The sequence below is a fragment of the Carassius auratus genome, chromosome 36 (assembly GCF_003368295.1).
Source record: "Carassius auratus strain Wakin chromosome 36, ASM336829v1, whole genome shotgun sequence".
NCBI lineage: Eukaryota > Metazoa > Chordata > Actinopteri > Cypriniformes > Cyprinidae > Carassius > Carassius auratus.
Genome location: NC_039278.1, coordinates 12,380,970 through 12,452,362, shown reverse-complemented (window position 1 = coordinate 12,452,362; position 71,393 = coordinate 12,380,970). Strand labels below are relative to the sequence as shown.

Sequence of the window (71,393 nt, the reverse complement as noted above, 5' to 3'; positions counted from 1 at the left end):
CCCGGTGATGCTCTGCCAGGCCTCTACTGCAACTGTCTTCAGTTCCTGCTTGTTCTTGGGGCATTTTCCCTTCAGTTTTGTCTTCAGCAAGTGAAATGCACGCTCAATCGGATTTAGGTCAGGTGATTGACTTGGCCATTGCATAACATTCCACTTCTTTCCCATCCATTGTGGTGGTGTATAGAGCCAAAAAGATTAGAATTGTGTCGATGTCCCAATATTTATGGACCTGACTGTATGTCTCAGCATTCCTCTAAGTGTGTTAGGATACTATGAGGTACATTTAACAATAGTAAGCTGAAGACACTATATAACCACAGCAGTAATAAAATATATAGTATATTATAATATAATAGTGCTGGGCAACGATAATATTTTTTTTATTATTGCGATTAATCGCATTATTGTCTGTGATTAATCACAGTTAATTGCATTGTTATGCACAAAACTAATAATGCATTCAAAAGTAGTGTATTGTGCACTTTTTTTCATTTAAAAGTAGGCCTACTGCTATATGAACAAAAGTGCGATAACATTTGGTTTGCAAACACTTTAAACAAATAAGGTGTTTTTTTTACAGCAGTGTTCCTTTTATATAGTAGCAATTAAAATATTTATTGTAGCCTAAATCTCAACTTGTAATTAAATAAAATATAAAGCTAGCTCTTTGATACTGCCAGGATTTTAACATTTTTATAGAAAAAAATTAATAGTTTGTTATAACTAAAAACAAGTTATGCTCAGAGTCCAGAGCCTCTATCTTAACATTATAACAGACATCTTCCTATTATACTTAAATATTTACTATTCCTAAAGAAGCACAAAGTCACTTTTACGGACATTTAAATTAATTCCATTCCATCTTTATTTGACCCTCTAACTTTAACACTCACTATTCTAATTCTATTCTTTAAAAAATCGAACTACCTTTCTAATCTTTTTGTATTCCATTTTCTTTTCATTTATTATGCAATTGTATATGTATGTGTGTGTGTATGTGTAAAGACCTCTAACTAGCTTGCTCTATTCTTCTATTTTTTTATTCTATCTGTTTTCTTTTTATTTATTATATTAGTTAAAATCCCATGCTACGTGTACTGTGTTAACCTAACTGAGACTTGTTATAGCACTTATATATCATTGCACTTTTTGTTGTTTTTGATTGCTTCCACTGTCTTCATCTGTAAGTCGCTTTGGATAAAAGCGTCTGCTAAATAAATATAAAATGTAAATGTAAAATATTAGAGACCAGCTTGATTGCGGGACCCAACGCAGCAGAGCGTGGCACGGGACAACACTTGACATGCGGGTAGAGACTACGTAGAGTGTGTGCGGGATGTGGGAGAATAATTAGTGTGTGCTGACACTAAGAAATTTTAACCGTGTTGGAGTGCATTTGGCCCCCTTTGACTAGTGTGATCACTCTGTTTAACAGTCCCTGGCTCAGTTGGAAGAGGTGGGCACGAGCGTGATTCAGTTATATATACAGTAGATCAGTGAGTGTGAGCGCGAAACCGTGCCAGAGTGCAGATCTTCTGATACGTGCTGCATGATTTCGTGAATATTTCTGATCTGTAAAGCAATCTATTGTGAGAGGGATGTGTGTTACTGCGTCCCATATGACTCAAAATAGTAAACCACAAAATTAACAAAAAAACTCCCTCCACTGTGTCGAGCAAGCGCTTCTCTGCTGTCTTCACGTGCTATCGGAAACTTCCTGTTTCCAACTTCATGTTTCCAAAGTCATGATTACGAGCTTGTTGCATTTTTTTGTCAGTTAAAAATAACAGTTGACTGTGGTTTGTGACATATATATATATATATAAATAATTTATGCTTGTGTGATTTGTGTGTGTATATATTTATTATGTTTTATGGTCTAATTTATCAGGTATAATATATAATTATATCATTAACAGCTAAAAATGATCAGCTAAAAAGCACTCAAGTATTGATTACTGTGGCTAACAGAATCCATCCTCATGAAAGCTAACAAGAAAAGAAACATAAAGATGATGAGTGGAACTAATATATGGTTCCAACTGATCGATCTGCTGTAAACCAACTTCATCCTGATTCTAAGCACACTGTGAACATTTACACACTTGACTAGAACTGTGAATGTGTTTTCTGGACCTGAAATGATCAGAAGACCTTGCTTAAAAGATTGTCCTAATAGCAGCTTGTTTATATATAAATTCCCCACTATAACTGCCACAGATATGTCAAATAGACCCTCCACTTACTATTATTATAAGGAAGAAGTCGGTCAATAATTAAAATGCACTACAACCATACAGTATACTACAGCCGCACTGATTTACGCACATAATCAGAGTCTTAAAGTTGTATGTTTAGCAGATCTGTGGATGTTGTTTGTGGTACATTATTTAAAAGCACTGTTCAGAGGAGAATTACAGGATATTACAGGATTATCGTTGCATGACTGCTATTCCACACAGTGACACACATTTGAGGGAAAGTAAAATATTTGTGTTATTAGAAAGAAAGATTAGACAACATTGGGATTTGCACAGACGGATTTGCACCGATTCAAACACTGACCTGTATTTCACCTCAATGTGAAAAAAAAATGAAATATGATTAAAATGCCATGACTGTGTTTTAAGCCACCACCATATGGGAGCACAAAATTCAGTATTTTCAGTTCAGTGCTAAATGCTCCGAGTGTCTGGCAGGGATAATAATATAATGATTAAAGTGATTAATGACCATATCTGGCCATCCAGCTTATGATGTTTCCCACTGTAAGCATCTTTAAGACTGAATATTGCATTACCCTTGCAGCTGTACATCAAAAGCCATATCATATGACTTTTTAAGTAGTTTTCTCATAAATGCTGCATTTTTATATGATTGTTTCTATGTGGACCTGCTCATAACTAGCTGGCCAATAGAAAAAAAAACATTCTGTAATCTCTAACTGTTTTTATCATTTAATCGTTTTATTTAAAATGGCAATCCACTGTGACACCAGCAGTTTAATGAAGGGTAAATATGTCTGACATGTTTTAGCACTTTCACTGTAAATACATAATTTTTGTCTGTTTAAACTGTTTAAATGTCAGAGCAAACAAACTTAACAAAGAAAATATTGTTTCTTTACTAAAAATATGGTAATTTCTGCTTGTGCAGATGCTCTTTCCTGCAGAGGTTGGATAAATCTAATAAAAAAGTTTGGTGAACTAACAAAAATATTGTTTAAACAATATAGAATCAAAAGGTCACAGACTGACCTTTTGTCTCAATAAAAAGCCCAAAGCTGCATTGAATAACACTTAAAATGTAATATTGTTTGTTATTTATAGTTTTAATATATTTTTATTTGTATATATTTTAATGACTGTATTAATGATTGAAAACATTTTATTTCAATGTATTTTTTTTATTTGATAATAATTTCTGTATTTAATTTTTACATTTATCGCAAAAAGAAATGACAGAAATCAGGATGTTAAGCTGGGTGCACACATTGCCTGATGCGATGGCATACATTTGTAAATAATAATAATAATAATTAATTAAATAAGTTAATATTAGATGTATATATATTTTAAATAAATAACTTTAAAAATGTAATACAAAAAATAAAATAACACATATAATATTTAGTGGTGGATGAACAAGGTTTAGCCTCTGAAAGTGAGCTGTGATTACAGTCCAATGAGTAATATTTCTAAATATTACAGAGATCAACTCTACTTTACATCATTCTTTTACAATAGCTACTAACACTGGCATTGCTGTTTTTATAGTTTCATTCAGTGCTCATAAAATTGACAGCAGCAACTATAGTATTCACAACTCGGCACTCAACACCCACATTAACCCAGACTCATGTGAGCCTCCACATCCACGGCTGTTATGATTTAGTAGGTTGTGGTGTTCACAGAGAAAGACAAAGCCCTTCTGTCTCCATCGGTGTTGAACGTCATCAGTCATGACACCGAACTGATAGGAGAGACAGACGAAAGATAACAGTGGTGTCCTGTTATGATGCCTGCCAATGGAGTGTGAAGGCTCCTTTTTGCAGAACCAGTTCATGGCAGGAAACTGTTCTGCGATAAGACACTTGATGCTCTTTAAAGCAGTTCTGTCGAATGCATCAAAACACTGGTAACATTAACCATGTTTCACACTGTTTCTACCAGGACCTGTGTGTGTTTTAATCCCTTGCAAGCCTGACTAATAATAATTATTATTATTTTTTGGTTTGTTTTATTCTGTGGTAAAATAAAATCTAATGAAAAAGTACAAATTAAAAATTGAATAAATACGAAGATGAAGCTTGCACTTTGGTTTGGTGTTGATTATTTGGTGTTGATGCCCCAAGAGTGATTTTCAAGAGTGAAATGACATCATTAAAGATAATCATCACTGACAGATGTTTCACTCACATTTAATATAAAGGCCAACGTTATTTGCTTTTAACATCTGCAATGTATGACATTTCCAAATGAAACTTGATTAATAAATTAATAAAAACAAATGCAGCAGGACTTGATTTGATCCTTTGAAGATTGATTGGATCACAGAAAAACAGTTATTAAATCAGTGTTTGAGTAGTTACTCTGACTTTTGATCTAAAATAAAACCGTCTAACATAGTCTAAAATAAAATAAAATAAAATAAAATATGACCCAAGGGTGATTTTCCTTTTCACATAATTAAAGATCATCATACCTATAATCATGAAACAGTCAAATATGTTTCTCTCACAATTAAATATTAAAGTAAATTTTAATTGCAGTTTAAACCCATTTTATTTCTGTGATGTGACACATCTGAGTAAAAATGAATTTATAAAAAAAAAAGGAACTGATCAGAAATTGAAATGATAAATTGGTGAAAAACTTGGCTTTCGATTATTGTTCAATAGTCTAAAATTGTGACAAAAGAATGAAAAATACCTGAATGTAGCCAGAACAAATGTATGTTTGCTAAATAGCTATTTGGTTTTTGATTGAAATTATTCAGCATCTGTGCGTAATGTCAGTGGGAAATCAAGTTAATGAGTTATGATTACAAGATTACAAAAACATTTTTAAATCATTAACCAATGAATCATTCACAATATGCTGACTCATAACCATAAAATTACAATCGCTTCTGAAAATGCCAGTTACTAAATTTCATGTTGGCATTTCATCTGTTTAAACAAACATTATACAGGTGCACAGAATCCGATAACTACAGCCTACATCACAGAGTGTTAAATGATGCACAAACCACTGACTCAGTAATACACGTCTGCATAAGTGCTTTCTCTTTTGCCGGAGGTAATATGAAATATAATTTTCAACCGACCCACCCACCCAGTAGAGATGAGCCCTTGGATTTACTCTCTTTATTACCTCTGTGGAGCATTTAATTTCCTGGGCATTTAGGGCTGTTATTGCTACAAGCATACACACGTCAGAGTCTGCAATCACTCTGGGCAATGCAGCATGACAGTGACACACGGCGACGAACTCTCGCTCTTATGCAGGTGTGCATGTGTGCAGGTGCATTATTTTCCCTAAGTAGGCCTACACCAGCTACCATCCATCACTTCATTGATTGGTGTTGAGAAACACCTATGCTTGGGAAAAAAGATTCAAATGAAGTGTGTGCCATGGATGGGATTGATTTTAATCAAAGGTCCTCACAGCTGTGATATAATAAATATGTTGCAAATCACTTCCCCAAGTAAAGTTTGACTATATATCATTTTTATTTATTTTTTTACAGACAACCACATGTAATAAGAATTTTACCCAAAATTTCACAGATTTTATTTAATTTTTTGTAACTACATTCTCAATGAGACGATACATTTTCATATATATATATTTATATACACACCCACATTTTGTTCAGTCACACAATCCTTTCGAAAATCATTTTAGCATTTTCGTGCTCCTAAACATTTCTAATTATTATCAATGTCTAATATTTTTGTGCAAAATGTTGCTTCGTGTTTTCTGAACTGAAAATTCAACAGTAATTTGTTGTTAATGTAAAAGTCACTTTGGATCAGATTAATGGATCCTTTAAAAAAAAAAAAAAAACTTTTCACTGATTCCAAACTTTTGAAATACTTAGTATCCATTTAGTTTTATAATGTTTCCATATTTTTCTAGAACAAAAAAGTGTTTTGAATTAATACTCTAAAATAGGATATCAGTATCAAATATGATTAATATAAAATATGAATAAATATAAACAATAACAGGCCCCTTCAGTGATCAGTTTGTTCTCTGCTGCCTGCATTGTCATCTTTCATTGTGATTAACCATAATAAATATGCACTGTTTAACATGAAACACTAATACATACAGCTTTATGTTAATGTCATGACAAATACTTGTAATCCTACTAGCACATTGTTATAATCCATTACCTCTCCATTAACTTTAAGCTATAACACATTACAAAATAAACATTAAAATAATGAGATGTAACTATTAGACAGTCGTCCTGACACATTGGGCCCCATTATTTATTAGTTGAGTTTATTAGTTTGTCAGTGGTCAAAATCACCCTCCCCCATTCAATGTGTCCTCAACTGGGAGGAAGGATATACCATACTTCCCTGAGCTCCACACCCTTAGCATGTGCATCGTGCACAGGGAAAGAAGAGGAGAGAATTACATTTTGGCTTAAAGACTCCCGGAGGGATTAACCTGATGTGGGTGGGATCCCTCACAACAGGCAGTGTGCTGGATCTGTGGAAGTACACCGCATTCCTTTGGATCTCTGTCAAAATGAGTCTGATTTATATGCTTATTTATGAAAAATTAATATGCTGCATTTATGAAAAACGTTCTGATTTAGTCACTTAAATATGATGCAGTTAAGTGCCGAATTAAAGGAATAGTTCACCCTAAAATATATCTTCCTGAAAATGTCCATCCAAGATGAGTTGATATTTCTTCATTGGAAGAAATTTAGAACTACATTACTTGCTCACCAGTCAATCCTCTGCAGTGAATAGGTGCCATCAGAATGAGTCCAAACACCTGATAAAAACATAACAATGGTTCACAAATCCATCAATAATCGTCTTGTGAAATGAAAAGCTGCATGTTTGAAATGAACAAATTAATCAAGATGTTTTTATTTATGTTTTTAAATAATTGCTTCCTGCTGAAATACAAGTCATCTAAACATAAAATTGGTTTTTCCAGTGAAAAAGTTGTCTGAATCAGGAGAGAACTAAAACAGGATCAAGCACCGATTAGTGAAACCAGTCAAAAAAAAAAAAAAAAAAAAAAGGTTTTAAATAAGCATTTCAGTCGATGTGAGAAAATAATGAATTATATTTTTGCCAGAAGGGAAAATTTAAAGTTAAAACACCTTAATGATGGATTTGTTTCTTACAAACAAAGCTTTTCACTTAACAAGATGTTAAATGATGGACGAAAGTCATGTGGATTACTTGAGGATTGTTGTGATTATCTGCTGTTTGAATCTCTTTTGAAGAAGAAATAAACTCATTTACATCTTGGATGGCTTGAGGGTGTGTACATTTTTAGCAAATTTTCATTGTGTGGTGAACTACTCCATGAAAAAACTATAGTTATAGAGTCTAATTAAGCACAACTGAAAATAATAAGATTTATGCCGCGTTTCCACCGAAATTACCCGGAACATTTGTACCAGGAACTTTTTTTTCCAGGAACTTTTTTCCCCCCAGACCTGTTGCTTTCTGCGTTTCCACCGCGGTGTAAAGTACCGGGAAGATTAGGCAAATAGACTGGTGACGTAGGTCTGCGCGCGTTTCTCAATACAAAGTACCGCTGATTAAAAAAAAAAAAAAAAAATTACGCTGATTTTGGACGTGCATTATCGGTAGTTAGGGCCATTACATAGTCAACGCGAGAAACGCGAGCAAGCAACGCGAGCGACGCGCTCCCTTTCATAGAGGAGTGTATTCTGTTGCCGATTTTACATCGGCGGCAACAAAGGCAACGCAGAGATAGACTGTGGGAAGTTCACATCATTTTTCCTCTTCGCCCGCCATTGTATTCAAACCTTTTTCTTCTGTAAACACAATATACTTGAATTAATGTACAATACTTGCAATGTCGCCTCCACCGACAACGCATAGTATTGCATGCATCGGCGCGTCGCGTATCAAAAACAAGGACGACACATTTGGCTATGCACCGACGCATAAGGGCCGTTTCATAGTCAACGCAAAGTACCACCTCGCCAGCAGGGAATTTTTCAAAGTTCCGGAACTTTCAGGGGCCCGAAACTTTATTTAGTTCCTGGTTCCTATGGTGGAAACACACCAAGTACCAGGCCAAAGTCCCTAGTTCCTGGGTAAAGTTCCTGCGGTGGAAACGCGGCTTTAGAAGACATGTTACTTCACTTTTTCCTCTCTAATTCCTCATTGGCTCATCCTAAACATCTTCTGGCTTGCATGCAGGTGAGGCGGGAGAGGAAGTAGACTGAGGGAGACAGGAAACAGGAAGCCGAGGCAGGAATAAATGATAGCTGAAATAGTGAAGGGGGTAATTTCCCTCCTTCAGTGAAAGGGCCTACAGCAAGAATGACAACAACTCTATCCTTGAAAACTCTAAACAACTTTAACTGGACTGAGATCCTAGAGAGCTACAGTATTTCATGTAATTTTCTGATACAGTTTAAAATAAGAAACAGTCACACTGAGAGAGAAATGATGAGAATCAAAGTCACAACTTCAAGAAACAACTTCAAGTTACCTTTAAGGGCTACATGACTGATCTAAATAAAACTAAAATTAATGCCATAAAATATAAGCACTGCAATTACAGCTATACTATAAAATCAGTATCATTAGCATATATTTTTTTAATTCAAATGTTTTATTTTGCAGTGAAATAGTGAGCGTAATATTAATTTATAAACATTTTAAATAAATAATAACAATAAACAACAATAGCAGATATTAATAATTGTTTAGTAATAATAAAAAAATCATGTTTATTAATAAGTACTTTATTACATATACATATATAATATAATTATTATTTTATAGTCATATTAGTCATGTAATCACACTTTTTTTTCCACAAATCACACAGCCCTACAACTTCCATACCATAAAACACGTTTTTTTTTTTTTTTTACCAATCATTTAACATATAGGCCTCACCTAATGTCCTCTGTTCATTTACTAATGTGTTTCCTTTCTCCCACCAGCCAGAGTATACTGCAGTGTCCCCATCTTAGAGTAGCTTGGTGGGACAACCCTGCGGGAAAAACATGAGGCAAGGTCACAGTACGCCCTCCACCCCTTCAAGCAGGAAGTGCCGAATGGCCTGGCCCATCAGAGACAGGAAGCACAAAGTGCAAACCAGCATCCACAACCCACCCCTCCAACCAGGAAGTACACAGAAATCTCAACCTTGCTCACATGCCAGCAACAGAACTTTAACATAGACTTACACAAATGGGGCAGACATCATATATCGAATATTTTGAATATAGCCCATTCAAAAAGTAAAAATATCCTTTCATCCTGTATGTATTCATGCATCTCTTACTTTAGCTAAGAACTACTATGAATTATGTGAGTTGTTTTTAAAATGCACTTTAGAATATAAAGTGGGTACGGAAAGTATTCGGACCCCCTTAAATTTGTCATTTTTTGTTATATTGCAGTCATTTGATAAAATCATTTGAGTTATTTTTTTTTCATCATTATTGTACACACAGCACCCCATATTGACAGAGAAATTTAATTGTTGACATTTTTGCAGATTTATTAAAAAAGAAAAACTGAAATATCACATGGTTTTAAGTATTCCGACCCTTTGCTGTGACACTCATATATTTAACTCAGGTGCTGTCCATTTCTTCTGATCATCCTTGAGATGGTTCTACACTTTCATTTGAGTCCAGCTGTGTTTGATTATACTGACTGGACTTGATTTGGAAAGCCACACACCTGTCTATATAAGACCTTACAGCTCACAGTGCATGTCAGAGCAAATGAGAATCATGAGGTCAAAGGAGCTGCCTGAAGAGCTCAGAGACAGAATTGTGGCAAGGCACAGATCTGGCCAAGGTTAAAAAAAAAAAATTCTGCTGCACTTAAGATCGGGAGAGAAGAGCCTAGGTGAGAGAGGTAAAGAAGAACCCACAGATCACTGTGGCTGAGCTCCAGAGATGCATTCGAGAGGTGGGAGAAAGTTATAAAAAAGTCAACCATCACTGCAGCCCTCACCCAGGCGGGGCTTTATGGCAGAGTGGCCCGACGGAAGCCTCTCCTCAGTGCAAGACGCATGAAAGCCTGCATAGAGTTTGCTAAAAAAACACCTGAAGGATTATCTGGTCTGATGAGACCAAGATAGAACTTTTTGGCCTTAATTCTAAGCGGTATGTGTGGAGAAAACCAGGCACTGCTCATCACCTGTCCAATACAGTCCCAACAGTGAAGCATGGGGGTGGCAGCATCATGCTGTGGGGGTGTTTTTCAGCTGCAGGGACAGGACGACTGGTTGCAATCAAGGTTAAGATGAATGCAGCCAAGTACAGGGATATCCTGGACGAAAACCTTCTCCAGAGTGCTCAGGACCTCATACTGGGCCGAAGGTTCACCTTCCAACAAGCACACAGCTAAAATAATGAAGGAGTGGCTTCACAACTCCCTGACTGTTCTTGAACGGCCCAGCCAGAGCCCTGACTTAAACCCATTTGAGCATCTCTGGAGAGACCTGAAAATGTCTGTCCACCAACATTTACCATCCAGCCTGACAGAACTGGAGAGGATCTGCAAGGAGGAATGGCAGAGGATCCCCAAATCCAGGAGTGAAAAACTTTTTGCATCCTTCCCCAAAAAGACTCATGACTGTATTCGATCAAAAGGGTGCTTCAACTAAATACTGAGCAAAGGGTCTGAATACTTGACCATGTGATATTTCAGTTTTTCTTTTTTAATAAATGTGCAAAAATGTCAACAATTCTGTGTTTTTCTGTCATTATGGGGTGCTGTGTGTACATTAATGAGTAAAAAAAAAGAACGTAAATGATTTTAGCAAATGGCTGCAATATAACAAAGAGTGAAAAATTTAAGAGGGTCTGAATACTTTCCGTAATTAAGGGTTTTTTGAGACCAAAGACCCCTAAGTCTGATGACTGCCTTGCAAAAGAATCCCTGAACTAAAATATAGAGGCAGCGATATAGTTTCATCTACAGACCCAGTTATACTTTGAGAGAAAAAAGTTATAATTAATTTGCTTTAATAATGTCATTATACTAAACCAAATGTAAACACACACACATACTGTACGTTAAAAAGAACAGAAACCTTTTGATATAATACAATGAAAGACTTGTTACAACCAGAGAGGAAGCATGTATAAATCTCTAGCTTGTTTATATAAATAAATAGGCTGAATATATTTAATATCTTGATTTAGCACTTTAATTATCAGAACCCTAAATATTAATAATAACAATACAATTATTTTTATTGTCTTTTAAATGGATCTCACTAAATATTTTTTTCTTTTCTTTTAAATGGATCTCATTTTTATCTAATTTTCGGTGGACTCCAGTTTGAAACCCCCTGATCTAGTTAACACTATTATTAAAAACAACACAAACGTATGCACACAGTCCCATGCAGACTATATCTCTCTTCCCAGAAATTATGAAACCGAGCCGAAGGAAAAGCCTAAGCATGTGGACCAGACCAACAACTAATGGTTGCTAATGATTACACTCTATGCAACATCTGTTTAAAGTAAACACATCCATCAAGTATTAAATAACCTAATATGTGCAGTCCGCGTGACAGGGGATGATTCCCATTTTAATATTAAGTGTCAGTAGAAGAGAGAATATTTATCGAGACGACGTTTTTGCAAACACCTTGGCAGGCCTTTGTTTGTGATACTTTTTAGCATGCGATTCAGTATACCTTGAGATTACACACACACTCATACACACAAACAGATACTGTACACGGCGTAATGTTGTTGTGATTGGTGCCGATAAATCATGGACGCTTTAATCAAACCACAAAGGTATAAGAGAATAATCAATCATTCAGAGCTCTGTCCCTCTTCTCCCCTCTCTATCTCTCTCCTTCTCTCTCTCTCTTTCCCATCCTTCTACACTAAACAGCATCTCTGCAGTTTCTATGGGTAATAAAGGTGTCAGATCATTTCAAAGTAGCTATTATTACTATTTGTCGTGTGCATATACTATGGAGGCCTGGGTGGCACAAATCAACAATTTAACTTTAAACTGATAAACAGAAGTGATTGAAAACATTTCTGCATTCAATAAAATAATTTAGGTAAATTCATCTAAATTCAATTCACAAGTTCACAACATTGCATGTGAGAAAATACCTAAATGCAGATTCACAAGACTGCAAATATACTTCAAGTGTGCTATTTTGTGGAGTCTGAGGATTTTGCCTGGGAACATTGCTAATGCCGTTCTTTTGTGTCCCCCAAAGATCTGTATAATAACCATTCACATAGCTTTAAGATGCTGAATAAATGTCATAATTCAAACTAATGGATGTCACTGACTATTTCCATATCACGGCACACTTCAATTGAGTTTGAACTATTTTGTTGGGTTCAAGTACAATTCACATCACAGGCACACAGATAAAGATATCTATGTGAGAAAAAAAAACACAAAAGCTACAGTTCAACAGAATGATGGATAGGTTCAGTAAAATGACAGTTTTATTCTGGATTCTGTGGGCCTTTTGCTTGCTCTTTACACAGTCTGGCTGTGATAAATGATAAGACACCTAAACCGCACTGAATTGACATTGAGGGTATCATTCTGAATGACCTTATAAAGGGCATGATTGAAAGATATCACAAGACATATACTTGTGCTACCAGAACAAAACAAAAAAAATCCTATTACAAAAAAATACAGTTACTTATCAAAATACATATGCTGACATTTGCAACAAAAAAGCATTGACATAAAAAAACAAAACATTACTAAATAATTACTGAATTTTGTTCTTGCATTTCTTTACATTTTAACAGAAATGATATGTTGTCTTATTTAAAGTGTTATCCAGTTGTCTCCATTAATAAAATTGGGTGAGTCAAATTTATGGAAACATACAGCATTAGACCATGACACTTACACCTTAAATTTGTTAGGTTGTTTAATTGTTAGTTTCCTCTCTGAGCATTTGCCACCACCTACTGATGAGCTAGTGCAATGAAAAAGAATGGACTATCAGTAACCATTTGGAGTGTAAAGTATATGAAATTTGATACGATTAATTATTATTATTATTACAAAATTTGAAATTATATTTAAACACATCATATTTTTATTATTATTGTTAATATTAATAAATTTGAATAATTATTCTAATTATAATAATGTTACTGTTAATTATAAAATATCCATTATAAGATTATCAGAGCCTGCCCCTTCCCCTTCGGTACATTATTAAAGCTATGGCAGTTAAGTGCATGAAGTGTCCAACATTCTTTTTCTCTTTTTTTTTCCATCCCTTCTTCAGTAATTTGGTTATAAGTGCATCATCTGGGTATTTGAAGTGCACTTTTTCTTTTTGAAATTTTCAGTGTCAACACACTTCTTGCTACTACTACAAAACGTCATAGAATAGTGCATAAGTACGCAATTTGGGATGCACATACAGTACTATGTAATTTTTTAGACATGAGCTGATTTAAAACTGTAGACTCCATTTTGCTGTCACCGCAATCCGACTTGTCGGTGACCCTGTCAAATTTTACATCTGGACATACTTCACATTGTTCAGTTCATTTCCACAATCCTTCTTTCATTATTTAAAATCACACAGATCACAATTTCAATTAATTTATGCAACTATAGAAATAGAATGGACAAATATGTATAGGCCTACAAACTGCATGACACTCGTGGTGCTGATGAATTATAAAATTAAAAAAGATAACAACAGAACTGACTGTAAGCGACACAAAAAAAGTATATGCCCACAGAAGCATGCAGCTGAGATGACATTAAGAATGCAGCAGCTGGACTGATATTTCGTCTGATAGGTTCACTTCGATGCTGCGATGACGTCATCGCTTTTGGGACGCTATACCATAACGCCGGATGTACCTTTAGCTGGAAGTCCAAGGAAACCATCTGCTCTAGCAGATAAGACCCGGGAGCCAGGAACCAACCTAACATCGAAACTGTAGAACTTTAAGAAGGTGCTAGGAGAAAACCATCCTGCCGCAGCACAAAAATCTTCCAATGAGGACCCTTTGAAGAAAGCCTGAGAAGAAGCCCCTGCTCTTGTAGAATGAGCACGCACCCCTAGAAGTCAAGCCACGTGCCTCATAGGCCAGAGAGATAGCCTCCACAATCCAGTATGACATACACTGTTTGGTGACGGCAGAACCTCTGCTCTGTACAGGGGGCTTGGAATGTAATCCTTCTTGGCGATTGAGGTACGAAACAACTGCCATGTTGTCCATCCTGACAATGTGACAACCCCTCAGCTGAGGTGAAAACTGTTTGAGAGCCAGAAAGAATGCTAGTATCACCAAACGCTTTATGTGCCATCCACGGTGCTCCTCTGTCCAGACCTCACAGACTGGACATCCTTAATGGACCACCCCCCAACCCATAAGGTGATCCGTAATGATTGTCTTGTGACAACACAACATCCCCAGCTGGATTCCTATTTAAAGGAGCTGTGGTCTCATTCATAGGCTTAGAGCATAAAAGCCCTTGTGTGTCACTGTAATTCTGCAAAGTGACACAACACAGCCACAATAGATCTGTATGACACATGGATCGCTTTTATTTAGTTTTTCCTGGTTTATTCAAAATGTTCCCAAAATATGCAAACTATATTATGAAATATCTAATATTCTGATTCTGAAATATGTGTAAGTAAATATATATTTATACTTTTATATCAAACTTTTTATTTGATCTGTACCAGTTGATGGGCGCCGCCATGTTAGTTTGCGTTGAACCCATGCTGTGGGATTTACAACACACAAATTCATCACCGCCTCCCGAAAACACATAAAAGTAAGTCTGCTGTAAACTGGGAGAAGAGCATAGTAAATTTTAGTTACCTACAAAATCTGTATATGATATCAATAAAAACATGTCGTCAGATTATATTTGTAAGGATCATTATTGCCATTTCAGCAGACATCAACTGTAAATGTATGTTTTTGCTAGTACTCATGTGTATTTACATTTCTGAAACTTTAAATAAGAATTAAATGGTTGAAAATACTGTATATATGTGTTAATATGACAAGCGCTCAGCATGTCCGATCTGGCTCTGCACCAGTCAAAGCGCGAAAGTAGATTTAAATTTAGCAGTTGATGACATGACGCACTGAAAGTTCAAATCACACACTGGTGTGATCGTACACTTAAGGGACCAGCCAAGACTTATCACACCTGTGTGATCGTTCGCGTCAAAGGGGTTAAATGTTTTGGCTCTTGGGCAACCACTAAAACAGTTGCATGTGGAGCAGGCCCAATTGAATTACACTGAAAAAATGGCAATGGGCAGATTGTTCAATTTGCACAAATGCATTTCGTATTTCCTACATGATTATTTTGTTTCTCATCTAAACATATTTTAGTCTTGTGCCATTTATTTAATGCTGACGAATGTTCAACCTGTTAGAAATAATCATGTTTAAAAAGGAAAAACAGTTCACCATTTTCTCTCTTGCTTTGGATGGTGTAAGCTGCAAGTTATCATGGAACGCTAAAGCCTGAATGTAATTAACATTTTGAATTGAAATGCTATTGAGAATCAGTTAGTAGTCAGTTTTTAACGTATTTTCACTGAGGTAAACGTTTTTATGTAAGTTTCTGATTTCATGGAAAGGCAAAAGTTAGTGCAAATGTTTAACAGGAACAGTTACCTGTTTAACATTATGACTTTTATTAAAATTTTTCAAATTGTGTACATTCCTTAAGGCATATGTATTCGTATTTTATTCTGTGTATGACAACTAATTATTTTCAGGGAGGGATGGCCCAAATACTTTTGGGTGGTGTAACGTTAAGGGATATAACGTTAGGCCTACTTACAGAACGTTTAGGCCGTCTGGCTGAACTATGTATCTTTTAAACTTTTAAACTTGATCACAAAGAAAATACTTTTTTATTCTCTGTTTATTTCGAATTCTCTTTTAAAGAAAGTCATTTCACTTGGCCCCTTAATTGCAACAAAATGCTTTTCGGGGTGCAAACGGGGTGGGGGAGGGGATTTTACAGAACGTAATCGACTTAAATTGGGAAATACCAAAAAATCATAAAATGCATGCCACACTCAAATTTACTGTCATATTTCAAATCCGCACTAAAAATCTTATATGCTCTTGTGTTTTATGCTGGAAAATAGTTATTTCCGGTTCGCGAACGAATCGTTCAATTTAATCGGTTCTTAGTGAACCGTTTGAACCAGTTCACCAAATCGAATTGAATTGTTTGAAATGGTTCGCGTCTCCAGTAAGCATTAATGCACAAATGATTTAAGCTGTTAAACTTTTTTAAGGTGGCTGACACTCACTCTAAATCAAAATAAAACAATATCCCGGAGTAATTCATTTACTCAAACAGTACACTGACTGAACTGCTGTGAAGAGAGAACTGAAGATGAACACTGAGCCGAGCCAGATAACTAGCGAACACGCCCACTGCTGGAGCGCTTCTCGTTCTCGAGTCAAGAACCGGATGCATCGGTTGTCGGATCCCCAGTACACTGAACCAATTTTTGTATCGATGAGCTGATGATACTGCGCATGCATGTAATTTTACAAGAGGAGAAAATTAAATGTGTAAACTATCAAGACAAAACTTTTGCAAATGGTAATCTTCCAGGTCTATGGCGGTTAAAATAGCAAGTAATCCACAAATCACATGCGTGCTGGAAGCCTAGTCAGTACGAATCTAGGATAGACTAAGATCTATTAAAAACATTAACTACTGTTCACTAATGAAAGCTCATAGTAACCCTTACTGTTACAGTAATAATTTATCACTTTATTTTTTTAAGTTAAGAAGGAAATGTGCTCAATTCTCTAAAATCATTAGCCTACCTCTGAGAAAATGTTATTGCTTTAAAACTAATGCATTTTTTTCTTATATTTTACAGATATGAGATTCATCTAGTCAAGTGCAATTTGACTTGCAAATGCTCTATAGAAGTGGTGAGTATTTTTGTCAAACTACTGCAAGTATATTAGATTGACTTTTTTCTATTTTCAGTATTCCTCTCTATTAGGGCTGGGTAAAAAATATTGATTTCTCGATTTTAATCAATTCTCATTTTTATGAACCAATATCGATTCTTAAATACCAGGAATCTATTAGTCATCCTGTTTTCAGTTGATGAATGAATGGAACATTGTAGTGCACATCCCATCCAATAACTCACAATAATCTTTGTGCTTTGTCATAATTGATATGAAACAAAGTCTCAGATTTCAAATTACGTCCGTTTCCTTACTAAATTCAAAAACATAAATACCGTTTTGGCGCTGTGGCGTGAGTTCGCTCAGGCTCAGCTCAAGAGAAGCACATGATCTTAAACGATGACAGTTGTGTTGTAGTTGTTTTTAACTTTTGCCACATGTATTTACCATTTTGCAACACAGTGCAAAATGGGTTTTAGTGAGTAAGAATGTGTTTAAAGTTTTGCAAAAAGAGTGGATGAGATTTGCAAACAGTGTCTTAACTACCTGAACTTGTTTAAGGTTTTGCCTACAAAGTGACTGATTCGACAAATGGGTTTAGGCCACTGAGCACTGGGTTCAAAAAAAAGAGTTTAGTGTTTTAGCAGTTGTGAAATACTGTAAAAGAAGAGCTTTAGGTTTTGAATAACAGTGTGTATATGACATAATCAAAAATATAACATTAACCTAAAGGTGTTTACAACGTAAGACAAATGTTTGCTTTTGAAATATGTTTGTGATATTTTGACTCTAGTGTTCCATTTTGAAAGAGATGTGGGGCATTTTGCATCTTGTGTGTGCAATTCTTGAATTTGTGTGTTAAGTTTTGAAAAAAAGAGGAAAACTTTGGAAAATGTGTGTAAGCAGTTGAAAAAAAAAACTGTAATCAGTTACATTAATAAAGTAATTTAAAAAGTTACACTACTATTGCATTTTAAATAGAGAAACTTTTAATCTGTAACCTGTAACATTTTAAAAGTAAACTTCCCAACACTGGTCATGTGACAACACTTTAGCACACTACTCTGAAACATTTGTTGCTTATTGTATACTGTTTCACACACAATTCTTTAAAAAAAATTGTAGGCACACTGTGTACTGGGCGATAAGCAAGTATGCCATTTTGAACACAGCCACATATTCTAATCTCACACACTATTTAGGATGGGTAGTATGAACATTGGGATGCAGGGCCTGTCTTTACCCTCAGCATAATGAAGGACAGCTGAAAACAACAAGCTGATTGATTAACAGATTTGATTGGTCATCCAATAATCACAAATGATTCAAAAGTTAGTACAAATAGCACAGTATGTCTTAGTAAGTTAACCAAGCTGTAGAGTTAAGGGTTTTGTAATAACTGTGAATTTCTTGGCAGTTGCTTGAGAATTTACCATGGCGTGGGCAAAGGGTGTTTTACTTTACACAGTGGCTGTGATGTCACTAAGTTGTTGTTTAAGGGCTGATCCTGTGGCCTTTTTGGAAGCTAGTACTGTTTATGGAGCAGTCTCTGAAAACCCTGTCCGTTTTGGCAGACTTTTAATTGGTGGTCAAGGTTCAGTATCTTATAATAATGTGAAAACATCTGCATTGAGGCCAGCGGCACCAGAAGGGCACCAGTCAAATGAAGAAAGTAACTTGAGATACTGAACTTAAAATGAGATCTCTTATTATTCTTTGGAAGTGGGGACTGTTTAACTTAAGTTGTTTTCCCTTTTAAGCGTGGTTTCACCCTACTAGCACTAAATTGCACCGTCTGGGTTCTTCTGTGCAATGTAGCAATGATTCAATGATCTTGCACATTCCAGGACCGCGAATGCCACACTTCCTGGTTGACCGAGGTGAGGGGAATATTTTTTTTTTTTTTTTCTTCACCCATTAACTTAATTTCTCATCCATCAGGAGAGAAGTCACCAGTGCCTTTGTCTGAGATGCCAGCTAGCTGTGGCTTCTCACTGAAGCGTGCACGCAGGGATGTCTCTCTTGTTGCTCCATACAGGGGCTGTCATGTCAGACAACAGGTTAGTGTGATAAAAGTGAAAAGTGCTCAGTCTCTGTTCCATGTGACATAACTTTGTAAGCTTGTTTCTTTTGAAGACTTAATTTCTCAATCTAACAGGGTGCAAGATATATTCTGCCGCTCATTATAATGGGCAATCCAGTGCAAGTGTCTTGCCCTGTGAATCCTCCTCTCCCTACTGTGTCCTGCTTCTCCTCTGGCATGATCGTCAAATTTTGTGTCCGGGCAGAAAATGTTAAAGTTAAAGGCAAGTCCCCTAACTCTTTGCATTTAATCTGAGTTGATGCCTTTTTTTAGCTTGACCCTGGTTTTCTGCTTTCAGTTGATGGATCATGGCAGCCTCTTCTTCTGAAATACACCCAATGCTCATTCATGTTGGACACTACTGCTGGTCTAGTTGTCACTGCACCATTCACAGGAAGCTGTTGGGAAATAACCGTAAGAATGATCGACTTGACGTTCAAAGAATGTGTGGAATTTATTTTTCTTACAGTTTACTGGTTAACTTGTCTTCAGGATAATGAAAGGAGACTTCCTTTGATGTACGGTGACCGGGAAGTGACTCTTGCCTGTCCTCTGACACAGCCCACCATAACTCCAACTGTAGCCCCAACCACACCGCTCCGTGACCCAACTGACATGCAACAGATGTTTGGCCATTTCCCTCTTGGAGGACCCTGGCAGTATCCTCCATACCCTGGTGTACCTGCTACCCTGCCTCCCACTGTGCCACCTACGGCTGCTCCTCCTCAATATCCTTTCCAGCAACCCATGTACCCTCCCAAGTATCCCATGCCAATATTTGATCCCTTTCACCCTAAAGGTGACCCAGTTCCTCCCCCAGCAGCACAACCACCACAATATCCCTGGTACCAAAAGCTGCCTCCTTACATGACTGGCTTCCACAGCCCAGTAGAAGTGACCACCCCTCCAATGACCACAACTGCCCCATACCAGCCTCAACACCAGTATCCAGGTTATCCAATGTACCCACCGTTCTACGGTCAACTACCCATCAAGTCTGGGTCTCCAACTGTGAAAAACCCTCTCATGCCTCAGTATCCTAAAGCTTCAGGCTTTGGTCCCCGCAGCCGTAAGGTACGGTCTTCTCCTGCATTATCCTCAGTCAAGTGGTTACCTATGAGACCCGTAGACTGAGCAGATGAGTGTATTCTGAAGTGGCATTCCTCTTGACACCAGAATGAACTGACCTCATTAGCTTGCTTTGTGTAAGCCTAATAAAGGTTTGAATTAAAATATTGTGGAGTTTCTTGATTGCACAGGAATGTCTCTTTGACCGTGTCGGTCTCCCATTCAGTTCTGCTGCGGAGAAATCCTTAATGATCTAATTTTGTTTGTGAATATAGTTCCAGTTAACTGCTGTAACCGAACTAATGTGTGCCCTGAGCAATGCAAAGAAGAGTTTTGTAGTAGTGTGCTTATTTCATGGCTCATCTGATGACCGACTGATTCAGAGAAATCAAAGGAGAACTTGGTAGTTTATCAGAACATTATTGGTCATTAAGTCACTTAAAATCCTCAACTATGCTCAAAGGATCCGCTCCCATTTTGAGGTTTTACGAAACACTTGTGTAATTGCTTTGGGCTTAACTAAATATTATATGTAGTCTGACCAATCTGAAGGATTTTAGAGATCTTGTTAACTTGTAGACCCTCTTACTGAATTATCAACACAAGGAAGACTCGGGTGTAATAAAGGGTGTTTTATTAATACACAAATTTCACAATTTGATTTTCATTGCTGAATTAACTCTTCCACAGCATTCTAATTTGAGATGCACCTGTATATACTACTGTAAATGAAATTTGTCCACTTTAATGTATGCAATCAGTATACTCTTTTGTTACCTATCTGATATTTATTTTTATACTTCTCTTGTAATATCATCTACTTGATCTACTGTAATTCATAAAGCTTATTTGGTATTTAACTTAATTCATTTATTTTATGTTCTATACTAAGACATTGAGCTGCCAAACAATTCCTGAATCCCAATAAAAGGTTTTTGTTAGTGTTCTGAATTGATTTCACCATTGATGTTCACTGGGCAGGGGAAGTTGTCTGTGTATTTGTACTGTAGGTTTTGTCATATGAAGACAAAGTTTGCTATTGATAGAAGTAAGGGTTGTTGCCATACTGTGCGCTAAGTTACACTGTTCTTAACAGTTGTGGTCTACTGTAAGGGCTAAAATCTAAGAGCTAAGATAAGTTGTTCTAAGGAGAAACAAGGAACAAAAAGTAGATTTGGGGAGTTTGAAATAGCAACGATGACGAGAAGCTTAGTGGCCCCCATCTTCTGCAACAACTTCAGTACCTTCACCTTCCTCTGTTTGCGTGTTTTCAGACCAAGGACCTTCTTGGTGCTCAGGAGTTCACCGTTCACCAGTGCTTCATATTCAAGACTGTGAAATGGATCCAATTCCTTTCTTCCCACTGAAGCATGGCCCAGGGACTTGCACATTACCAAATGACTGCTCCTATTTAGTAGTTTTTCATTACACTTTTCTATACTTTTGTTAAATAAAATAAATGCACACAGACTGAAATAGTTTAAGCCTTTGGTTCTTTTAATTGTGATGATTTTGGCTCACATTTAACAAAATCCCACCAATTCACTATCCCAACAAATTATAATATGGTGACATGCAAATCAGCTAATCAACTCAAAACACCTGCAAAGGTGGATGGCTTGAGGTTGAGTCACTTAACAGCAAATTTCCATTTTTGAATGAACTATCCCTTTAAGCCTGCATGTTTAGTCTGTATGACAAATATTATAAATGTTATAAATGTTATTAAATAAAGGCTATTATGTGTTGTAATGTGTGTGATTTAGTGATTGATAGACACCAGATAATACTTTTCTTAAACACAATATAAAATATAATAATCAGATCCAGAGCAATTTCTTATGATGCCCTAATAATAAATCTTAGTTGAGGTAACATATGAAACACATGGATGGTTAAATTTGAGTAAATTTTGTAAAGGTGGAGCCAACTAAAAAATAACAATTCAGGCAACCATTTGTAGACAGAAATTGACTGAATATAAAATTTCTATGGACATTTTTACAAAATAATAATTTAAAAGCTTTAAAAATATTTACAGTGTGTGACCATTTCTTCTTCTTTTTCTTCTTGTGTGAGTTGTGGCAGCTTAGACACTTCAAAGGTGTATTGCTGCCCTCCTCAGTTCATCTAGAGAACTCCATCTCATAGATTAAATTCTCAAATAATTGTGTATGAACATTGGGACCCAGTGCCTGTTTTAACCCTCAGCATAATGAGCCACAGGTGAAAACAACAAGCTGATTGATGAACAGATTTGATTGGTCCCTCAGTGATTCAAACGTGAGTACAAATAGCACAGCATTCTCAGCAAACTTAATAAGCTGTAGAGTAAAGGGTTTTCCAATAACTGTGAATTTCTTGGGGTTTGCTTGAAAACGTACCATGCCTTGGGCAAAGGGGATTTTACTTTTTACGATGGCTGTGGTATCACTTTGTTCTTCTTTAAGGGCTGATCCTGAGTCTCTTTTTGAAGCTGGTGCTGCATATGGAGCAGTCCCTGAAAACCCGGTCCACTTTGGCAAACTTGTAATTGGCAGTCAAGGTTCAGTATCTTATAATGGTGTAAAAATATCCCCACTGAGGTTAGCAGAGTATGAAGGGCACCAGTCAAACGATGAAGGTGACTTTTGAGATCTCAAACTTTAAATGAGACCCTTTCTTTTTAAAGTAGGGACTCTAACTTAACTTGCGTTCTTCTCTTTAAGCTTGGTTGCACTCAGCTAGCTCTAAGCTGCACCATCTGCATTCTTCTGTGCAATGTAGCAATGACTCAATGATTCTACGTATTCCAGGACCGAGAGTGCCACATTTTCTAATTGACCGAGGTGAGGGTTGGTTGTTTGGGGGGGGTCTTTTTTTTAATTTTTTTTTTTATTAATCTAAACCATAAATTTCTCAACCATCAGGAGAGGAGTCACCAGTGCCTTTGTCTGAGATGCCAGCTAGCTGTGGCTTCTCACTGAAGCGTGCACGCAGGGATGTCTCTCTTGTTGCTCCATACAGGGGCTGTCATGTCAGACAACAGGTTAGTGTGTGTGTGCTGAAGGTGAGAAGTGCTGTCTCGGTTCCATCCATGAGATGCCTTTTGTGAGTTTGTTTGGAAGGTTCTTTTTCCATCTCCTAACAGGGTGCAAGATATATTCTGCCACTCATTATAATGGGAGCTCCAGTGCAAGTGTCTTGCCCTGTGAGCCGTCCCCTCCCTACTGTGTCCTGCTTCTCCTTTGGCATGATCGTCAAATCTTGTGTCAGGGCAGATGATGTTAAAGTTAAAGGCAAGTCCTCTAATTCTTTGCAGTCGTTCTAATCGTTGATCCGACCTATAGCTTGACTCTGGTTCTCTGCTTTTAGTTGATGGATCATGGCAGCCTCTGCTTCTGAAGTACGCCCAATGCTCTCTTACATTGGAGACCTCTGCTGGTTTGCTGTTTATCATTGCACCATTCACCGGAAGTTGTTGGGAAACGACTGTAAGAAGAACTGAGTGACTTGTCGTTCGATGTGTGGCTCTATTATGATACTCTACGGTTTACTTGTCTTCCTCAGGATAATGAAAGGCGACTCCCTTTGATGTACGGTGACCAGGAAGTGATTCATTCCTGTCCTCTGACACAGCCAACCATAACCCCAACTGTAGCCCCAACCACTCCGCTACGTGACCCAACTGTCTTGCAACAAATGTTTGACCATTTCCCTTCTGGAGGACCCTGGCGGTATCCTCCATACCCTGGTGTACCTGCTTCCCTGCCTCCCACTGTGCCAACTACAGCTGCTCCTCCTCAATATCCTTTCCAACAACCCATGTACCCTCCCAAGTATCCCATGCCAATATTTGATCCCTTTCACCCTAAAGGTGACCCAGTTCCTCCCCCAGCAGCACAACCACCACAATATCCCTGGTACCAAAAGCTGCCTCCTTACATGACTGGCTTCCACAGCCCAGTAGAAGTGACCACCCCTCCAATGACCACAACTGCCCCATACCAGCCTCAACACCAGTATCCAGGTTATCCAATGTACCCACCGTTCTACGGTCAACTACCCATCAAGTCTGGGTCTCCAACTGTGAAAAACCCTCTCATGCCTCAGTATCCTAAAGCTTCAGGCTTTGGTCCCCGCGGCCGTAAGGTACGGTCTTCTCCTGCATTATCCTCCGTCTATGGGTCTCCTAGGTAACCACTTGACTGAGCAGATGAGTCGATTTTGAAGTGGCATTCCTCTTGACACCAGAATGAACTGACCTCATTAGCTTGCTTTGTGTAAGCCTAATAAAGCTTTGAATTAAAACATTTTCGTGGAGTTTCTTGATTGCACAGGAATGTCTCTTTGACCGTGTCGGTCTCCCATTCAGTTCTGCTGCGGAGAAATCCTTAATGATCTAATTTTGTTTGTGAATATAGTTCCAGTTAACTGCTGTAACCGAACTAATGTGTGCCCTGAGCAATGCAAAGAAGAGTTTTGTAGTAGTGTGCTTATTTCATGGCTCATCTGATGACCGACTGATTCAGAGAAATCAAAGGAGAACTTGGTAGTTTATCAGAACATTATTGGTCATTAAGTCACTTAAAATCCTCAACTATGCTCAAAGGATCCGCTCCCATTTTGAGGTTTGACGAAACACTTGTGTAATTGCTTTGGGCTTAACTAAATATTATATGTAGTCTGACCAATCTGAAGGATTTTAGAGATCTTGTTAACTTGTAGACCCTCTTACTGAATTATCAACACAAGTGTAACGGATATATTATTTTGAAAGAAGTTTATTTTTGGGATACTTTTATTTTGGCGAGTGGTCCGCTTTTTGCGCATGCTGTAATTGCAGCAGGTGTAGACGAAGAAGAGCGTGATGTGGGTGTGTCGCACACGGAAGTGAGTGCAGCGTTGTGATCGAGAAGCTCGTTCGATAAAGTTGATTCAACGGAAGATTATCGAGGCTTACGTCGAGTAAAATACAACTGCACTAAGTGAAGGTGTGGAAAGTGACCCGCGGCTCATAGAAGTAAATAGATTTTTTATCCCCTCGTGATGTGTGTTGGCTGTTAGAGTGACGCAGTTACGTAACGTGAAGGCCACTGAGATTGTGAGTAAGCTTAGAGTGAAAACCCTGTTTGCTTGTATTTTTTTTTATATCTTTTATGTGTTTTTGCTGCATTTTGCACTCGTGTTTTGATTGAAACGCATCGGCGAGATCTAACATGTCAACGAGACTGTTCACGTGTAATTAAGCTTCCCACACGTGTTAGCGCACGTGAGACCGCTGTGAAATGCAATTAACTTTTCCTCTGATCAGAGTTTGAAGATTGAGTTGTTACCCTGCCATCCAAAGGACATCTCCAGTTGATTCATCGCAGTTTGAACCCTTTTGAGGCAGTTTATCTGTGGGATATTTTTTTTTTTTCATTTATTATTTTTTTTACAAGACTGAGTGATTTTTTTTTATTAAACTGTGATGTTCAGTTTATTTCAACGCACCCTACGTCCAGACAATGCACTCTAATTCATCGTTCTACGAACTGGTATTTTTCTCATTTTTTTCCATTTTATTCAGTGAATGAACTGATAAACAGTGAACTGTGATAATTCAAGTGCACTACAGAACAGAAGATACTGTGAGTAAACCTTTCAAAGGACATTTCTTATAAGTGCTCATTCTAAAGTAAGATTTAATTGTGTATTGTTTTCTTCAAATGTGATTGTTTAAAAGTGATCATTTGAGAAGGGTGAGAATTTGTGGGTCTACCAATTGAAAATTGTATGTGATTTCATTTTGAAGTTTCATTAGGTATTTGTTAAATCACAAGTGAAAGTTGACAAGTGAAAGTTTTTCTTTCAACTGATATGTTGAAGGTGATTATGTCAATTTGTAACAACGGCACAAATACTGTAAATTCTTTATATTTTCGTTTAATTGCTTTCTTAATCAGACAAAAAAAAATAAAAATCATAGGAAGAAGAAATCTAGAATAAATAGTTTAATATCTAAACTTGGAACGTGTACTCTTCTCTCGGGAGCTGTCAGGGAGTGGGGAAGTCTCACTTACTTTATTAGATCTGGGGAGGGAGGAGCATATAACACTGCACTGTCATATATGCAATTTCACTTCAGGAAGCCACCGTGTATCACTACTATAACTGAAGCCTACCCTTGTCAATCAGTAGTGTTCTAACACAATAGAGTAAGAAACCACATACCCACATTAGTGTGTAATGAGACTAAAAGGTTGGGGAACGGGGACCAAGATCCTTTCGTTGTCCAAACTTCCAGGGCAGCCATAATCCATTTCCCCTACACAACGGGCTTAATACCCCCGTTACAAAAGTGGCGTCACGAACAGGATCGAATTAGGCACATTTAGATAGTCACACGTCTCCAGGCCCACAAATTTTTGTCAAGTAAGAAAATGTCTGAGCTGGAGGAACTAAAGAGAGAGATGGCAGAGATGCAGAGGAGGTTTGCTGAGCAGGCGGGGCACTTGACCAAGCCAGGACAGAGCAGAGAGAAGCCCTATCCTTAGCAAAGGTCGTAATTGAGAGCCAGGCCTCTGCCCAAGCGACCCCAGCTGCCATTTATATCCCTAGGGACCGGAAGCTCCCTGATTTCACTGGTTGCGTTTCAAAACCAGGTGACCTGAGTATTGAAGAATGGGTGGCATCAATGAAGTCTGCATTTCAAGTCATGAGGGTGCCCACTGAGGATCGGGTTGAGCTGGTGAAACAGCACCTAAAAGATGAGGCCAGAGCCACAGTGAAGTTCATGATGGATGGAAAAGAGGAGTCTGTTGACAACATCTTCACTGTTCTCCTTGACACCTATGGAGATAAAGTGCCCATTGGTACAAGGCTGAAGGACTTCTATGATCGTGCTCAGAATACAGGAGAAACAATACGTTCCTATGCATATGACCTTCGGGAAAGACTTAATTGTGTTCAGCGCCGAGAGCCAGCTAGAGTAGCAGATGCTGAAAAGGTTTTGAAAGAGCAACTGGTGCTAGGCCTAAAAGATGACTTCTTGCGCCGAGAGATGAAACGCAGAATTAAGGCTGAGCCAGATTTGAGTTTTGTGGAGTTGATGCAAGCGGCAATTACCTGGTCAGAGGAGGAAGAAGCACAGTCTTCTAGTAATCTCAGGCCCAGTATCCGTGCTAGAGGGGTAGTAAATGCTGCTGCAGCACAGGATGCTCCCTCCACTCTGTCTTTAGAGAAGTTGCATGAAGCAATTCAGAAAATAGCTGCTCGTCAAGAGGAATTATATCAAATCGTTCATGCAAAAGAAAGGGATAGACCACAGCAGAACCATCCAAAGAAACAACCGTTAAAAGACAGTGAAGGACGTTATATTTGTTATTCATGTGGTGAACCTGGACACACCAGCCGCTATTGTCCACAAGGAGGCAAGTCTGGGAGGGGACCAGCCCCACCACAGTGTATAGTGGAGTCTGCTGAAGTTACAGAGAAAGACTCAGGAGGTGCAGTACAGAAAAGCCCAGGGCCCTCATTGATTAGATGTCACACAGCAGAATGGCTGGTGGATGAGGCTGCTGATAAACTGAAGGATAGTGCTTTTGGGGATTGTCTTGCAGTTGATGTGAAGATAGCCGGTGTCAGGACCAAGTGCCTCTTAGATACAGGGTCAGAGGTGTCCACCATCTCCGAATCCCACTTCAGACAGCATTTTGGGGAGCAAAAGCTAAAGTTGTCCTCTGCATGTTGGGTTAAACTGACAGCGGCCAATGGACTAGACATTCCTGTCTTAGGTTGCTTACAGGCTGATGTCGAATGTATGGGAAAAGTGTTTCCTAGGAAGTGCATATTCGTTTTGACTGACACAAGTCCTGATGTCAAGGAAATGAAAGGAGTGTCTGGGATCATCGGTATGAATATACTCAATGAAGTGCAGTCTTTGTTCATCTCAGCAGAGGGGATGGAAAAGGTAGACAAGTATAGTCAGCGAGATGAAGCTCAAGTCCAGAGGGTACTTGCAAGAGTTGAGAAGGAAGCAGGACATCTAGGGCCTGGCGGAAGGATTGGGTATGTTAAGATTGCTGGAAGACAAGCTGTCACTATTCCTCCCCGCTGTGAGAAGGTACTTGAGGGCCTCTGTGGAGTGTCACCTAGGGTGAAATGTAATGTGCTGGTAGAACCTGCAGATGGCACTAGTTTGCCAAAAGGACTCTTAGTGGCTCATGTTCTTGCTAAAACAAACTGTGGAAAGGTTCCTGTGCGTATGCTGAACTTGAGTGGAAAGACTGTTAGAATTGCACCCCGATCTAGAGTGGCTTCTATTTTTAAGCCAAAAGAGGTGGTCACAAAGGATGTTCTTGAACTGGAGGAAGATGACTGTGTACTTCATGTCAAAGGATTAAAGGAAGATAATGTTCATGCTGATAATAACTTACTTCTGCAGCCGCCAGTTCCGGTTGAAGTAAATTATGAGGGTCTCACACCAACACAATGTGAAAGGCTCGTTGAGTTGTTATCAAAAAACAGAGATGTCTTCTCCAGAGATGACCGAGATTATGGTTACACCACAGCTGTGGTGCATGATATCCCTACTGGCGAAGCACCACCGATAAAACAGCGTCATCGTAGAGTACCACCACAGATATTTCAAGAAGTCAAGAGGCATGTCCAAAACCTGGTGTCTCAGGGAATCCTCAAAGAAAGCAGTAGCCCCTGGGCATCACCGGCAGTTATCGTAATGAAGAAAGATGGCAGTGTGCGTTTTTGCTGCGATTATCGAAAGCTGAACCAAGTGACGTATAAGGATGCTTATCCGCTTCCACGGGTGGACGAGTCCTTGGATGCATTGGGCAACGCTAAACTGTTCTCTACACTGGATTTGACTGCTGGGTATTTCCAGGTGGCTGTGAGTGAGAAAGATAGGGAGAAGACAGCCGTCACCACCCCATTTGGGCTGTTTGAGTGGACCAGGATGCCGTTCGGGTTGTGCAACGCTCCGGCCACCTTTCAGCGTCTGATGGGTGTGGTGCTAGGTGACTTGGCCTTTGATGTTCTTCTGGTCTATCTGGATGATGTCATTATCTTCTCCAGAGATTTTGAAAGTCACTGTGAGAGGTTAGAACTTGTCTTTAACCGGCTAAGAAAACATGGTCTGAAGTTAAAGCCAAGCAAGTGCTTCTTTCTAAGGCCTGAAGTAAAGTTTTTAGGGCACCAGATTTGCTCAGAAGGCATAAAAGTAGATAACGAGAAAGTTAAAGCTTTGGACACCTGGCCAGTTCCCAGAAATGTGAGAGAAGTCAGGCAAGTGCTCGGTTTTATGAGCTATTACCGAAGATTCGTCCCAAGGTTTGCTCAAATGGCCAAACCACTACATGCGCTGGTAAGTGGAGGAAAGAGAAGCAAGACGCCAGTAACATTCACTTGGACTCAAGACTGCCAGACCGCATTGGATGATTTGAAAGGGTGTTTAATGTCTCCACAAATTCTGGCATACCCTGACTTCAGTGAGCCCTTTACACTTACCACGGATGGAAGTCATCACGGACTGGGAGCAGTCCTTAGCCAGAAGCAGGAGGGGATTGAGCGTGTGGTGGCATATGCAAGCAGAGGACTAAGAGGTTCAGAGAAGAATGATAAAAACTATAGTGCATTCAAGTTGGAGCTGCTTGCATTAAAGTGGGCGATCACAGAAAAATTTAGAGAATACCTCATGTATTCAAAATTCACGGTGATTACTGACCATAACCCACTACGGTACCTTTACTCCGCTAATCTTGGTGCAGTTGAGCAGCGCTGGGTAGCACAGCTGGCAGAGTATGACTTTGAGGTATGTTATAAACCTGGCCGACACAACACAAATGCAGACGCCTTGTCAAGGATCCCCTCAAGGGAGGAACCAGAGGAGGACGATGATGGAAAGGATTTCATCAGACTAGGAGCTGACGAGGTGAGAGCATGCTTGTGGCCAGGCAGGAGAATTGACCGAGAGGAACTTGAAGGTAAAGCTGCGGTTCAAGCATCAATAAGAGGAGAAATAAATGGGTATAGCTGGAGCGAGATAGGAAAGCAGCAGAAGAACGATCCTTTGATCGGCCCCATTTATAAAGCAGTATCCGAGAACAAGAGACCAAGTAGAATGAATCTCAATTGTATGGAGTCTAAAATGAAAAAGCTTGCCAAGGAGTTTGACCGTCTTAAGTTGCGTCAGGGAGTGCTGTTCAGACGCATCCTGGATCCTAGGGATGGGGAAGAGATCTGGCAGATGGTCGTTCCTGAGCCTCTACAGCATGAAGTGTATGAGGGACAACATGAACACGGAGGTCATTTCGGTGAAAGAAGTACATTAACTCGAATGAGACGCAGTTATTACTGGCCTACCATGTCTGCAGATGTTCCATGCTGGATAAGGCAGTGCAAGAGATGTACACTGGCCAAAGATGTTTTCCCCAGGCTTCGAGCTCCTATGACATGCAGTAATGTTTCAGCTCCATTAGAGATCCTAGCCATGGATTATACACAGCTTGAACAATCTTCTGGAGGGTATGAAAATGTGCTCGTTCTCACTGATATGTTTACCAGATTCACAGTCGCTGTTGCTACCAGGAATCAGACTGCAAATACAACTGCAAAGGCCCTGATCAAGCACTGGTTTGTTTATTATGGCTGTCCGGCTCGTTTGCATTCTGACCAGGGCAGATGTTTCGAGGCCAATGTGATCAAAGAGCTTTGCAAGATCTATGGTATAGGTAAAAGTCGTACGAGCCCATACCATCCACAGGGAAACTCTCAGTGTGAGAGATTTAATCGTACCATGCACGACTTGTTAAGAACTTTGCCTCCAGAGAAGAAGAGAGATTGGAAGACTCATCTGCCAGAGCTGGTAATGGCCTACAACAGTAATGTCCATTCATCTACTGGTTATTCTCCGTTCTATTTAATGTTCGGAAGGGATGCACGTTTACCAATGGATGTCCTTGGAGAAAAGGATCTAAAAGAGGATGAGGTGGATAACCTAGATGACTGGGTGAAAGCTCATCATGCAAGACTGAAGACGGCTGTGGAAGTTGCAAACGCAGCATCTCAAGAGGCTTCCAGAAAGAGAAAGAGGATTTATGATCGCAAGACATTTGGAGCTCTTGTGAGGCCTGGAGATCGGGTGCTACTGTGCAATCACAAACACAGGGGTAGAAATAAAATTCAGGACAAATGGGAAGACACACCTTATTTAGTGATAAAGCAAACCACTCAGACATACCTGTGTTTACCATCAAACCAGAAAAGGGGGGTCCTACAAAAGTAGTACACCGAGATCAGCTTCGGCACTGTTCGTTCCCATCACCTACAACACCGCGTACATGCCGACACCGTGTGAGAGATAAAACAGAGACAGTCACAGACATATCGGACTTTGTCTGCTATCCTGAAACTCCGCAACACCCCACTTACCATGCACACACAAGGGTGGGTCAAGGGGAGTCAGAGGAAATACGACAGTGTGACAACTACGAGAATCATAATGTAATAGCAGAATCAGAGTTGAGGGTACAAGGTGACTCAGATGATGCTGATGTTTCCGAAACTGAAAGGGAAAGTATTTCTGAGCCTAGGCGTTCTCAGAGGCAAAACAAGGGTATCTTACCTGTGAAGTACAGAAGTGACTATGTTGTGAAATAAGAGTTCAGAGTCTTCTGAAACTTTGGGTAATAATAAGTTATTAATCTATAATGCCATGTTTCTTAACATGTTGTTTTGTGTTTCAGAGATGAATCTGCCGGAGATGTCAATGGAGTGGCAGGGTCTAGCAGGGGGGAATGTAACGGATATATTATTTTGAAAGAAGTTTATTTTTGGGATACTTTTATTTTGGCGAGTGGTCCGCTTTTTGCGCATGCTGTAATTGCAGCAGGTGTAGACGAAGAAGAGCGTGATGTATGGGTGTGTCGCACACAGAAGTGAGTGCAGCGTTGTGATCGAGAAGCTCGTTCGATAAAGTTGATTCAACGGAAGATTATCGAGGCTTACGTCGAGTAAAATACAACTGCACTAAGTGAAGGTGTGGAAAGTGACCCGCGGCTCATAGAAGTAAATCGATTTTTTTTTCTCGTGATGTGTGTTGGCTGTTAGAGTGACGCAGTTACGTAACGTGAAGGCCACTGAGATTGTGAGTAAGCTTAGAGTGAAAACCCTGTTTGCTTGTATTTTTTTTTTTATATCTTTTATGTGTTTTTGCTGCATTTTGCACTCGTGTTTTGATTGAAACGCATCGGCGAGATCTAACATGTCAACGAGACTGTTCACGTGTAATTAAGCTTCCCACACGTGTTAGCGCACGTGAGACCGAGACCGCTGTGAAATGCAATTAACTTTTCCTCCGATCAGAGTTTGAAGATTGAGTTGTTACCCTGCCATCCAAAGGACATCTCCAGTTGATTCATCGCAGTTTGAACCCTTTTGAGGCAGTTTATCTGTGGGATATTTTTTTTTTTCATTTATTATTTTTTTTACAAGACTGAGTGATTTTTTTTTTATTAAACTGTGATGTTCAGTTTATTTCAACGCACCCTACGTCCAGACAACGCACTCTAATTCATCGTTCTACGAACTGGTATTTTTCTCATTTTTTTCCATTTTATTCAGTGACTGAACTGATAAACAGTGAACTGTGATAATTCAAGTGCACTACAGAACAGAAGATACTGTGAGTAAACCTTTCAAAGGACATTTCTTATAAGTGCTCATTCTAAAGTAAGATTTAATTGTGTATTGTTTTCTTCAAATGTGATTGTTTAAAAGTGATCATTTGAGAAGGGTGAGAATTTGTGGGTCTACCAATTGAAAATTGTATGTGATTTCATTTTGAAGTTTCATTAGGTATTTGTTAAATCACAAGTGAAAGTTGACAAGTGAAAGTTTTTCTTTCAACTGATATGTTGAAGGTGATTATGTCAATTTGTAACAACGGCACAAATACTGTAAATTCTTTATATTTTCGTTTAATTGCTTTCTTAATCAGACAAAAAAAAATAAAAATCATAGGAAGAAGAAATCTAGAATAAATAGTTTAATTTCTAAACTTGGAACGTGTACTCTTCTCTCGGGAGCTGTCAGGGAGTGGGGAAGTCTCACTTACTTTATTAGATCTGGGGAGGGAGGAGCATATAACACTGCACTGTCATATATGCAATTTCACTTCAGGAAGCCACCGTGTATCACTACTATAACTGAAGCCTACCCTTGTCAATCAGTAGTGTTCTAACACAATAGAATAAGAAACCACATACCCACATTAGTGTGTAACGAGACTAAAAGGTTGGGGAACGGGGACCAAGATCCTTTCGTTGTCCAAACTTCCAGGGCAGCCATAATCCATTTCCCCTACACAACGGGCTTAATACCCCCGTTACACAAGGAAGACTCGGGTGTAATAAAGGGTGTTTTATTAATACACAAATTTCACAATTTGAGTTTCATTGCTGAATTAACTCTTCCACAGCATTCTAATTTGAGATGCACCTGTATATACTACTGTAAATGAAATTTGTCCACTTTAATGTATGCAATCAGTATACTCTTTTGTTACCTATCTGATATTTATTTTTATACTTCTCTTGTAATATCATCTACTTGATCTACTGTAATTCATAAAGCTTATTTGGTATTTAACTTAATTCATTTATTTTATGTTCTATACTAAGACATTGAGCTGCCAAACAATTCCTGAATCCCAATAAAAGGTTTTTGTTAGTGTTCTGAATTGATCTCACCATTGATGTTCACTGGGCAGGGGAAGTTGTCTGTGTATTTGTACTGTAGGTTTTGTCATATGAAGACAAAGTTTGCTATTGATAGAAGTAAGGGTTGTTGCCATACTGTGCGCTAAGTTACACTGTTCTTAACAGTTGTGGTCTACTGTAAGGGCTAAAATCTAAAAGCTAAGATAAGTTGTTCTAAGGAGAAACAAGGAACAAAAAGTAGATTTGGGGAGTTTGAAATAGCAACGATGACGACAAGCTTAGTGGCCCCCATCTTCTGCAACAACTTCAGTACCTTCACCTTCCTCTGTTTGTGTGTTTTCAGACCAAGGACCTTCTTGGTGCTCAGGAGTTCACCGTTCACCAGTGCTTCATATTCAAGACTGTGAAATGGATCCAATTCCTTTCTTCCCACTGAAGCATGGCCCAGGGACTTGCACATTACCAAATGACTGCTCCTATTTAGTAGTTTTTCATTACACTTTTCTATACTTTTGTTAAATAAAATAAATGCACACAGACTGAAATAGTTTAAGCCTTTGGTTCTTTTAATTGTGATGATTTTGGCTCACATTTAACAAAATCCCACCAATTCACTATCCCAACAAATTATAATATGGTGACATGCAAATCAGCTAATCAACTCAAAACACCTGCAAAGGTGGATGGCTTGAGGTTGAGTCACTTAACAGCAAATTTCCATTTTTGAATGAACTATCCCTTTAAGCCTGCATGTTTAGTCTGTATGACAAATATTATAAATGTTATAAATGTTATTAAATAAAGGCTATTATGTGTTGTAATGTGTGTGATTTAGTGATTGATAGACACCAGACAATACTTTTCTTAAACACAATATAAAATATAATAATCAGATCCAGAGCAATTTCTTATGATGCCCTAATAATAAATCTTAGTTGAGGTAACATATGAAACACATGGATGGTTAAATTTGAGTAAATTTTGTAAAGGTGGAGCCAACTAAAAAATAACAATTCAGGCAACCATTTGTAGACAGAAATTGACTGAATATAAAATTTCTATGGACATTTTTACAAAATAATAATTTAAAAGCTTTAAAAATATTTACAGTGTGTGACCATTTCTTCTTCTTTTTCTTCTTGTGTGAGTTGTGGCAGCTTAGACACTTCAAAGGTGTATTGCTGCCCTCCTCAGTTCATCTAGAGAACTCCATCTCATAGATTAAATTCTCAAATAATTGTGTATGAACATTGGGACCCAGTGCCTGTTTTAACCCTCAGCATAATGAGCCACAGGTGAAAACAACAAGCTGATTGATGAACAGATTTGATTGGTCCCTCAGTGATTCAAACGTGAGTACAAATAGCACAGCATTCTCAGCAAACTTAATAAGCTGTAGAGTAAAGGGTTTTCCAATAACTGTGAATTTCTTGGGGTTTGCTTGAAAACGTACCATGCCTTGGGCAAAGGGGATTTTACTTTTTACGATGGCTGTGGTATCACTTTGTTCTTCTTTAAGGGCTGATCCTGAGTCTCTTTTTGAAGCTGGTGCTGCATATGGAGCAGTCCCTGAAAACCCGGTCCACTTTGGCAAACTTGTAATTGGCGGTCAAGGTTCAGTATCTTATAATGGTGTAAAAATATCCCCACTGAGGTTAGCAGAGTATGAAGGGCACCAGTCAAACGATGAAGGTGACTTTTGAGATCTCAAACTTTAAATGAGACCCTTTCTTTTTAAAGTAGGGACTCTAACTTAACTTGCGTTCTTCTCTTTAAGCTTGGTTGCACTCAGCTAGCTCTAAGCTGCACCATCTGCATTCTTCTGTGCAATGTAGCAATGACTCAATGATTTTACGTATTCCAGGACCGAGAGTGCCACATTTTCTAATTGACCGAGGTGAGGGTTGGTTGTTTGGGGGGGGTCTTTTTTTTTTTTTTTTTTTTTATTAATCTAAACCATAAATTTCTCAACCATCAGGAGAGGAGTCACCAGTGCCTTTGTCTGAGATGCCAGCTAGCTGTGGCTTCTCACTGAAGCGGGCACGGAGGGATGTCTCTCTTGTTGCTCCATACAGGGGCTGTCATGTCAGACAACAGGTTAGTGTGTGTGTGCTGAAGGTGAGAAGTGCTGTCTCGGTTCCATCCATGAGATGCCTTTTGTGAGTTTGTTTGGAAGGTTCTTTTTCCATCTCCTAACAGGGTGCAAGATATATTCTGCCACTCATTATAATGGGAGCTCCAGTGCAAGTGTCTTGCCCTGTGAGCCGTCCCCTCCCTACTGTGTCCTGCTTCTCCTTTGGCATGATCGTCAAATCTTGTGTCAGGGCAGATGATGTTAAAGTTAAAGGCAAGTCCTCTAATTCTTTGCAGTCGTTCTAATCGTTGATCCGACCTATAGCTTGACTCTGGTTCTCTGCTTTTAGTTGATGGATCATGGCAGCCTCTGCTTCTGAAGTACGCCCAATGCTCTCTTACATTGGAGACCTCTGCTGGTTTGCTGTTTATCATTGCACCATTCACCGGAAGTTGTTGGGAAACGACTGTAAGAAGAACTGAGTGACTTGTCGTTCGATGTGTGGCTCTATTATGATACTCTACGGTTTACTTGTCTTCCTCAGGATAATGAAAGGCGACTCCCTTTGATGTACGGTGACCAGGAAGTGATTCATTCCTGTCCTCTGACACAGCCAACCATAACCCCAACTGTAGCCCCAACCACTCCGCTACGTGACCCAACTGTCTTGCAACAAATGTTTGACCATTTCCCTTCTGGAGGACCCTGGCGGTATCCTCCATACCCTGGTGTACCTGCTTCCCTGCCTCCCACTGTGCCAACTACAGCTGCTCCTCCTCAATATCCTTTCCAACAACCCATGTACCCTCCCAAGTATCCCATGCCAATATTTGATCCCTTTCACCCTAAAGGTGACCCAGTTCCTCCCCCAGCAGCACAACCACCACAATATCCATGGTACCAAAAGCTGCCTCCTTACATGACTGGCTTCCACAGCCCAGTAGAAGTGACTACTCCTGCAACCACCACAACTGCCCCATACCAGCCTCAACACCAGTATCCAGGTTATCCAATGTACCCACCGTTCTACGGTCAACTACCCATCAAGTCTGGGTCTCCAGCTGTGAAAAACCCCCTCATGCCTCCATATCCTAAGGCTTCAGGCTTTGGTCCCCGCGGCCGTAAGGTACGGTCTTCTCCTGCATTATCCTCCGTCTATGGGTCTCCTAGGTAACCACTTGACTGAGCAGATGAGTGGATTTTGAAGTGGCATTCCTCTTGACACCAGAATGAACTGACCTCATTAGCTTGCTTGGTGTAAGCCTAATAAAGCTTTGAATTAAAACATTTTCGTGGATTTTTTTTTTTTTTTTCTTTTTTGATTACACAGGAATGTTTCTTATCTCTCCTTCATTTATATAGTGCTTTAAACAAAATGCATTGCATCAAAGCAACCGAACAACATTCATTAGGAAAACCATGTCGAAATGACAGTTAAAGGCAGTTCATTGAATTCAGTGGTGTAATCTGTTCTGTGTAAATGGTGTCTTTGCATTAATTTGCAATCAAGTCCATGATCTTGCGGTAAATTAAGTGATCCCAACTAAGCAAGCCAGAGGAGACAGCGGCAAGGAGCCAAAACTCCATCGGTGACAGAATGGAGAGAGAAACCAGGCTCAGTTGGGGGGCCAGTTCTCCTGACCTGACGAAACCAGCAGTTCAATTCCAAAGTCAGATTTATGCAGAAGAATCCTCTGATTCCTGTGGTCCTCTGAGATGAGGTCTTTACAGGGATCTGTATCTGGGGCTCTAGTTGTCCTGGTCTTCACTGTCTTTCAGTGCAGTAGAGGTCTTTTCTAGGTCTGGATACATACTGGATCCGGCTGACTGCAGTGACCCTCTGATCTGGAAACGGACTGGATCTGGTGGTTATGGTGACCTAGAAATAAGAGAGAAACAGACTAATATTAGCGTGGATCCCATTCTTCTAATGATGTAGCAAGTACATTGGGTGTTATGGGAAGTTTTTCCGGTTTACCTAATTAATGCAGCCTATTACAGGATATTAGAAACCTATTAGTGTGTGATGTGTAAGCCATAGGGCTGTAGTACTCGAGTCCGGTCTTGGACTCGAGTCCGGACTCGAGACATTTTTCTGTCGTCTCGGACTTGTCTCGGACTCGGCCATTGGACTCGCCAAGTCTTCTAGTTGGTCTCGACCGAGTCCAGCAAAAAAAAAAAAATTCTCCTTCAAAACAAAAACACATTTGCATGATTTCGTGACTGAAAACGTGTGGAAAACGCTAGGCGCGCTGCTCTCCTTATTTCCAAAGCACTCTGTAATCTGCGCTCACGCTCCAGTGGCGTCTGCTGTTGCTGGGCAACCATGACCCGCTCTTCATGATGACGCAGAAGTTTCAGCAAAGAATAAATGGATTTCCAGCACTAAACATCCCTTGTAGTAGCTTTGCTAATAGATTCATTTACAAAATGGCTATCCTTGTACAACTATGATCGTCTGTTTCTCCATCTTGGCTTAGCTTTCAGTATTGTTCCGGGAAAGGATGTTCATGAGCAGCGGTGCACTTGCTGCGACCTGAAAAGTTTAGATGTTTCTAATTGAATTTTATACCTGTTAGATTGTGTTTTATTTACGTCTACACCCAGATAATATGGAGTGAGTTTTGGTTCTTTATTACATGCGAGAAAATAAAAGATCTGAGAGAGAAAAAAAAGTTTGAGAGAAAAAGTTATCACACTGATAGCAAAAAAACATTTCATGAGAGAAAAAAGAATATTTAAGAGAAAAAGTTTTCATGCCAATAGCAAAAAATAATTATATTTGAGACTAAAAAAAGTTTTGAGAGAAAGTATTTTCTCATAGAACATAAAAAAATATACATTTGAAATTTTTTTAATTATTTCTGAGAAAAAAAATCTCTCTCAAAATACTTTGAAAAAAACTCTCAAATATATATATTTTTGCTATCAGTGTGAAAATATTTTCTCTAAAAAAAAAAGTGTTTATCTCGAAACGCTTTTCTTTGCTCTTGATGCAATTTCTTGCTCTCGTGTCAGGATTTTGCTTTCACTGTGAGAATTGTGTCATGGGCGGGGCCACGTTCCTATTGGCCAGTCGGGTGAGCATCGTCTTGTCTTGGGAGTCGAACTGAATCATTACACCATTGTTCGGTTCACATGCATAGATGCCGCCTCTGCCTTATGACTAGTTAAGTAAGTTGAACAGTGAGCACGGACACTCCAATGTTTGGGTAAGATGATGACACACAGCTGGCTGAGCAAGTTCAGTATCACTGAAGATTAAACATTAAAAAATAGCATTCATATTCGTGAATGAATGTGTATTATATTATTTGCTTGCTAATCGCTAGTAAAGCTAACCAGCCATCATGCTAGGTAAACTTGCAAACTCACCTGGTTTATACTATGTTTAAATCAAATGCCAAATTAATGTTTTGATTTAGATAGTTTCACGCCTTATTTAGTGAGTAGTGAGCAGTGATTGATATACCGTTTGAAAGTGTCCCACCTAGTTTTGTTTAAAATAGTCTTTGTATGGTTGTTGCACTACATGTTTAGCTACACTGCATGTATAGCTCACAAACTCAGCTACACAGGGCTTATTCTAAATATTTTTTACCATCTAGCCGAGGTCTAGAGCTGACAAGGTAAATTGCAGGTCTAGGACTAACTCTTACATTAGCAACCCACAAATATGTTTGTGCCTGTACTGTCATGGTAATTATTTTTTCTTTTAAATCTTTCAAACGGTATATCAATCATTGTCTAACGTTAGCTAGTTGTAGGGTTGCCACCTTCCATGCATACTAACGTTAGTTGAAAGTTGTACGGGAGGTTGTATGAACAAGCAGTTACTCTTCAGGTGCTTTGAGGCTAGCAAGTGCAAAGGTAGAAACTAGCTCACTACTCACTAAATAAGGCGTGAAACTATCTAAATCAAAACATTAATTTGGCATTTGATTTAAACATAGTATAAACCAGGTGAGTTTGCAAGTTTACCTAGCATGATGGCTGGTTAGCTTTACTAGCGATTAGCAAGCAAATAATATAATGCACATTCATTCATGAATATGAGTGCTATTTTTTAATGTTTAATCTTCAGTGATACTGAACTTGCTCAGCCAGCTGTGTGTCATCATCTTGCCCAAACATTGGAGTGTCCGTGCTCACTGCTCAACTTAACTAGTCATAAGGCAGAGGCGGAATCTATGCAGGTGAACCGAACAATGGTGTAATGATTCAGTTCGACTCCCAAGACAAGACGATGCTCACCCCACTGGTCAATAGGAACGTGGCCCCGCCCATGACACAATTCTCACAGTGAAAGTAAAATCCTGACACGAGAGCAAGAAATTGCATCAAGAGCAAAGAAAAGCGTTTCGAGAGAAACACTTTTTTTTTAGAGAAAATATTTTCACACTGATAGCAAAAAATATATATATTTGAGAGTTTTTTTCAAAGTATTTTGAGAGAGATTTTTTTTCTCAGAAATAATTAAAAAATTTCAAATGTATATTTTTTTATGTTCTATGAGAAAATACTTTCTCTCAAAACTTTTTTTAGTCTCAAATATTATTATTTTTTGCTATTGGCATGAAAACTTTTTCTCTCAAATATTCTTTTTTCTCTCATGAAATGTTTTTTTGCTATCAGTGTGATAACTTTTTCTCTCAAACTTTTTTTTTCTCTCAGATCTTTTATTTTCTCGCATGTAATAAAGAACCAAAACTCACTCCATACAGATAGCCTTAAACGTACCCTTTACAATAATTAAATACAAATTATTGTTGTACAGTATATGGGGTTGCAAGACTACTGATTTCTGCTAGTAGATATTTTTAAGAAAAAAATGCTTGAGTAACTCGACTACTCGTGGTTCATGCTATTGTAAATGAAAACACATTAAATAGTTTTTTTTTTTTTATCAATCAACACATATTTATGTATAGTCTTATGCAACAATTACATATGTACATTTTAAAAACTTTATAATTATGAAATTACATATTTAAATTTTCATGTAACAGCCAGTATTTGTATCTGTTACAATCACAACACTTTTCGTATCTGCATTCGGATACAACATCATACAGTTACTTGATAAGACCCTTATGACTTTTTATATAGATTTTTTTCGTAGTTATCACTGAACAAGTATATCGTGTTAAACTAAAATAATTATTAATTTTTAAAATAATATTTATCATGCAAGCAGAGAGATGTAATTACAAACGTTAAGTGATTATTTGAACACGACTGGATCCATTCAATGCGCACATTTTCATTACGCAGAACACTTTAAGCGAGTCTTAATGTTAATGAACTTCACTCAACAGATGTGTGTGTTCCGCGCAAACCAGCAAAAGGTAAAGATGCAAACATGTAGGACAAGTATCCGTGTCTAAGCTGATTATTAGCCTACTCTTGAACTTATTTGGTTTTTGAGAGACTGAGATGCGCAATGCTGCTGTTTGATTGGTGAGCGCGCTGTGCTTATTCATTCGTTTCACATCGTAGCCTAAGTTTTAATTCATTGCCCTTTAAATATATACAAATACTATAACGTGTATGATGTATTATTATAGGTAAAATTACTCTTGCAACGCTCTGATTTCTGAGAGATCTGTGTTTGATTTGCGCTCTTTTCACTCATAAAGTTTACATTCATTCACTTCTGGCGCTGATGCCCTGGCTCACCTGTTATCTAGCAAACACCAGACTGTGGTAGCTTCAGTCGAGTATTCAGGCAGAATTATTCCTTGTCCGTTTTTCGTTTTTTAAGCCATTAACCTTGCCATTCCGAATAAGGTATTCGGCTTCAGGCACAACCCTAATTATTACATTACATATTTTATTTTTACATGTAACATAGGTCATATAGTAACAGCTCCACGCAATATTGTAATTCTAAAATTCACATCGTACTTGCCAACACTTTGTATGCATTATGGTTAATACATGCGGGAGTAGTCGATTGTTTCCGACAGTGCTCGACTAGTCTATGCAAGCACTAGCACAGTATGACAAAAATATCGCTGTATTTATGTGCGCATGCCCAGTAGAGCCAAACCTACTGTATGCCTTCTAGCTTTGCTGCGCGCATTTGTCACATCCCGAGCTTTGCTTGTGTCTGTGCACTGTGCCAAGGCATCAGTCATATACATTTTTGACCACAGACATGTCAGCAAAAGCAGCATTATAAAGTAAATAAAATGAAAATAAAGTACATACAAATAATTTGACCTTACAGCTCCAAACTCTGTTCTAGAGGGCCAGTGTCCTTTATAGTTTAGCTCCCAGGGTCGGACTGGGGGTAAAACCAGTTTGATTACCAGGCCCCAAAGGAAGAGAGGGCCCTTGAAAAGTATGAATCTGAAATATATTTTATTTTACCTGGATATTTTCATGAGTGGGGGACATGGGGGCCAATCAGGACTGCCTAAGCATAGGGCCCGGGATCTTGTGAAACGCCCCTGTTAGCTTTAACTCTAATTATACACACTTGAACCAGCTAATCAAGCTCTTACTAGACACACTAATCTTCCAGGTGTGTTAAGGCCAGTTGGAGCTAAACTTTTCAGGACATTGGCCCTCCAGGATGTAGTTTGGAGACCCCTGTCCTACAGAGTTTTTACTTTGCACATGCTTTTGATCATTATAAATAATAAAGTCAAATTATTTTCTTAGAATAAGAGATATGCTGTCTCTCGCATCACATACATTATCAGTAGTTAGGTGTTAATGTGTGGTTTTGAAGAAGACCCTTTTTTCTCTCATTTGGACTCGGTCTTGACTTGGACTCGAAAATTTTGGACTTGGACTTGACTTGGACTCGAACCTCTTTGGACTCGGTCTTGACTCGGTCTCGACTAGTCCTGGACTTGGACTTGACTTGGACTCGACAAAGCTGGACTTGACTACAGCTCTAGTAAGCCAGGTTAAAGAGATGGGTCCAGGTGGATGCTGCACACTGGTGGTGGATGAGGAGATACCCCCTGTCTATGTAAAGCGCTTTGAGTGCCTAGAAAAGCGCTATATAAATGTAAGGAATTATTATTATTAAACTGCAAGAGTGTGTCTGCCTCCCGAACAATGTTAGGTAGGTTATTCCAGAGTTTAGGTGCCAAATAGGAAAAAGATCTACCGCCCGCAGTTGATTTTGATATTCTAGGTATTCTCAAATTGTCTGAGTTTTGAGAACACAGGAGACGTGGAGGATTATAATGTAACAAGAGCTCATTCAAAACTGAGGTGCTAAACCATTCAGGGCTTTATAAGTAATAAGCAATATTTTAAAATCTATACGATGTTTGATAGGGAGCCAGTGCAGTGTTGACAGGACCGGGCTAATATGGTCATACTTCCTGGTTCTAGTAAGAACTCTTGCTGTAGTGTGTTTACTAAGCGTGCAGAACAACCAACCAATAAAGCAACACAATAATCTAACCTTGAGGTCATAAATGCATGGATTAGCATTTCTGCATTTGACATTGAGAGCAGAGGCAGTAATTTAGATATATTTTTGAGATGGAAAAATGCAGTTTTACAAATGAAAAAACTGAATAGAAATGTGGCTTTCTAAGGAAAGATTGCTATCAAATAGGACACCTACTGTAGGTTCCTATCTGATGAAGAAGAACTGACAGAGCAGCCATCAAGTCTTAGACAGTGCTCTATGTTATTACATGCAGAGTTTTTAGATCCTATAATTAACACCTCTGTTTTTTTCTGAATTTAGCAGTAAGAAATTACTCGTCATCCAGTTTTTTATTTCGACTATGCATTCCATTAGTTTTTCAAATTGGTGTGTTTCACTGGGCCGCGAAGAAATATAGAGCTGAGTATTGTCAGCATAACAGTGAACGCTAACACCATGTTTCCTGATGATAACACCCAAGGGTAACAGGTAAAGCATGAAGAGTAGCGGCCCTAGTACTGAGACTTGAGGTACTCCATACTGCACTTGTGATCGATAAGATACCTCGTCACTGCTACGAATTGATGGCGGTCATCAGTGTTTGGAATAACGGCGTTTAAAAGAACGGCGTTAGGTAACGACATTATTTTTCAGTAACGCGGTAATCGAACTAATTACTTTTCCCGTCGTTACAACGCCATTAACATTACTGAACGTTAAATGCGGTGTGTTACTTTGATTTAATAAACTACGTATGCAATCCGAACGCACACCTGGCTCACACAGCGAGCGAGTGAGCAGGTGGGTTAATAACGAGATAAGCGATTATGATTGGCTAAGGCAGAGTCATGTGTTTCATGGTAGCCAATCAGAGCCAGTGTTTTTACACGCATGCCGGTAAACACGGCGGTGGCAAACACACACACACACACACACACACACACACACACGCAACAGCTATTTGCAGCAGCAGGAGAAATGGCGAGTCAGGTGCAATCCGATGAAAAGTTGGCATTTTCAAGGTGGAGATATAAGCACTACTTCAAATTCATTGTGGTCATAGGCAAGAGTGTGCATATGTGTACATCTACAAAGCTAGTGGCCAAAAACACTTTTCTTACAAAGATAATACTTGAAGTGCAGGATAAAACTCTTGCTGTCTGTTGACGTGCAATAAATATCGAAAGTTATGTACGAACACCTGTCTGTGCTACTCATTTCAACTGACTTGTGAAAACTGAAAAAAAAACTGAAAAAAAAAGTACAAATTCTCTGACATATAGCAATTTTTTTTTTTTTACAGTAACGCAAATAGTTACTTTCCCTGGTAACGAGTTACTTTTATTATAGAGTAATTCAGTTACTAACTCAGTTACTTTTTGGAACAAGTAGTGAGTAACTATAAATAATTACTTTTTTAAAGTAACGTTCCCAACAGTGCTTTTTAAGTTTGTATTTTGTAATCTGTAGTTAAATACATTTTAAAAGTAACCTTCCCAGCCCTGTTTGTAAATTATAGTCCTAAACGGACAAACTGTTCTACAGAGTGTGTTTCCTCACTTTGTTGTTCTTGCGAATAAAACACTGACACAATGATGAACAAGTACATTAACGTTCAAAATAACATTAATTTATTGAATAATTAAGTAAATATAATTCCTTGATTTACCTTTGTAGAGAAATCTCATTGCTCTCTGCTGTCTTTACCGATGACATCATTACCTGTGTTGGCCACCAATGGTTCTCTAAATCATATGGTGGATCGGCACCTAGACGCCCTTGACAACCCTGAATGTCAGTGGAGACCAGGACAACTAGATGAGCCCCCAGATCCACTACAAAGACCCCTTCACCTAGACAGCCATCGGGACAAGACCACAGGATCCAGACCAGACCTCTGCTCAATCTGACCTGTGTTGCAGCCTACAGTTAAATTGATGGATTTATCTATCCAGAGAAGGACGATGGAGTTTTGGTTCCTTCGACAAATGATTTTCTGTTTAATACTGTAAAGCTGCTTTGACACAATCTGTAGTGTAAAAAACACTATGTAAATACAGTGTCTGGACATTACTTGACTCAGTTCAGTTGGACTGTAACACCTGGTTAATTTATTTTTTTCTGACTAATTGTAAAGATGTAATTGTAAACAGTAGTAATATTTGTAAATGTTTGTTTGCAACTTTATCATTCTTTTTTTAAAGTTCATTAAACAAATGTTTAAAATAATTATTTAAGTTATATTTCAAATGTAATGTATTAAGCTTAAGCCGAGTTCAGACTGCACGATTTTCAAAGTAGTCGGGTCACTGTTCTTTTCACACTGCATGACTATCTTGGCCAGCATTCAGTCGCTGCTGTGTTCACACTGCCTGATGGATCGGTGACAGAAGGTTTCACACTGCATGACATACAGTAGGAAGAATCGCAGACAACTCTGTCTGGCACGCAAACTACGTTTCACAATCAAACACACGTGAGATGTGACAAGAAAACAACATGATAACACGCGTGCAAGACCGGAATTCTCACGTGAGACTGGGATTATTATTAAAAATGGTAGCCCGCAAGAAGCTTGCAATACTAATTGCCTGTGCGCTGATTTACAGCAAAAACAAGGAAAAGAAAAGAAGAACATGAAGGAGGAAATGTTTGGGGAGATGCAAAGATATTGTGGTTTATAACTCCTCCCCGAACTCCCCGCTTCTCTGTATCTTGCTCTCTCATTGGCTGTCGGTCATCGCCAATGCAGTTTTTTAGTCAGAACACTTTTCACACAGCGTGATTTTGAATCAACGACAAGTCCAGATATTTAGCATTGCAAATATCTCACGGGCATCGGCGACTCGTCTGTGATTCTCTCAGATCACGTCTTTGCTCATTCACACTGCGTGATTGTCACTCGCGTGAACAAGCACTGATTTGCCTGTGATTTCAGGCATTTGTCGGCGATTTCTGAAAACCTGTCGGCGAGCCAAAAACTGGGCTAAAATCATGCAGTCTGAACTCGGCTTTAGACACTTCAATGGTGTATTGCTGCCCTCCTCAGTTAATCTAGAGAACTCCATCTCATAGATTAAATTCTCAAATAATTGTGTATGAACATTGGGACCCAGTGCCTGTTTTAACCCTCAGCATAATGAGCCACAGGTGAAAACAACAAGCTGATTGATGAACAGATTTGATTGGTCCCTCAGTGATTAAAACGTGAGTACAAATAGCACAGCTTTCTCAGCAGACTTATTAAGCAGTAGAGTTAAGGGTTCTCCAATAACTGTGAATTTCTTGGGGTTTGCTTGAGAACTTACTATGCCTTGGGCAAAGGGGATTTTACTTTTTACAATGGCTGTGGTATCACTGTGTTCTTCTTTAAGGGCTGATCCTGAGTCCCTTTTTGAAGCTGGTGCTGCATATGGAGCAGTCCCTGAAAACCCAGTCCACTTTGGCAAACTTGTAATTGGCGGTCAAGGTTCAGTATCTTATAATGGTGTAAAAATATCCCCACTGAGGTTAGCAGAGTATGAAGGGCACCAGTCAAACGATGAAGGTGACTTTCGAGATCTCAAACTTAAAATGAGACCCTTTCTTTTTTTAAGTAGGGACTCTAACTTAACTTGCGTTCTTCTCTTTAAGCTTGGTTGCACTCAGCTAGCTCTAAGCTGCACCATCTGCATTCTTCTGTGCAATGTAGCAATGATTCAATGATTTTACGTATTCCAGGACCGAGAGTGCCACATTTTCTAATTGACCGAGGTGAGGGTTGGTTGTTTGGGGGGGGTCTTTTTTTTTTTTTTTTTTTTTTTTTTTTTTTTTTTTTAATCTAAACCATAAATTTCTCAACCATCAGGAGAGGAGTCACCAGTGCCTTTGTCTGAGATGCCAGCTAGCTGTGGCTTCTCACTGAAGCGTGCACGCAGGGATGTCTCTCTTGTTGCTCCATACAGGGGCTGTCATGTCAGACAACAGGTTAGTGTGTGTGTGCTGAAGGTGACAAGTGCTGTCTCGGTTCCATCCATGAGATGCCTTTTGTGAGTTTGTTTGGAAGGTTCTTTCTCCATCTCCTAACAGGGTGCAAGATATATTCTGCCACTCATTATAATGGGAGCTCCAGTGCAAGTGTCTTGCCCTGTGAGCCGTCCCCTCCCTACTGTGTCCTGCTTCTCCTTTGGCATGATCGTCAAATCTTGTGTCAGGGCAGATGATGTTAAAGTTAAAGGCAAGTCCTCTAATTCTTTGCAGTCGTTCTAATCGTTGATCCGACCTATAGCTTGACTCTGGTTCTCTGCTTTTAGTTGATGGATCATGGCAGCCTCTGCTTCTGAAGTACGCCCAATGCTCTCTTACATTGGAGACCTCTGCTGGTTTGCTGTTTATCATTGCACCATTCACCGGAAGTTGTTGGGAAATGACTGTAAGAAGAACTGAGTGACTTGTCGTTCAAAGTGTGGCTCTATTATAATACTCTACGGTTTACTTGTCTTCCTCAGGATAATGAAAGGCGACTCCCTTTGATGTACGGTGACCAGGAAGTGATTCATTCCTGTCCTCTGACACAGCCAACCATAACCCCAACTGTAGCCCCAACCACTCCGCTACGTGACCCAACTGTCTTGCAACAAATGTTTGACCATTTCCCTTCTGGAGGACCCTGGCGGTATCCTCCATACCCTGGTGTACCTGCTACCCTGCCTCCCACTGTGCCAACTACAGCTGCTCCTCCTCAATATCCTTTCCAACAACCCATGTACCCTCCCAAGTATCCCATGCCAATATTTGATCCCTTTCACCCTAAAGGTGACCCAGTTCCTCCCCCAGCAGCACAACCACCACAATATCCCTGGTACCAAAAGCTGCCTCCTTACATGACTGGCTTCCACAGCCCAGTAGAAGTGACCACCCCTGCAACCACCACAACTGCCCCATACCAGCCTCAACACCAGTATCCAGGTTATCCAATGTACCCACCGTTCTACGGTCAACTACCCATCAAGTCTGGGTCTCCAGCTGTGAAAAACCCTCTCATGCCTCCATATCCTAAGGCTTCAGGCTTTGGTCCCCGCGGCCGTAAGGTACGGTCTTCTCCTGCATTATCCTCCGTCTATGGGTCTCCTAGGTAACCACTTGACTGAGCAGATGAGTGGATTTTGAAGTGGCATTCCTCTTGACACCAGAATGAACTGACCTCATTAGCTTGCTTGGTATAAGCCTAATAAAGCTTTGAATTAAAACATTGTGGAGTTTTTTCTTTTTTGATTACACAGGAATGTTTCTTATCTCTCCTTCATTTATATAGTGCTTTAAACAAAATGCATTGCATCAAAGCAACCGAACAACATTCATTAGGAAAACCATGTCGAAATGACAGTTAAAGGCAGTTCATTGAATTCAGTGGTGTAATCTGTTCTGTGTAAATGGTGTCTTTGCATTAATTTGCAATCAAGTCCATGATCTTGTGGTAAATTAAGTGATCCCAACTAAGCAAGCCAGAGGAGACAGCGGCAAGGAGCCAAAACTCCATCGGTGACAGAATGGAGAGAGAAACCAGGCTCAGTTGGGGGGCCAGTTCTCCTGACCTGACGAAACCAGCAGTTCAATTCCAAAGTCAGATTTATGCAGAAGAATCCTCTGATTCCTGTGGTCCTCTGAGATGAGGTCTTTACAGGGATCTGTATCTGGGGCTCTAGTTGTCCTGGTCTTCACTGTCTTTCAGAGCACTAGAGGTCTTTTCTAGGTCCTGATCCACCATCTGGTCTGGATACATACTGGATCTGGGTGACTGCATTGACCCTCAGATCTGGAAACCGACTGGATCTGGTGGTTATGGTGACCTAGAAATAAGAGAGAAACAGACTAATATTAGCATGGATCCCATTCTTCTAATGATGTAGCAAGTACATTGGGTGTTATGGGAAGTTTTTCCGATTTACCTAATTAATGCAGCCTATTACAGGATATTAGAAGCATATTAGTGTGTGATGTGTAAGCCAGGTTAAAGAGATGGGTCTTTAATGTAGATTTAAACTGCAAGAGTGTGTCTGCCTCCCGAACAATGTTAGGTAAGTTATTCCAGAGTTTAGGCGCCAAATAGGGAAAAGATCTACCGCTCGTGTAGTACTCCTGTAAGTAACAAGACAATGAAGAGAAGAACGCATTTGTGATGGCTTCTCGTCTTTGCATTTACTACGAATGACAATAAAAGCAATGCATATTACAACTGCTCAAGACACTTCATTGTCAATACACATCTGACGTTTCCATAGTAATGCCTGAATATTAACATTACAACTTTAACATTTTGCATATTCAGCATTTACAATTGCCAACGTGACACTCTAATTGATCATTTATATATATTACACTTCCACTAAACTTTACAATTTATCTAAAATAATAACATGAGAATGATAATGTAAAACATTCAGAATCTAATCCATATTCTCAGTAAAGAACATAAACTCTGTTTGTTATCTGATGCATTAAATTGAATGATGAGACATATGAAATTAGCTCATTTACATTCACTCAACTGTAATGCTTAACACAGTTTGCAGACATCACTGCCGAATAAATGACCACGTATGTAAATTAAGAGATAATTTATAACATGGAACAATATTATCTCTTATATATTCAAATATTATGTATACTTTACAGTTATAAGGGACTTTCGCGCTAATCGCGGGGCACTTATGCTAACCATGTGCTCAACATGACGAACTCATGACTCACTATACAAATAACTAAACAGCTGCGTTAAACACACACACAACTCGTTCGTATTATTAACAATGTTTATGCTTAAATCGAAAATGTGTTTTGCATTATACTTTGCAGTTACCTGTAAGTAACAAGACAATGAAGAGAAGAACGCATTTGTGATGGCTTCTCGTCTTTGCATTTACTACGAATGAGCATCACTGGCGCGCAGGCTGCTATGAGATGCGTGCGATGACGTCATCACACTGGTAGGCTATGCCAAGCGAAAATAATCAATTTATAAATGCATAAACACTCTTTCTTTTTAAACATAAAGTACAATAAAACATTTAAACCATATTTAAAACAATTTGAAAATTAGCATCACACTAAAAAAATGTACAAACACAAACTGCCTGTACTCACTATTACACTCTCCCCTACAGGATAAGATGTCGTCCCGACATCTACCAATGCCCTTCTCAATCGAGCTCAATCAATAATGCTTTCTGTTAAACAAAGTTCCTTTTTTTCTTTTAGTCCATATAAATCAATTGGTGAATGTCATATATTGACAAGAATCTCAAAGTTCAGCAACAATAGTCCATTTGGGGGGGATTGTTGTTAGGAATTGACAAAAAAAAGAATATCTCACTTACGCTAAACAAAAACAGTCCATTTAAACAGGGGTCACCAATCTAAAGCTTAGAAGAGCTTAACGTGGCTGTGTTCAGAGTCCTAAAACAGTCCATGTTCCCTAAATATTCATATCTGCTTTGCTGTTCACTAGAGTTCACTATTGATTGTCCATTGTTCATATTATGTTTCCCAGCTCATCAGTGTGCATATTAGAGAGGCAGTTCATAGCTGATCAAATGTTCCAGTATGTGTGACCACATATCAACAGTCCATATTGTTTCACCCCAAAGGTAATTGGTAGTAACCAAAACAGTAGATCACTTAAAGATATGGTAGATTAAAGTTAGTAGCAAAAAGGTGGGGCTTGGTGATAATAAAAGGGTATTGTTGACCAAGTGTTTGGGACTCTGAAATCCTGATAGTAGTCGCCACTCATGCTCTGCACATTGCGACATACTGGTGTCCCAAAGGTGTCGTAAGTGAACGTTTTTGGGGGCCGTCGCATTCTCGTTGTTAACTTGGAACTGTTTTGTTCTCCTGAGTCCATGTTTCTCTGTTCTTGTATTGCAGGTGCTCCTCTCTCAACTAACTCTATTTCTTCAGACTCAATAGTTGATCTGACCTCTTGAGCCTCCTGTCTGTCTCTCGTGTCACTGACTTGTCTCTGTTCTCTAGGCTCAGTTTCCAATTCATCTTGGGTTAACTGTGGATGTTGTTCACGAGCTAGATCATGGTTACCTACTGATGATTCAGGGAAGTCTGACTCCCTTGATAACACATCTCTATTTGTCCCATGTTGTCCATCAGTCCTTTTGTCTCTTTGTTGGCATTCCACTCTGAAGCTGTACTCATCTTCCTCACTTTCACTGTTGGCCTCTGGCACATACTCTCTGTTTCTTCCAAACTGACCCCTCTTTTTCCTCTGTTGGTTAGGTGCGGCTTGCTTTTCCTCTGCAATGGCTGGCTGTAAATAATCACATGGTAGAAGTAGATTTCTATGTAAGACTCTTGACCTCCCTTTCCCCTGCTCAGGTTTCACCTCATAAATAGGGACATCCTCCATGGCTTGACGGATTACAACGTGTACTTCGTCCTCCCAGTAGTTCCTTAGCTTTCCAGGACCTCCTCGTGGGGTAAGATTTTTCACCAGGACACGGCTTCCAGGGTACAGGTCAGCACATCTTACTTTGTGGTCATAGTTCCGCTTGTTCCTTTCAGCAGACTTTTCTGCATGGTCCCGTGCGATCTCATAAGCCTCTTGCATTCCCTTCGTCCATCGTTCTACATACTCTCGCTGATTAGTGGTGCCGCGGCCCTGGTCAAGTCCGAACAAAGCATCAACGGGGAGTCTTGGGGACCGACCAAACAACAGGTAAAATGGCGAGAAACCAGTAACCTCACATTTAGTGCAGTTGTATGCGAAGACTAGTTTGTTAAGTGCCTCCTTCCAATTGGATTTACCTTTCTCCGTCAGAGTCTTGAGCATCTGTAGTATCGTTCGATTAAACCTTTCCACCTGGCCATTTCCTTGAGGATGGTAAGGGGTTGTTCTTGATGCTGTTATACCACTGTACTTCCTTAGTTGGTCAAACAACTGGTTCTCAAATTCTCCACCTTGGTCGTGGTGTATCCTCGAAGGGAATCCGAACTTGAGGGCAAAATCATTGAACAATCGGTCTGCCACCGTTTTGCCGGATTTTGATGTGGTAGCATAGGCTTGAACAAATCGAGTAAAGTGATCGATGACGACGAGAATGTACTCATATCCTCCTTTGCACTTTTCCAGATGGAGAAAATCAATTGAGACCAGCTCAAACGGGTAAGTTGTCTTGATGCTCTTTAGCGGTGCTCGTATCTCCCTAGATGGTTTTTTTTGCTTAATGCACGGACACGCCCTTAGGACATAATGCTCAACTTCCTTTTGCATCTGTGGCCAGAAAAAACGGTCTCTAATAAGACTTGTTGTCCTATCCAACCCTTGGTGGCCCATCTTATCGTGGAGTTCCCGCAAGACGATGTGCTTGAACTTGGCCGGTAACACAAGCTGAGTTCGCTGTGACGTTTTACGGTACAGTATGCCATGTTCATCTAACTGTAACTTGTCCCATTCTCGGATTAAACCTCTAAGCTTTGGTTCGACTGCCCGCCACTGTTTTGAACCTGGCCGCGACCCAGACTGTAAGTGCTCGACGATCACCTTGATGTCCTTGTCGTCACTCTGTGCCTGTCGAATCTCCTCTTTTGACAATAAAGTTGGTGATACTTCATCTGTGTCTCTCCCTGCCATTACGTCCTCGCATTTGACAGTCATGTTGGGGCCCAGCTCATCCTGGATTTCAACAGCTTGTATCATTGCTCCGATGCAACTTGATGGAAGCTCCTCTGTGTACTCTTCCATCACAGTCTCTACATCCAACGGTATCCTAGACAACGTGTCTGCATCCACATTCTCTCTTCCTGGCCGGTAGCGAATTGTGAAGTGGAAATCCGCTAATTCACCGACCCACTGGCACCCAGTTGCATTGAGTTTTGCAGATGAGAGTACATAGGTCAAGGGATTATTATCGCTGTACACAGTGAAAGTTGGGGCGTAATACAAATAGTCCCTGAATTTTTCAGTTACAGCCCACTTTAGGGCGAGAAATTCCAACTTCCCACTGTGAAGATGGTAGTTCTTCTCGGCTGCTGTCAATGTCCTGGACCCGTAAGCAATCACCCTCAACTTTCCACCTTGGCGTTGGTATAGAACAGCTCCCAGGCCTTGATTTGATGCATCCGTATGCAGGATGAATGGTTCAGAGAACTCTGGAAACCCTAACACAGGCGGTTTAACCAAACACTCAATCAATTTCTCCAAGACTTCTTGGTGGTCCGTTGTCCATTCAATTTGCTGGTTTGATGGCACCACAGAACCTTTCTTGCTCCTTTCTGGCCTTTTCTTTGCCTTTGCTGGACTTTCCCCATCATTGACTTTGCCCTTCAAAAGGTTATACAGCGGACTGGCAGTTCTTGAAAAATCCTTTATGTACCGACGGTAGTAGCTGAGCAAGCCCAAGATCTTACGTAGCTCACCTACATTGCTTGGTCGCTTATCCTTCAAAGCTGTTACAGCAGCGGTGTCGGCTGGGTCCATGCGACTACCCTCTGCAGACACAATTCTGCCCAAGTATCTCACTTCGTTCTTGAACATGTCGCATTTCCGTGGCTTTAATTTAATCCCATGGGTACATAATTGCCTCAGAACTCTCCTCACTGCCTCCACTTGGTCATCGAATGATTTTGTTAAGACCAAGACATCGTCCAGATATGGCACACAGATCTCGTCAATAGTGTCAAATGCAGCACTAAGATCCGATAACACTAATAGAGAGATACAACCATGATCAGATGATTAGAGCAGGTAATTTGTAACTCTAAGGAAAGCAGTCTCAGTACTATGATACGGTCTAAATCCTGACTGGAAATCCTCACAGATACCATTTTTCTCTAAGAAGGAATATTATTGTGAGGATACTACTTTTTCTAGTATCTTGGACAGAAAAGGGAGATTCGAGATCGGTCTATAATTAACTAGTTCTTTGGGGTCAAGTTGTGTGTTTTTTTTTAGTAAGAGGCTTAATAACAACCAGTTTGAGTTTTGAGGACATATCCTAATGACAATGAGGAATTAAGAATAGTCAGAAGAGGATCTATGACTTCTGGAAGCAGCTCTTTTAGGAGCTTGGATGGAATAGGGTCTAACATTCATGTTGTAGGTTTAGATGATTCAACAAGTTTATACAATTCTTCCTCTCCTATAGTAGAGAAGGAGTGGAACTGTTCCTCAGGGGATCTATAGTGCACCGTCTGATGCGGTACTGTAGCTGACAGCTGAATGGTTACAATTTTAGCTCTAACAGTATACATTTTAGGAGTAAAGTAGTTCATGAAGTCATTACTGCTGTGATGTTGGGAAATGTCAACACTTCTTGAGACTTTTTTTTTTTAATTTAGCCTCAGTATTAAATAAATACCTGGGGTTATGTTTGTTTTCTTCTAAGAAAGAAGAAAAGTAATAGGACCTAGCAGTTTTTAATGCTTTTCTGTAGGATAGGTTACTTTTCCGCCAAACAATTCAAAATACTTCTAGTTTTGTTATCCTCCAGCTGCGCTCCATTTTTCGGGCTGCTCTCTTTAGGGTGCGACTATACTCATTATACCATGGTGTCAGACAGTTTTCCTTAACCTTCCTTAAGCGTAAAGGAGCAACTGTATCTAAAATGCTAGAAAAGAGAGAGTCCATAGTTTTTGTACATCATCAAGTTGTTCTGAGGTTTTGGATATGCTATGGAATTTGGATAGATACTTGTAACAAGAAGTAGAATTTACAATTTTGGCTATATGAAGCTTGCACAAAACTAAATAATGATCTGAGATATCATCACTTGGCTGCATAATTTCAACACCATCAACATCAATTCCATTTGACAGTATTAAATCTAGAGTATGATTTCGACAAAGTCTCCCATTCCATTCTGCTGCTGAGAAATCCTTAATGATAATATCTATTTTGTTTGTGAATATAGTTCCAGTTAACGTCATAACAGAACTCACGTGTGCCCCTGAGCAATGTAAAGAAGTGTTTTGTAGTAGTGTGCTTATTACATGGCTCATCTGATGACAGACTGATGCAGAGAAATCAAAGGAAAAACTTGGTAGTTCACCAGAACAGAGTTGGGGTACTCGAACTTGGATGAATGAACTCGGACTTGTCACGCACTCGGGTGAATTGGTACTTGGACTTGACACGGACTTGAACATTTTGGACTTGGAAATTATTCTGAGTACAGTCGAGTCTGCGTCATGTGTAATAATAAAACCAGCATAAAATTGAGATGATAAATTTATGAATGTCTCCCCTTCTGTCATTTTACTGCACCACACCGGCAGGCAGCAGTAGCATATCATCTCATGCTTGCAGACAAAACACACGCATCACTCACTGGATATCAATGTGGATTAGTGATGGGAAGTTTGATTCTTTTCCGCGAACCGGTTCTTTTGGATGGTTTGATTCAATAAACCAGTTGAAAAAAAAACGGTTCACCGGTTCTTTTATGCTCGACGTAATGACTGGCATTGGCGATGACGTAATGGCGTCAAGTCTATCAAACATTCAAATATATAAAGTCACTAATCAAAAACTTCAGTCAGTTAAAAACCTCATAATTATGAAAAGTTTACACTTAAGTTTTGCAACAACACACCCAAATTCAGTAACAGCAATAATGTGCATACGAGGATTTAAGTCTTGAAGATATAAAGTAAATTAGGTGTCATCAGCGCAGAAACCATGATTCACTTACTATACATAATCCATTGCGATGTATTTGTATTTAAATGAACTTACGTTTCGTCAGATTGCCCTTCATTCAAGCCCTTGGTTTACCCGCGTTCATACTGTAACATTAGCACAGAATCAGTTCAGAATCAATCACCAAAAGAATCAGTTTGGTTCAGACGCTCTTTGTGTCGGTCTGCATTACACTGAATCATGCATGCGCAGTATCATCAGCTCCTCAGTTCTCGAATTGGACGCATCCGAAAGAAATGGTTTTCGGTTCAGTTTACTGATGATCCGAAAACCGATGCAACTGATTCTTGACTCGAAAACGAGAATCGCTCAAACCGGCACGTGCTGCAGTTCAGTATCATCAGCTGCTCTACTTGTAATCATGTTCTGTTTACTACAAACCCAATTTTGTGAATGTGTCATCATTAACTATAAATACAGTACAGATATTTCATAAATCATCCCTTATTCCTATTAAACATGTCTTTAGAGTCTTAATTATTGTCCAACTTCCCTGAAAACCCCTTTGGCCCATACATAATCTACAATATACAGATTAGAAATATGCATCTAAAATATATATGTATATATATATATATATATATATATATATAGTAGTGGTGGGCCGTTATCGCCGTTAACGTGCTGCATTAACGCGAGACTCTTATAGGGCGATACTTCACCTTGATATTTTATATAACTGACTCGCTGAGGACAGCCTAAAAAGATGCTCAGGACAGTTGACAGGCCACTGCTGCGCATCGTCACGAAAGCTTAACTTTTTCACGTGTTGACAACAAAAAAGGTGAAAGTCATCATAGCTTGCTTAGTATAGACCCAGCTCCCAACCCAACTGTTGTTAAGCCGTACCGCTTGTCGATTTAAACATTAAAGCATCCAAAAACTAGACGCGGAAAAGCTGAACAGAGTAGCGCGTGCCATTAGGTGCGCACGAGAGAGAGAGCCGCGTATCACGGACAGCGACACTGAAGCGAGCTCTCTTCTGCGAAGTTCACCTCGAAGTTCCTCCTGCACCCGAACGAACAAATGCAAATCGCAGTTTGAACAAACAAAAAGATGTGAAAGAGCCCAATTCAACACCACAGTGTTCTGGTGTTCAGGGCTTGCGCAGAGAAAGGCGTCTCAAAACACTTGAACATCGAATTTGATTATTTTTGCTCTTGTGCCGACAAATACATACAAAATATGTCAAAATATCCACCTTCGAAATTATGCTCGAAAAAACTGTCAGTTATTTCTTAAATGAAAGTAAACCGTTGAGGAAAAAAATGGGATGTGTATTAAATTGGATGCGTTCATCGTCTCTTAAAGTGACCGCGCCTAATTTAGCCACTGGCTGCTGTAGCTAATGTTAATCTAAGAAAATGAAAATCACTCACTGCTCTTGACTGAATTTCTTTGTAGTTTTAACAGTCAAACCAAAAATTATTCAGAAACCAAAAATAATTTTTGATATATATATAGCAAAACTGTAATAATGTGAGAAAGTTGAAGGTGTCTGAATAAATGTAGGTTTGATTGTATATTTCATTTTTACATTGAAGACTATCCAGTGCTATTATTTGGTTTCTGTACCTTGACACCTACAAACTTGAAAAAAAAACTTAAACATTGGTGTGAAACAGGAGTAAGGTTGTTTGCACCTTGTGCAATGTGGAATTAGTTTACAGCTTTTTCAAGCACTTTGTGATCCATTTTGGAAACAGGAGATGAGCCCCTTTTCTAATGCACCACCTAGCTTGATAAACTCCTTCTCAAAGACTTACTGTTTGTCAATTTTATTTGAGTAACACATATTCTGAATGCCTTCGGCAGAATTCGAATGAGCCATTTTAATCTAGATTAATCTAGATTAATTTCAAGATCACAGTGAGATTTAAAAAATTAATCTATTCCCACCTTAGCACACTTTCTGATGTTTAACAAAATACTTGAAAAATTACACGCATGCACAGTATCATCAGTTCATCGTTCTCAAATCGGACGCGTCCGAAAGAAACAGTTTTCGGTTCCGTGTACTTGTGATTTGAAAACCGATGCAACCGAGTACCAAAGAAAGCAGCAGCAACCAACAGATGCAGCACAGCTCAGCATTGCAGGATTTGCAAGACCAGAATTGACCAAACAAGCAGTGCAACTTTATGATGCAAGATCTCCAAGACAACAAGAAATTCATAATGCCATCATTAAGGATCTCCTCATTGCCTGCACTTTACCTCTGTCAAATGTGGGGGAGAGGCATTAAATAATTGAAATGTCAGATTTAACTTTAACTGGAGGACAATATAGTGTGATACAAAAATAAAACAGGTTCATTTGTATTTTCATGCACTTGTAATACAATAAAACATTTTTTGATAGGAAACTAGTTCTGTTGACATAAAATAAAAATGTTCAATGGCAATGACTAGATGTAACAGTGGTATTTTTTTTATTACATTTTTATATTGCCATTGGTTTAATGGGTTGAAAGGTTAAAATATTAATAGAATGTAAAAATTTACAATACCAATTTATAATCTTTTTAATTTAATTACTTTCTGGACTCAACAAACATGGAAGATTGTTGAATGAGTTAGAATTACATTAACTGAAGGAAGTTGTAATTAATGGTCACATAAATCACTGCTTACACAACTCACTTATATTACACTACTCATTTGTATTACACTGCTCACTTCTATAATGCAGATAGCTTTACTTACTCAAACATTTTCTGAGGGCAGAAAGGAAAGTGATTGGTTTACAGACTCAACCAATGAATTTGAAGCAGAGGCGGAGTCAGGAAATTTGAACGTGTAGAAGGAATACTTCAGACAGATATGGTACTGACGCTTTGTGGGAGGCATTTATTGCAAGGTAAGTTCATTTACCATGAATTCTCATGAAAAAATGAAAATCTCTGACATTTTAAAAGATAATTAGTGAACAAAGATACACAGAACAAATAATCATGCATTTTCACTTGACTGCTTCATCAGTTGATTGCAGTTGGTTATTAGGTAACTGGAGTAAAACATGCTTTTCCAATGCCGTCTGTGAAACCGAAATGAGCGAAAAAGTACTCATTCATATCTCCTTGACATTACATCAGTCAGTTAGCGTCAGGAAAACTCCATATTCATATTACTATTATTTTATTAAACTATGTGCTGCTTTCAGTGCAGGGGTACTCAATATTTATATTACTATTATTTTTACTGAACTATGAGATGCTCTCAGGGCAGGAGTAATCAATATTCATATTACTATTATTTTACTAAAATATGTGCTGCTCTCAGGGCACGAGTACTCAATATTCATATTACTGTTAGTTTTAGTGTAATGTGCTGCTCTCAGGGCAGGATTACTCAGTATTCATATTACAGTTATTTTTTACTGTTCTATGAGCTGCTCTCAGTGTAGGAGTACTCTATATTCATACTACTGTTATTTTTTGAGTATTATTTGCTGCTCTGGGGCAGAAGTACTCAATATTCATATTACTGTTATTTTTACTGAACTATGAGCTGCTCTCAGGGCAGGAGTATGTGATATTCATATTTTTAAGAGTAATCAGTTTTTTTATCATTACATTTATAAATCAATAGACAATTTCTGCATTATTGAATGATCTTTTATTTTGTTTTCCAGTTACCTGGAAGAGTATGGAGTTAGAAATGTGTCTTTATTACATGCGAGAAAATAAAAGATCTGAGAGAAGAAAAAAAAAGTTTGAGAGAAAAAGTTATCACACTGATAGCAAAAAAACATTTCATGAGAGAAAAAAGAATATTTGAGAGAAAAAGTTTTCATGCCAATAGCAAAAAATAATAATATTTGAGACTAAAAAAGTTTTGAGAGAAAGTATTTTCTCATAGAACATAAAAAATATACATTTGAAATTTTAAAAATTATTTCTGAGAAAAAAAATCTCTCTCAAAATACTTTGAAAAAAACTCTCAAATATATATGTTTTGCTATCAGTGTGAAAATATTTTCTCAAAAAAAAAAAAGTGTTTCTCTCGAAACACTTTTCTTTGCTCTTGATGCAATTTCTTGCTCTCGTGTCAGGATTTTGCTTTCACTGTGAGAATTGTGTCATGGGCGGGGCCACGTTCCTATTGGCCAGTCGGGTGAGCATCGTCTTGTCTTGGGAGTCGAACTGAATCATTACACCATTGTTCGGTTCACCTGCATAGATTCCGCCTCTGCCTTATGGCTAGTTAAGTTGAGCAGTGAGCACGGACACTCCAATGTTTGGGTAAGATGATGACACACAGCTGGCTGAGCAAGTTCAGTATCACTGAAGATTAAACATTAAAAAATAGTACTAATTTTCATGAATGAATGTGTATTATATTATGTGCTTGCTAATTGCTAGTAACCAGCCATCATGCTAGGTAAACTTGCAAACTCACCTGGTTTATACTATGTTTAAATCAAATGCCAAATTAATGTTTTGATTTAGATAGTTTCACGCCTTATTTAGTGAGTAGTGAGCTAGTTTCTACCTTTGCACTTGCTAGCCTCAAAGCACCTGAAGAGTAACTGCTTGTTCTTACAACCTCCCGCACAACTTTCAACTAACGTTAGTATGCATGGAAGGTGGCAACCCTACAACTAGCTAACGTTAGACAGTGATTGACATACCGTTTGAAAGATTTAAAAGAAAAAATAATTACCATGACAGTACAGGCACAAACATATTTGTGGGTTGCTAATGTAAGAGTTAGTCCTAGACCTGCAATTTACCTTGTCGGCTCTAGACCTCAGCTAGATGGTAAAAAATATTTAGAATAAGCCCGTGTAGCTGAGTTTGCGAGCTATACATGCAGTGTAGCTAAACATGTGCAACAACCATACAAAGACTATTTTAAACAAAACTAGGTGGGACACTTTCAAACGGTATATCAATCACTGCTCACTACTCACTAAATAAGGCGTGAAACTATCTAAATCAAAACATTAATTTGGCATTTGATTTAAACATAGTATAAACCAGGTGAGTTTGCAAGTTTACCTAGCATGATGGCTGGTTACTAGCAATTAGCAAGCACATAATATAATACACATTCATTCATGAAAATTAGTACTATTTTTTAATGTTTAATCTTCAGTGATACTGAACTTGCTCAGCCAGCTGTGTGTCATCATCTTACCCAAACATTGGAGTGTCCGTGCTCACTGCTCAACTTAACTAGCCATAAGGCAGAGGCGGCATCTATGCAGGTGAACCGAACAGTGGTGTAATGATTCAGTTCGACTCCCAAGACAAGACGATGCTCACCCGACTGGCCAATAGGAACGTGGCCCCGCCCATGACACAATTCTCACAGTGAAAGCAAAATCCTGACACGAGAGCAAGAAATTGCATCAAGAGCAAAGAAAAGCGTTTCGAGAGAAACACTTTTTTTTTTTAGAGAAAATATTTTCACACTGATAGCAAAACATATATATTTGAGAGTTTTTTTCAAAGTATTTTGAGAGAGATTTTTTTTCTCAGAAATAATTTTAAAAATTTCAAATGTATATTTTTTTATGTTCTATGAGAAAATACTTTCTCTCAAAACTTTTTTTAGTCTCAATATTATTATTTTTTGCTATTGGCATGAAAACTTTTTCTCTCAAATATTCTTTTTTCTCTCATGAAATGTTTTTTTGCTATCAGTGTGATAACTTTTTCTCTCAAACTTTTTTTTTTCTCTCAGATCTTTTATTTTCTCGCATGTAATAAAGAACCAAAACTCACTCCATAGAAGAGCTGGCAGAAACAGGACAAATCAAAGGAGATAACACTGAAGAGGCAGTTGATGCTGCTGAGTGCAAAATGGTGCAAAAATTACACCTGAATCCTAACCATTTTTTTTTCTGAAATGCATACCAAAAAGATATATAACAGGACACAGATACATAATTTCCATGTATTGATTCAATATGTGGTTCTTTTTTTCTGAATTTCTAAAGTTTAATATTTACTTAGGTCAAATTTACCTGAGCACTATATCTAACCATGCCATTTAACTACAGATAGTGTAAGAGTTTTAGGTGAACCAGTGGTTAAATATAGCAACATATCTATGAAATTATGCATAGAGAAACTCGAAAGAATGAACTCAGAAACACGAACATGCGCCACCATCAATTAAGCAGCACTCTGGGCACTCTTGTTTTTGGGAGGTGTTCATTTGCTCTGCCACAATACTTTAGGATCGATATTTTCACGTTCTGGAGGCTTCAAGTGCCAGTAAAACCAAGTAAAAATGCATATGCTTTTCCAAACAGCTGTAATTTTCGCTGCATTGCATGTAGGAGTTCTGCCAGCGTACTGTCAACTACCAAAGTCGTCTCTGTTTATCAAGCTTACCATGAATGTATTTGAGAGTAACTGGGGTAAAACCTTAAGCTTCTTCGGTGTTTTCGTCGCGGCCCTAGCCGCTGTTTTTTACTATCTTGATAATTCAGAGATCGACGAGACTTTCCTGACCTGAATAATTTGTCACACTGCGCATGCGTGAAATGCGTTAAAAAATTTGACGTAATTAACAACAAACAACTGATTAACGTCGTTAACGCGCTATTTTTGACAGCCCTAATATATATATATATATATATATATATATATATATATATATATATATATATATATATATATATATATATATATATATATATACACACACAGTACAGACCAAAAATTTGGACACACCTTCTCATTCAAAGAGTTTTCTTTATTTTCATGACTATGAAAATTTTAGAGTCACACTGAAGGCATCAAGGGTTATTTGACCAAGAAAGAGAGTGATGGGGTGCTGCGCCAGATGACCTGGCCTCCACAGTCACCGGACCTGAACCCAATCGAGATGGTTTAGGGGTGAGGTGGACCGCAGACTGAAGGCAAAAGGGCCAACAAGTGCTAAGCATCTCTCGGGGAACTCGTTCAAGACTGTTGGAAGAGCATTTCAGGTGATGACCTCTTGAAGCTCATCATGAGAATGCCAAGAGTGTGCAAAGCAGTAATCAAAGCAAGGTGGCTACTTTGAAGAACCTAGAATATGACATATTTTCATTTTTTTCACACTTTTTTATGTATATAATTCAATTTATAATTCCACATGTGTTAATTCATAGTTTTGATGCCTTCAGAGTGAATCTACAATTTACATAGTCATGAAAATAAAGAGAACTCTTTGTTGAAGTACTAAAATGTTTACAAGAATACTATTTCAGAAATGCTCCATCACAGTGATTGGATGCTTATTAAGAACAAAAAGACCAGAAAAGCACATAAACATTTGAAATGGGTCATTATTATGGCAGTAACAGGTATGCAACACAATTTTTTAAATATTTATAGGCCTACAATTACATACTTAAAAATGCAAACCAAGTAGCTTTGTTTGCCTCGTGTAAATAAGAGGTTGCATTTACTTATTAATGTTAATCTCCACATTTTTAATAACACCCATCATTTTGAGAGAATTTAAGAAAACCATTTCAGCTATATTGGGTCTATTTTCCTTTAAAACCAGAGATTAAAATAAATAATAAATATTATATTATTACATTTAAATCTATTATTCCAAGAGTATGACATTTTATTTAAAGCCGACTGGCCATGTCTGCAGTGCGTTCCTAGGTTCACACATCTATCTTCTCCACTGTGAATAAATCATCAAATCCTAGAGTTATCGCTGAGGTTTCATGTAAATAATTCTTTACATATATTCATATGAATAACAATTGCCATCTGAATTGTGAGAGAAGTCCTGAGTTGACTTAGTGATACATAAATGTGATTTCAAAAGTTACGGGTGTCAATATATGTGCAACCACTTAATGTTCTTATAGGCTGTTGCATAGAAATGAAGCCCTGTAATTCTAAAAATTACCAAAATGTTTATATATATATATATATATATATATATATATATATATATATATATATATAGTGCTGTAAATGTTCTTTCATTCAATGTCTGTTGTACAGATTGTGTAAGAACAAAATGAAATGTTGATTGAAAATAATCAGTTTACAGGTCCAATACCAAAAAGCAGGTGCATCATTAAACTGCTGTAGTTTGAACGTGCATCCTTTAAACCAGGCCCTAGGTTGCCTTGCAAGATATCAGCCAGTTTCTGCTTCAATTAGCCAGTTTCTCAAAGTCTCCAGAAGTGTTTGCAACGTCTTCCTGCATTTGAAATGCATAAAGAGTTTGGTTTCAATTTACACTGATGATTATGAAAAAATAAGTAAAAATATAAAAGTAAAAACAAAAACATAATTTTACCTGAAGTCTTTAGTTTTGGACATTTAATCATGAACATCTTCATTTTCATATATTTCCTGGACCAATTTCTTTTGTGGAACAAACTTGCAAACCAGTAACATTACATGTACCTTATGCAAAACATAATTACTAGTAAAATCATAAAAATCACATTTCAACTGCCTCAAAATTGACAATTTCTTAATGACACATAAAACATCCTTAAACCATGCCATTTCTACAGCCTACTGTACTCTGTTTGGCCTTAGCTACAACTACAGGGATTGAGGGCAGATTAGGGTAGTAGACATTTGAAGGACAGACGATGACGTCCATAGGCTGGCATTATGCAAACAAACCTAACAGGTAACTGGTAACATGAAGTGAGATTGGAGTTTCTGATACTCATTTCAGCACAGTAGTTCCGAATCAGTTTTCTTTCTTTTATGAGACAAAACATTATTTGTCGTGCAATTTAATCTATTTGCATTTACAAACAGCTATATTGCAATTCATGAAAAATAATATTTGAGGGGAAGATAATATGGGCACTTACATCAGCAATAATATGGGCACAAATATCAGCAAGATTCGCAAATAAAACTAGAGGAACTTACAAAGAAAGTCCAGAATTTCCTTTCGCCAAGAAGGGACCACTGATGGCTTATGCCTTTTCCAAGAATTTTATTCTGCAAAGAGAAGAAAAACTACATGAAACAGTCACAGCTGTAATAAAAACAAATGTATGGGCCCTGAGAGCTGCACATAGTTTAGTAAAATAAAAGTAATATGAATATCAAACAATCCCGCCTTGAGAGCAGCATAGAATACACTAAAAATAACAGTAATATGAATATTGAGTATTCCTGCACCGAGAGCTGCACATAGTTTAGTAAAATAATAGTAATATGAATATTGAGTACTCCTGCCCTGAGAGCAGCTCATAGAACAGTAAATATATCAGTAATATGAATACTGTGTACTCTTGCCCTCAGAGCAGCACATGTTTTATTAAAATAACAGTAATATGAATATTGAGTACTCCTACCCTGAGAGCAGCGCAATGATTATTAAAGTAATAGCAATATGAATATTGAATACTCCTGCCCTGAGAGCAGCTCATAGAACAGTAAAAATAACAGTAATATGAATATTGAGTACTCCTGCCCTGAGAGCAGCACATAGTTTTGTAAAATAATAGTAATATGAATATTGAGTAGGCTACTTCTGCCCTGAGGGCAGCATATAGTTTAGTAAGATAACAGTAATATGATTATAGAGTACTCCTGCCCTGAGAGCAGTGCATGGTTTAGTAAAATAACAGTTATGAATATGTAGTACTTCTGCCCTGAAAGCAGCACACAGTTCATTAAAAATAGCATAAATTTAAATATTGAATACTCATGCCCTGTAAGCAGCACACAATTAATTAAAAATAACAGTAATATCAATATTGAGTACTCCTGACCTGAAAGCAGTGCTAATGCTAATGCTAACGCTAACTGACTGATGTAATGTCAAGGAGAGTTCTTTTTTCGCTCATATCCGTTTCACAGACTTTCTTTCACAGACTTTCTTTTTTTTTTAGTTCATTAAACTAATGTTTAAAACAATTATTTTAGTTATATTAAAAATGTTATGTATGACAATTGGACTCTTTAAAGGGATAGTTCACCCAATAATGAAAAGTTGCTTTTATTTTATTTACCCTCATGCCATCCCAGATGTCAGTGACTATTTTTTTTTCATTAAAACACTAAAGAAGATTTTTATCTGAAACAGTAATCCTTGGCAATTCATACACTGCACATCTGTGGCGGCCGGTTTTTGATTGTTTAGCTTCATAAGGTCTCAATAGCCACATTTCCACTGTCGGGCCAGTACGAGCCAGTGCTTTAAATGGGCCGGGTGGGGTTAATAGCCTCAGACCTGTAGCATCGAGGCCAAAATAGAGCTGCATTTCCACTGTCTTAATAGAAGCTCCACTTCACTTCACTAAAACCCACCCTTTATACGCCTCTCAGAAACAATGTCATGTAACATAATTTCACCAACAAAGAGAAGATAATAAGAAATAAGTCACTAGAACTAGCGTGATCACAAAACAAACATGATAAAAGCAGCCGATTGTTTGTATGCTTTGTTAAATATTTAAATCCAAAAGCATCTATGTTTTACTATAATAAATAACACATTGATCATAATTAATTAATTGATCAGGATTGAAAATGAGTCACACATAATTAAAATGTTATGAACATAGCCTGCTTATTCAGTCGAGTCTGTTTCTGTTTATTTGAAGTCACAATAGCCTATATACATCACATTTAGAAAGAATTATAATTTCTATATTTTTATAAAAGCTTCAGAGCAAAAAAAACATTAGGCCTTTTTTATTTTTATGACATTTACGCGGAGCTAAAGCCTCGAGACAAGATGTCAGTTGATGTCTGATTTCTTCAAGTAGTCGCATTTGTTTACTATTATAACGTTAATGCCAAGTCTTTTATAAGCAAATATTTATATTTGCTTATAAATATTTCTGCCTTGTATGGTGATTATAATCCACATTGGATCAAGTTATTTCAAACACTCGCTGCTGTCTGAAATTGAGTTTTGAGCTCATCTTATTTTTTTACGTTTTTAAAGCTGGTGATATAGCTGCCCAGACAGCAAGCAGTGTCTGCCCAGATCAGAATGGATTTCATGCGGGCCAGATGTGTGCCAGATCTGGGACAACACTATATTGCTCTCTGGGTGTTAGCTTTATGAAATTATCCGTGGTGCAAATGCTCTGCATATGCAGAGAAACTCTGCCTTTGTTCATAACCACTCCTCTAGCCCCAGCTGGCCCTCTTTGGCCCAAGGTTTTCGTTGAGTGAATAAACCTGGGCTGTTGGCCCCTAGGAAGCACTGACGAGGCACAATCAAGCACCGGAAGTGACAGTGGAAACGCGACTGTCTGTGGTACGCACTAGCAAACTATCTTTTGGCCGACAGTGGGAACTCAGCTAATGTGTCCTCAGAAGCCTGTTGTAATTTAGCTTTCCCTGTATATATTTTTTTGACTCTCAAAAGCTTTTCCCCTAGGGTTGCCACCTGTCCCGGTTTTACCGGGATTGTCCTTCTTTTTAACAACCTGTCCCGGGAAATGTATCCACGGTTTTCAAAAGGCTACGTGAATATGTATATAATTTACTATTTTCTCACTTGAAACAGTCTATGCATTGTGCACAGAGTCGTTGGTGTCTCTCATAGGGTGTCTCTTGTGTGTAGAATGCACTATCATTGGCTCTGGGAAGGGTGTGTCGTGTGATGTGATGTAGGCTACGTCATCTAGCATCTGTCTTGGCAGCTAGCCAGTTACTACAGGCGGCAAATTGAAGCAGTGAGAAGATTGTACGTCTTCAACATCGTTTGTTGTTAGTGTTAACATGGGTGGGGAGACGGAGGATGAAGATGACAGTATGTCAACAAAGACTGACAGGCCAGTAAAAAAAAAAAAAAATGAAACGTTCGACCTACTTTAATATTGACTGGATGAAAAATGACAATTACTCCACATGGCTAAAACAAACACCAGGCGATCCACTACTTGCTCCATATGCTCAGTTAAAATTATTGTTAAACATGAAGGCAAAACTGCATTGGATGACCATGCTAAAACAAAGAAACATCGGAGTCGCGTTCAAGTAACCAGACAAACAAAGGCAATTTCATCATTCATAATTACAAAAAACTCAGAGGACAAAATTACTGTCGCCGAATTAGTGGAAAATATGTTGGCACCATTTAGCCAGCAAAAATTAGCAGCAGAGTTGCAGAAAGCACAATATTTTGCAGTATGTTCTGATGCATCCAATTCTGGGCACACAAAATTGTTTCCCTACACAGTCCAGTATTTTTGTGCATCCGAGGGTGTGAAGTTTGGATTGTTAGACTTTTACGAAGACTCCCAACGAATCTAGTGAAGCCATATTCAAACAAATAGTGTCTATTACTTAGAACAATGGACTTTTAGTCAGCCAGATCAGTGCATATGGTGCAGATAACGCATCAGTTAATTATGGTCGGCACAACTCAGTTTTTCAGAAACTCCGAGAAGCTAACCCACAAATTGTGAAGGGAAATTGCAAGTGTCACATCATAAACAACACTGTCAAAGCAGCTAATTGTGTCTTTAGCGCTGGAGGGTGTGACGTGGAGGCCTTTGTGCTGAAGGTGTAAAGTGAATTCAGTTGTTCTGCTAAAAAAGTGGAATTGCTTAAGTACTTTTTTTTTATTTACTGATACAAAAAACAGGGAGATTCTGAGGCATGTCCCCACACGCTGGCTGTCTTTGCTGCCTGCTATACAGAGGATTTCAGAGTGTTTGCCAGCTTTAAAGTTTTATTTTGTATCCCTGGGAAAGGAGGACTGCCCAAGTATCATCTGGACATTTGTGTTTGGTGCAAGTGATGCAGAAAATGTAGACTGTACTGTAGCTGAATGTATCCCCATGTGATGCAAGAATTTGATTAATCTTTTAGAGTGCTCGAGAGCGACAGGGCTACTGTGATTGACGTTTACTCTGTGATGAACCGATTGTGCAGTCAGCTGATCGAAAGGCACACAGACAAATTCTATGGCAGCAAAGCAAAACAAATGCTGAGGAGCCTTTTACCTCAGCGACAGGAACAGTTTAGGAGCCTGGTGGACAGATTTTTTGAGAAGGCAGTGCTGTTTCTTGAGGATAAATTTGACTTCAATGACCAGGTTCTTGCACGCATTGGCTGTCTCAGCCTTAATGAAGGACAATCACTCCAGTGGTCAAAGTTGGAAGATTTAGTGGAAAAACTGGCCCTGGATGTTGAAGAAGACAAGCTGTATGGTGATGTAGTTATTCTGAATGAGGTCTTACACACCATCCCAACAGACCTTACCCCAGACAGAAAGTGGGCATATTTTTTTAGCAAGGCAACTGAATCCACCGAGCTGTTGAAAGTAGTTGCTTTTGTTTTTTCCATACCTGTCAGTAATGCCTATGCAGAAAGAGTGTTCAGTCATATGGAGGATGTTTGGTCCGATAAAAGAAACAGACTATCAGTTGCATGCACTGAATTCAAGACATTCATTGAAGAACAGAAACCACTGATAGCTGCAGCAAAGGGAAATGCCAAGTATAGATGGAAGACCAGGTAAGCTAAGGCCAATTTATGTATTATTTTGTTATTCCAATGTCAGATTGAGACATACTAAATAAAAGTGGCTATATATGTGGCTAAGGTATGGTAAATGCAAATCTAATAATGTCATCTCTCTACTTATTTCTTTAACAAAGAGGAAGCAAAAGCAAGCACAAGCACCAGTATCTAAGCCATCAGGTAAGCTATAAGTTAAGTAAGATAAGTGAGAATACTTGAAATGTTTAAAATATCCATGAGTCATGACTAAGCACAATCTTACTGCACAAAGGCCAATTTTGTGTTGTGGGTCTAATGTCTAATGGACATTATCACTTTTGAGCAAAGCGGTTGGTCCGGTCATCGATATGTCCAGGTTTTTTTATCAGACATAGGTGGCAACCCTATTTTCACCTAAAATTTCCTTTACAGTTCAACTGAAGAAAAAAGTTAACTCGTCTTGGATGGCTTGAGGGTGATTCAATTAACAGCAAATTTCCATTTTTGCGTGAATCATCCCTTTAAGCCTGCATGTTTAGTCTATATGACAAATATTATAAATTTTATAAATGTTATTAAATAAAGGCTATTATGTGTTGTAATGTGTGTGTTTTAGTGATACTTTTCTTAAACCCAATATAAAATATAATAAGATCCACAGGAATTTCTTATGATGCCCAAATAATAAATCTTAGTTGAGGTAACATATGAAACACATGGATGGTTACATTTTAATTGACAAAATTTGCTGTAGTTTTCTAAAAGTTTGACCAATTAAATAATTTTAGTTGAAAGTACTATGAAACTATTTCATTAAAGGTTAAGCCAACAAAAAGACTGAAATTGACTGAATATAAAATATCTATGGAACTTGTTACAAAATAATAATTAGTTGAATCAGCTTTAAATTTTTTACATTGTATGAACATTTCTTCTTCTTCTTCTTCTTGTGTGATTTACAGCAGCTTAGACACTTCAAAAGGTGTATTGCTGCCCTCCTCAATTCATCTAGAGAACTCCAGATTAAAGTCATAGATTAAATTCTCAAATAATTGTGTGTGAAAATTGGGACCCAGTGCCTGTTTTAACCCTCCACATAATGTGCCACAGGTGAAAACAACAAGCTGATTGATGAACAGATTTGATTGGTCGCTCAGTGATTCAAACGTGAGTACAAATAGCACAGCATTCTCAGCAGACTTACTAAGCAGTAGAGTTAAGGGTTCTCCAATAACTGTGAATTTCTTGGGGTTTGCTTGAAAACTTACCATGCCTTGGGCAAAGGGGATTTTACTTTTCATAATGGCTGTGGTGTCACTGTGTTCTTCTTTAAGGGCTGATCCTGAGTCCCTTTTAGAAGCTGGTGCTGCATATGGAGCAGTCCCTGAAAACCCAGTCCACTTTGGCAAACTTGTAATTGGCGGTCAAGGTTCAGTATCTTATAATGATGTAAAAATATCCCCAATGCGGTTAGCAGAGTATGAAGGTCACCAGTCAAACGATGAAGGTAACCTTGAGATCTTAAACTTAAAATGAGACCTTTTTTTTTTTAAGTGGGGTCTCTAACTTAACTTGCGTTCTCCTTTCTTTAAGCTTGGTTGCACTCAGCTAGCACTAAGCTGCACCATCTGCGTTCTTCTGTGCAATGTAGCAATGATTCAATGATTTTGCGTATTCCAGGACCCAGAATGCCACATTTTCTAATTGACCGAGGTGAGGTGTTCATGTGTGTGAGGGGTGGTTGTTTGTTTTTTTTTTTTGTTTTTTTATATAAATTATAAATTTCTCAACCATCAGGAGTGGAGTCACC

At 38.6% G+C, this 71,393-nt stretch overlaps 6 protein-coding genes across 6 annotated transcripts in view; all 6 read left to right on the top strand.

Moving 5' to 3' along the window:
- The first annotated feature begins 18,519 nt into the window (after positions 1–18,519).
- LOC113055276 (proline-rich protein 36-like) lies at positions 18,520–20,479 on the top strand. The gene is made up of 6 exons (XM_026221451.1): positions 18,520–18,835; positions 18,924–19,043; positions 19,105–19,223; positions 19,322–19,469; positions 19,545–19,660; positions 19,739–20,479. The coding sequence occupies exons 1-6, from the start codon at positions 18,598–18,600 to the stop codon at positions 20,378–20,380; spliced, it is 1,383 nt and encodes a 460-aa protein (XP_026077236.1). The 5' UTR covers positions 18,520–18,597; the 3' UTR covers positions 20,381–20,479.
- Positions 20,480–22,620: 2,141 nt separating this feature from the next.
- On the top strand, positions 22,621–24,606 carry LOC113055275 (proline-rich protein 36-like). The gene is made up of 6 exons (XM_026221450.1): positions 22,621–22,937; positions 23,023–23,142; positions 23,224–23,342; positions 23,445–23,592; positions 23,669–23,787; positions 23,864–24,606. The coding sequence occupies exons 1-6, from the start codon at positions 22,700–22,702 to the stop codon at positions 24,491–24,493; spliced, it is 1,374 nt and encodes a 457-aa protein (XP_026077235.1). The 5' UTR covers positions 22,621–22,699; the 3' UTR covers positions 24,494–24,606.
- A 1,699-nt stretch (positions 24,607–26,305) lies between these two features.
- On the top strand, positions 26,306–32,043 carry LOC113055640 (uncharacterized). Its single transcript, XM_026222052.1, has 4 exons — positions 26,306–30,615; positions 30,865–30,925; positions 31,226–31,415; positions 32,038–32,043. Exons 1-4 carry the CDS (start codon positions 26,973–26,975, stop codon positions 32,041–32,043), a joined length of 3,900 nt encoding a protein of 1,299 aa, XP_026077837.1. The 5' UTR covers positions 26,306–26,972.
- Positions 32,044–35,388: 3,345 nt separating this feature from the next.
- Positions 35,389–37,369, top strand: LOC113055274 (proline-rich protein 36-like). The gene is made up of 6 exons (XM_026221449.1): positions 35,389–35,703; positions 35,789–35,908; positions 35,990–36,108; positions 36,211–36,358; positions 36,435–36,553; positions 36,630–37,369. Exons 1-6 carry the CDS (start codon positions 35,466–35,468, stop codon positions 37,257–37,259), a joined length of 1,374 nt encoding a protein of 457 aa, XP_026077234.1. The 5' UTR covers positions 35,389–35,465; the 3' UTR covers positions 37,260–37,369.
- Positions 37,370–46,720: 9,351 nt separating this feature from the next.
- On the top strand, positions 46,721–48,712 carry LOC113055272 (proline-rich protein 36-like). Its single transcript, XM_026221446.1, has 6 exons — positions 46,721–47,031; positions 47,118–47,237; positions 47,332–47,450; positions 47,553–47,700; positions 47,777–47,895; positions 47,972–48,712. The coding sequence occupies exons 1-6, from the start codon at positions 46,794–46,796 to the stop codon at positions 48,599–48,601; spliced, it is 1,374 nt and encodes a 457-aa protein (XP_026077231.1). The 5' UTR covers positions 46,721–46,793; the 3' UTR covers positions 48,602–48,712.
- A 22,074-nt stretch (positions 48,713–70,786) lies between these two features.
- LOC113055273 (uncharacterized) overlaps positions 70,787–71,393 on the top strand; it is a 1,977-nt gene continuing 1,370 nt past the window's right edge. The window contains exons 1-3 of the mRNA XM_026221448.1: positions 70,787–71,090; positions 71,177–71,296; positions 71,381–71,393. The exon at positions 71,381–71,393 is cut by the window's right edge and continues 106 nt beyond it. Coding sequence (XP_026077233.1) covers positions 70,853–71,090; positions 71,177–71,296; positions 71,381–71,393 — 371 coding nt within the window. The 5' untranslated portion in view covers positions 70,787–70,852. The remainder of the gene's footprint in view (positions 71,091–71,176; positions 71,297–71,380) is intronic.

Bases quoted from the DNA above. Each gene is read 5' to 3' on its own strand.
- LOC113055276 (XM_026221451.1), top strand. From the start codon at position 18,598: ATGGCGTGGGCAAAGGGTGTTTTACTTTACACAGTGGCTGTGATGTCA. The intron at 18,836-18,923 runs GTAACTTGAGAT...TTCCCTTTTAAG, and splicing joins GCACCAGTCAAATGAAGAAA to CGTGGTTTCACCCTACTAGC. The intron at 19,470-19,544 runs GCAAGTCCCCTA...TTCTGCTTTCAG, and splicing joins AGAAAATGTTAAAGTTAAAG to TTGATGGATCATGGCAGCCT.
- LOC113055275 (XM_026221450.1), top strand. From the start codon at position 22,700: ATGCCTTGGGCAAAGGGGATTTTACTTTTTACGATGGCTGTGGTATCA. The intron at 23,343-23,444 runs GTTAGTGTGTGT...ATCTCCTAACAG, and splicing joins GCTGTCATGTCAGACAACAG to GGTGCAAGATATATTCTGCC. The intron at 23,788-23,863 runs GTAAGAAGAACT...TGTCTTCCTCAG, and splicing joins GAAGTTGTTGGGAAACGACT to GATAATGAAAGGCGACTCCC.
- LOC113055640 (XM_026222052.1), top strand. From the start codon at position 26,973: ATGAAGTCTGCATTTCAAGTCATGAGGGTGCCCACTGAGGATCGGGTT. The intron at 30,616-30,864 runs GTACATTAACTC...CCAGATTCACAG, and splicing joins AGGTCATTTCGGTGAAAGAA to TCGCTGTTGCTACCAGGAAT. The intron at 30,926-31,225 runs GTTTGTTTATTA...AATGTTCGGAAG, and splicing joins AAGGCCCTGATCAAGCACTG to GGATGCACGTTTACCAATGG.
- LOC113055274 (XM_026221449.1), top strand. From the start codon at position 35,466: ATGCCTTGGGCAAAGGGGATTTTACTTTTTACGATGGCTGTGGTATCA. The intron at 36,109-36,210 runs GTTAGTGTGTGT...ATCTCCTAACAG, and splicing joins GCTGTCATGTCAGACAACAG to GGTGCAAGATATATTCTGCC. The intron at 36,359-36,434 runs GCAAGTCCTCTA...CTCTGCTTTTAG, and splicing joins AGATGATGTTAAAGTTAAAG to TTGATGGATCATGGCAGCCT.
- LOC113055272 (XM_026221446.1), top strand. From the start codon at position 46,794: ATGCCTTGGGCAAAGGGGATTTTACTTTTTACAATGGCTGTGGTATCA. The intron at 47,701-47,776 runs GCAAGTCCTCTA...CTCTGCTTTTAG, and splicing joins AGATGATGTTAAAGTTAAAG to TTGATGGATCATGGCAGCCT. The intron at 47,896-47,971 runs GTAAGAAGAACT...TGTCTTCCTCAG, and splicing joins GAAGTTGTTGGGAAATGACT to GATAATGAAAGGCGACTCCC.